Genomic DNA, 72,089 nt, shown 5'->3' on the forward strand with positions numbered 1-72,089 from the left:
TCTAAAACCTGACTCAAACTCAAAGAGTTTTAAAAGAAAATCATCCTCTAAAGCTAAGGGATCAGTGGCTAGAAGAAATACGTCTACTAAGTCCAAATCATACGCATTAATTACAACACAAAATGGGAAATCCATAAAGATGTGGGTACCTAAGGGATTGATTGATCGAGGACTCAAGTGAATGTGGGTACTAAAATTGTAAATATTTCTTTATGTAGGTGATACAGTAAAAATGCAGAAAGGAAGCTTGGAGCATACTCTTCTGAGGATATTCTCTAGAAGATCAACTGTTGCACTCGCCACTCCTAAGGACTAAGTGTTTTCTGCCTTAAAATATTTTTGATCTTAAGGACCTCAAAAGATTTCTTTATTCTTTTTGTAAATGCATAAATTGAGAGGGAAATTTATTGTATAAATAAAGATGCACGTAGACTAAAGCCTTAATCGGTCTATTAGACAAGGTCGTCTAAGGAAAAGCAAGTACTTAGACGTATTCTTACTTACACACTCTATGCTTCTAAGATAAAATGTCTTGGTTGAAAACCTGCGCGGTTAGACGTTATAGTCTAATAGATGTTTAAACGTTTATAAGACAAGAGCAATTGGACGCTCACGTCTAACCTAGCACATGTCTAATACGTGTTGTTCATGCGTAATTAGATGTCGTCGTCTAATAGTCGTTTAGACATCTACAAGATACGTAGTTAGACACCTACGTCAAATAGACTCATGCGTCTAATAGACGCTTAATCCTCATAGATTGTAGAATTAAGAGAAACATGTAACTACGTGTGCTATTAGATGCTTCATTTTCAAAAACTGATCAAGGACAACTGTCCTCTATGCGGTGTCATCTAATTTTCCCGCTGAAACATTAAATTAATGACTGATATACCCTTAAATTAATGATGACTATCTTTGGGAAAAGACGTCTAACATTAATTAGTGGGACCTAATTTTATGCAAAGTGACGGTTGAAGCCATGCGACCTTTCGAAGTCTATTTAAGGACACATTGCATGCGATTGAAAGTTTTACGCTCACAAATTTCCTAAGAACCCTAAATTTTTCTAACTTCTCTCTTAAGAATCTTGTTCATTTTCTCCATTCTTTCTCTAATGGCTAACAAGAATATTACTCTTGGTCAAAACACTTTGCAGGTAGATTTCGCCTCAGTGTATTCTTTCGATCAACATGATGTGATTGATATATTCCGATCCTTGGAGTATTCTGGGCTCGGAAAATATCTCGGCGGTACATTTATTTTCCATGAGAAGGAAGTTCGGAAGTTCATCAAGTCGGCAACCATGGTTGGCGATTCTGTTTCAGCGACTGTGAACGAAATGATGATTTCTTTTGATGAAGCGGCTTATGCGGAGTTCTTTGAACATCCATTGGAGCGCCAAACTTTTAATCTTCACCTTCCAGTGGAAACCATCACGGAGATGAAGACCGCATTCTCGATCGACGGTTTGAAAATAAGGCTGAATGGAAGTAAGAAGGTTTTGAAGCTGCATTTCATTCTTTTGAACGACATGTAGCAAAGGCTCTTCAAGGAAAAGCAGGCTTTTTTCATCTGTATAGTCAAGATCGCTTTAACTATATGACGACTATACTTCTATGCTCTATTCTAATCTTTGTGGTTCGATTCAATCTAAGAACAAGGAGAGTGTGGGATTCGCTGCCCAACTCACCCGATTTATGAAACATTTGGGGGGTTCATATGGGAGAAGGGGTAGGCTATCAATTCTAGTCGTGTGTTCACTTATTTCACTATATCCAACACTATCACAAGAATTAAGAACTCAAAGGAGTCGTTCTCCGACTCGTCTAGCCAACAGACGGGTGGCAAATCTGTCACTCGATGCAAGCAACCAAGATCATCTATTCTTTCTACGGGAGCTAAAAGAGCTAGAACTGACATTGAATCGGAGGCTAGTTCTAATAGTCAAAAGAGATCTTCAAAGAAAGATTCTAGAGTGGTTGACACCAGAGCAAAGCAAGGTCCTCCTTTGTTTTCAGCCATCCCTATGTCTTCGCTTTCTCCATCCGCCAACAAAGTTGAAAAAGCCGGCAAAGTCTTCCATTTCAAAAGGTGATCAGTTAAAGGCGCTAGGGCGTCTAAGTTATCCAAGGCATCGTCTAAGGTAACTTCCTCTCATTTGCAGGCCAAAGTGCCTATATTTAGTGTTCCTGTGTTGGAACAAGGTGTATCTGTTGTTGTTCCTGTGTTGGAACAAGCTGTTGGGCCAACTGTTGAGCCAGTTGGTCCAAACATTGAATACATTGATAGGATTCCATCTCCTGTCCCTCTAAGAGAAACTGAAGACGCTATATCTACTGGCATTGCTAAACTAGAGAAGGGTGTTGTTATAACCCCTATTGCTGTAGTATTGACCAAACAAGCTCCCATTCTGCCAAATATCGAGCCGACTGTTTTTAAGATTGCTCAAGAAAAATCTTTTGTCACGGGAAAAGGTGTCATGTCTAAAGTATTAACAGGGCATTTTTCCAAGCCATTAACACCACACGAAATTATGAGAGCCACTAGGAGCGTTGCTGGCATAACTATCGGAGAACCAAGACCAATTCCCAAACCAGTTGAGGTTATTGGAAAAGGTAAAGCTATTGTCACGGATTCAAATGAATAAGTTTCAGAAGCCATCTGCTTTGTTAATCTAATGTTGGATCAAGCTAATGCGAAAGTAGATGCGAAAATTAATATCTTCGACACCTGGGTGATGAATAGAGTAGTCAACAGGTATGATCAAGTTATTAAAGACAAAAGTGTTAGGGGAAAATGGAGGAAGCTAGTCAATGTGGAGAAACAAGTTCTGAAATGGGCTAAAACGACTAAGGTCCATGAAGCCCTCAAGATGAAAGATCTGGTGGAAACTAACATCAGAGGTCGAGCTCTCTTTTCTCTACTCGAAGCAAGAAAAGAAAATTTCAGTTTGATGGAAAGAAATGCTTCTGTAGAAGAGAGTGCTTTAAAGAGACTTGACCAAATCATGAGCAGTTATAGCTCAACTGTTCTCAGATTTCTTCATAACGCCGGGTTTTCAGGGTTAAATCCATTCTATAATCCATCAAGTGATGATGAGACGATAGTATTCTGTGACGATGATAACGTGATATCACAAGAAGAAGAGCAAGTTGCTGCTCATCTAATTGAATTGGGAAATTTGTTTGTTGAAGAAAAACGCATGTTGGCCCAACCTATTATCAATTAGAATCAGGATCCCGTTCAACCTAATCTAATCATGGAAGAAGAGGATAATATTGATGAATTTATTCAATCGCCTGTTCGTCAACAGGAATTAGATGTGCTGGAAACCCCTGTTCTAGAAATAAAGAAATCTCCAGTGAAAGAGATAGAGACTGATCAGCTTATTGAAGCACAATCTGAGGGGGAACCCTTGAAAGAAGACGAATTTGATAAAACTCCTTCAGCTGAGGGGGAACAAGATAACAACGACAATTCGTCAGAAGGTTTACCTTTATCACAATACTTCATTCCTTGCTCACCAATTCCCCGATCCCCTCGTTTTAGAACCCTGGTGGACATTATTGATAATGTTGCTAAGCTACCCTTCATCCCGGAGAAACTTAAGAACAAATTCTTAAGGTTTGTGAAGACATTCTGTTAGGGTCTCCAAATTAATGCATCGGTCCTAGAATAATTCCTCGGCCCTAGTGTGCACTTGAGATACATTTTTGTTTTTTGTTTTAATATTTTGTTTTGTTCCTTTTCTTATATTTCTCAAACCGAATTTTGTTATATTGTTTCAAAAATAATTCTGAATATTGTGGAGAAAGACAGCAACTATATAAGGCTTATCTTCCTTCCCCAAGGCCGAGGAATGAAAGCTTTGTGAAAGTTCTTACTCTTAATTATCTTCTCGGTCTTGAACCTCTATCTTGGACTACTAGGTGTATTCTAGTAGTCTTCTCTTCTCATCTTTGTTTATTCTCTCTTTAACCTCGAATTCTCTTCTCATATTATTTCCTCTACGCTTGATTATAGAATTCCACACTCTGTCCCAACAATCAAGAACTCGATTCTTGATATCAAGAACTCAGAAATCTAAGTTATAATTTCAAGCTTAACATATTGGTATCAGAGCTGGACGATTCTCCAAATGATAGAAACCCGCTAGCAGACAGAAATTGAGGCGCTAAAGTTCATAATCGAGGGCTTGTCCCAACAATCGGCAGCTACACAGGCCATTTTGCACCAACACATGACTGAATTGGCTGCTATGAACGCTTCCCTTAAACAACAAATGACCGAATTAAGCAATAACATGGATGAAAGATTCAATATCGCTGAAGAAAGACTTGCAGCGATTGAAAGTGGTGTGTTGGGTAAGGGTCAAGATCCCCGCACCGGCCCCTATGATGATGAGCATTCTTGCCACGGTCCTCCATATTGACCCCAACACAATGGCCAGAACCGCGACCAACACTATGTTCCTCCCACTCGTATAACCAAGTTCGACTTTCCTCGGTTTGATAGACCCGATGTTGAGGGCTGGCTGATATCCACCGAGCAATTCTTCAGGGTAAAGAAGACGAAGGATGCCACTAGACTAGAAATCGCCCCCATTCACTTTTCTGGCGAAGTAAGAATGTCGTACGGGTCATATCTTCAGAACCATAACCATGGGGAAGCCTTGTCATGGGATGTGTTCAAGAGAGACCTCTTGGCACAATTCAGGCTCTCTATACACGACACTCCAATGAGACATCTGATGATTTGAAATAGGTTGGTTCGGTTCAAGAATATAATCTGCGATACATGTCGATCTCTTAAAAATTATATCATATGCCAAGGGACTACGTAATAGATTGCTACTTGTCCGGTCTAAGGGAGGAGATTGCAAACTGCAGGTTGTGATTCCCTGACTCTCTAAACGAAGCAATGTTCATGGCTAAAGTCCAAGAAGCAACGTACCGGTCTCTAATGAGCAGCGAGCACTTGTACAACGCTGAAGAACCGTTGCTGCCCAAGCCATCCAATATTAACATATCCTAGCCGAGAACCAACCGGAATACCGACATCAAGAATTCATCATATGGGTCCTCTTTAAGTGCAAACCAAGGCCATATTAAACAATTAGATCCGGTCTCAATGGATGAAAAGAGAAAGAAGGACATATGCTACACTTGGAATGAAAATGGCAACCAAACTATAGGTGCAAATCAAAATTTTTCATGGTCTCGGCTAATCATCAAGAAGTCCAAGAACCCATTTTTGATAATCTACCTTTGTTGCTTGGGGAAGGGGATGGACAAACCATTTCTCTATACGCATTGACCGGTTCTAAAACATTTCAAACGCTCCAGATTCATGGCAAGATCGGGAATCTGCCGGTAGTGATCCTGATTGATACATGTAACACCCACAATTTTATCAATAACAAGATTTTGGAGTAAATAGGCCATAAAAGCATGGAAACCAAGGCGCAATTGGTTAGAGTGGCTGATGGATCTAATGTTTTATGCTCTAACATTTGCAAAGACTTGAAATGGTCGATGGAAAAAAATGACTATCAAACAGAAATGAAGGTAATTTCCATGGACGGATATGATATTGTGATGGGCATTGAATGGCTGATTACTTTAGGTCCCTCAACCTGGAATTTCGAAAAGCTGACCCTTTCTAATGAGAAGCAAGGAAGAACCACGGTCCTAAAGGGTATTCCTCGGGCACAGGTCACTCTGATGTATGGCAACTAGCTGGAAAAAACTTTGGAAGAATGTAGTGTTGCTGCCAAAGTGCAAATAAAAAGTCAGCATGAAGGCCAAACTGTTTCCCTCGCTGAATGACCTTGGAAGATATTCCTGAAGATCTCCAGTAACTATTTGAAGTGTTCAACACTCTATTCCAGCAACCTGAAGACCGACCACAAGTTAGGAGAATAATTAGAAGTTATGGCTCTTTTCTACCCCTATGATGCTGGTTCGGGAAAAAGACTTGGCCTGGGTTTTTGAAGACACTATAGAGTATAATCAGGGCTGGAAGAAGTTTTTTATATATCTGCTCCAAGTCTTGGCGACATTACAGCAACCAAGGTCAGCTCTAAACAACGTAAAACTCGACCTTGGATGAACATAAATTTCTTACATGGGTGGAATGACGAGTGACTCGGCAGCGCAAAAGACTATAAAGATCCGGCCAGCTCGACTACTGAAAAGATGTTATCAAAGACTTATAAAGGATTGCGGTCCTATGTTGCGACCCTTGCTAAACTTACTAATGTCCGACCGAAGCAAGAGGTAATAGTCTTCTTTGAAACTTTTGAGGATGCGCATTAGAGGTTTACTAGGCCACGATCTTTTCGTCGAGCGCCAAATTTTGAAGGGGGAGGTAATGTTAGGGTCTCCAAATTAAAGCATCGATCCTAGAATAATTCCAACACCATTCCTTGGCCCTAGTGTGCACTTGGGCTACATTTCTTTTTTTTGTTTTAATATTTTGTTTTGTTTCTTTTTCTTATTTTTCTCAAATTAAATTTTGTTATGTTGTTTCAACAATAATTCTGAATATTGTGGGGAAAGATAACAACTATATAAGACTAATCTTCCTTCCCCAAGGCCGAGGAATGGAAGCTTTGTAAAAGTTCTTACACTTAATTATCTTCTCGGTCTTGAACCTCTATCTTGGACTATTAGGTGTATTATAGTAGTATTCTCTTCTCATCTTTGTTTATTCTCTCTTTAACTTCGAATTCTCTTCTCATATTATTTCCGCTGTGCTTGATTATAGAATTCCACACTCGGTGCCAACAATCAAGAACTCGATTCTTGATATCAAGAACACAGAAAGCTAAGTTATAATTTCAAGCTTAACACATTATCAGAAATTAAGAGAAGTCTGGGGTTGCTTCTGAAGCAGTTGAACTAGAGTGTTCTATGCAGGTTCATACTCATGTTAGTCCCATTCAAACTACTCCTGCCAACTCTCAATAAATGTCATTTACTAAAGAAACATCCCTTAGAAGTGCAAAGCTCTTAAACTCTATGGCGGAGATGATGAGATCTCTTCAAAAGTATATGTTGGACATGTAGTCCAGAATGTCAAGTCTCGAGAAGGGACATAGTTCTAAAAAAAAATTCCTCTTTTCATACAAGTCAGAAAGAATTGGAGAAGACAATGAAGAGAAATACTTACGAAGTCCACATGGTCAACTCTGCCTACTCTAAATTTGAAAAGAACTTCTTCAAAAGACAGTCAGATAAGTTTGAGGAAGAAAGGGAATTTAACTTGTCGCTTCATCAAGAAATTATGACTGGAATGAATCTTGTTCAAGGTCAAATGGTTGAAATAACCAAATCTATGAATAGAGTTGATGTTGAACGTATGGAACAAGATGACTCTTTTACAAGATCGATTCAAGCCATGGAAGACGCTGAAGATGTTGCTGAGAAAGAGAAAGCCCTTATTGTCGCTGATAATGTTAAAAAGGGGGGAAATAGTTCAAGAGGCGGTAGATTAAGGGGAGGTGCTTTGAGATGCACCGTATCAAAAAGAAAAGTTGCCGTGGAGGTCAAAAGAGGTGGAGGTCGCCGTGGTGATCGAGGTGGTGGAAGTGGTGGTCGTACTCTCGTCCCTCATTTTCAAAATCTCCTGACTGGTGAAGGGTTTGCTGATCTAAATGTGAAACGGGAAGGATAATAATCTCTTTTCTTTAATTATCTTTTGTTGGTTTTTGAACTTGGTTTTTAGAACATGGTTTATGGAACTTATGCTTCATGTTTCTGAACTAGTGTTATTCTTATTTTAATTTGATGGGTGGTTATCTCATCTTATTAATTTTGCAAAGTTTTAACATCATCAAAAAAGATTTATTGGGTTAAATTAGTTTGACTAAGGTTATTTTAATGATATATTAGTAAAACTTTGATTAAGAATGAAGCTAAGTCTTCTAATTATTTTTTGTGCAGGTGCATCAAAAATATGTTAAATTAGACATGAACTGAAATAGGCATTAGACGTAGTTAGATTGCAGTATAACAGATATGTAGTTAGACGTGCAGTCTAATAAATACATAGTTAGACGTATAGTCTAACAGACATAGTTAGACGTGAAGTCTAACAGATACGTAGTTAGACGTGCAGTCTAACATATACGTAGTTAGACGTGCAGTCTAACCGATACGTAGTTAGACGTGTAGTCTAACCGATACGTAGTTAGAAGTGCAGTCTAACAGATACGTAGTTAGACGTGCAGTCTAACAGATACGTAGTTAGATGTGCAGTCTAACAGACGTAGTTAGATGTACTGTCTACATACGTCTAACTAGTTGTACGTTACTACTGCTCCACTCATCTGTGCAGTCCGGTGCACCAGCTATTTGTATCCAATGAATGAACATCTAGAAGATTCGAATATTGGTGTTCTGACTTTATATATAGATCCTCAAGGACAACGGTCGAGGTAGACGATGTTTCGATAGTCTTAATTAAATCAATGCATTAATTTGACGGAAAAACCTCTTACAACAAGCCTTACGAAGTACTGAGCTTACCAGCCTTATCTTCTATCAATCTCATACTCTTGCACTTATTGATTTTTACATCTTAAAGTTCAAGAGATAATCAAAATCTGTCTAGATGAGAAATACTCTTAATCATATTGTAAGTTGAACAGATTATGTTTTGTTCAACAATTAGCTAGCCAGTAAACTGTATTTGATTCAAAGAAGTATAGTGAAATCCTTTCGGTTGTGGAAGAATAGGTGACGTAGGAGAGTTTTCTCCGAACATCTATAAACAACTTGTTGTGTCATTTACATTATGTCTTACCATCTTTTATTGGTTCATAGCTTCAAACATGAGCAAACAGTTTCGCACTTGAATCTCTACAAGAGTTTTCAAGGGTTTGTGAAGAATAGAAAGAGATATTAATCTCTAACAGGATTTCTATCAAATCGTTTTCAATAAGTTGTCATCAATAGTTAGACCCCCGTCTCTATTGATTACATTGTTCCTATCAAAATACAACTTACTGAGCTAGCTAACACTCTATTGAATAGAATAACCTCTGTTCAACTTACAATATTCTCAACAATATTCTCACAGCTAGACAATAATTGATTTTCTCTTTTGAGCTTGAATGATGATAGAGATATGTAGGAGCAAAAGTGAATGAGTAAGCAAGTATTCGTGTGTTCAAATGATCTGGTGATACGTCCGTTGTCCTTGAGCATCTATTTGTAGTAGAAGAACACCAGTGGTCGAATATTCTTCGTGGATACGTGGCAAGTATCCGTTGGAAGGCCGCTCATAGTACCAGAATGCAGCAGACTCTAAGAAAATGGATCGTGGCCATACCGAACTTGTAATGCGCCGAATATCCTCTAAAGTTGTCTTGAACTAGACAGGCAGTTGGAAGGTGAAAGGATCAGTGGAACCAATAGAGATAGGGGTCTAGCTATTGATGACAACTTTTGGAAATTTTTTTGATAGAAATTTTGTTAGGGATTAATATCATTTTATATTCTTCACAAACCCTTAAAAACTCTTGTAGCGATTCATGTGCGGAAACGTTTTCTCGGGTTTGAAACTAAGAACCAATGAAGGAGAAGATGACAGAATGTAAATGACACAAAGAGTTGTTTATGGATGTTCGGAGCAAAAATCTCCTACGTCACCCCCTCTTCCAACCACCGGAAGGATTCACAATACTTTTCTTAGAATCAAATACATTTGCAATTCTAGCTCACTGTTGAACAGAACAGACTTTGTTCAACTTACAGTATATGGAAGAATATCACTCAGCTAGATAATAATTTGATTCTATCTCTCTCTTGATGTACAAACACAGTAAGAAAATAAGAAATTTGTAAGATCGATTGTGAGTTCAGCAAGCGATTCTTGTACGGCCGCTCGTCCGTTGTCCTTGAGGATCTTTAAATAGAAAACAGGTTCCAACGATCGAATCTTCTATAATGACACTTGGCAGACTCTGTGCACAAAGATAGTGGCCGAACCAATCTAGTAGTGCACCGAATATTCTTCTAGGATTGTCCTGCAAAAAACAAGTAGTGGGAAGAATATTTACTTACGTGACATTAATTCATTGGATGTAACTAGATGTTGTACTGATCTGCACGGATTAGAGGAGCAGGAGTAGCGTCCAACTAGTTGATCGTGGGTAGACGGATACTAACTTCAAGCAACTGCTGATGCGAGGCATTAGACGTGCTTCATTAGACTGCAGAGTCTAAGGAAGTTAGACGCCCCCGTCTAATATCAGAATCCGTTAGACCACCAAGTATAATGGAGTTAGACAACACGTCTAACTACGTGTCCCTTCAGACTAATCTAATGGAGTTAGACTCTCTGCGTCTAACTTTCATCTATTAAATGGCACGTCTAACTATGTATCTGTTAGACTGCACGTCTAACTACGTATCTGTTAGATTGCACGTCTAATTACGTATCTATTAGACTGCACGTCTAACTACGTATCTGTTAGATTTCACGTCTAACTACATATTTGTTAGACTGCACGTCTAACTACGTATCTGTTAGACGGCACGTCTAACTACGTATCTGTTTGACTGCACGTCTAAGTAAGTATCTGTTTGACTGCACGTCTAAGTACGTATCTATTAGACTGCACGTCTAACTACGTATCTGTTAAACTGCACGTCTAATTACGTATCCATTAGACTGCACGTCTAAAGATTGCACGTATAACTATGTATCTGTTAGACTGCACGTCTAACTACATATCTGTTAGACTGCATATGTCTAACTACGTATCTGTTAGACTACACGTCTAATTATGTATCTGTTAGACGGCACGTCTAACCACGTATCTGTTAGACTACACGTCTAACTACGTATTTGTTAGACTACACGTCTAACTACGAATTCCTTTAGACCAAGTCTAAAGGAGTTAGACATCCTCTTCTAACTACGCATCCCTTAGACCAAATTTAAAGGAGTTAGACATCCTCATCTAACTTTGCATCCCTTTAGACCTAGTGAAAAGGAGTTATACGTCCTCGTCTAACTACGCATCCCTTTAGACCAAGTATAAAGGAATTAGACGTCCTCGTCTAATTACGCATCCCTTTAGACCAAGTCTAAAGGAGGTAGACGTCCTCGTGTAACTACGTTTCCCTTTAGACCAAGTCTAAAGGAGTTCGACTACCACGTCTAACTACGTTTCCCTTTAGACCAAGTCTAAAGGAGTTAAACTACCATGTCTAACTATGTTTTCCTTGAGACCAAGTCTAAAGGAGTTAGACTACCACGTCTCACTTTAGACCAAGTCTAAAGGAGTTAGACTACCACGTCTAACTACGTCTAATTAGCCTGCTTAGACCATGTCTAAGTTAACATAGTCTTATGCACCTACACAAAACAAATAGAGAACTTAGCTTTATTCACTACTAACTTTTAATCACAAATCTTCAAAATAAGGTCGGCATAGAATATGGTTATTCTTTAGTTTATTTTAGTCAAAATAATTTTACCAACATATATTACTAATTTTTAAAAAATCAAAAGTGATTTAATAAATAATTTTCTATAAATGTTGTATATATTTTATCCCAAATAAATAATTTATTTAACCCAAAAATAATATAAATTGTCAAATATATATCATATTTATTTTAAATATTTTGTATATTTTGAATATTTAAAAACAAATCCAAAAGGATGAATGAAAAATGGATTTTAAATAATCCCTCAAGCCAAAATACGGAAAGAAGCGCTGCAATAGAAGCCAAAACCTTCGGATAGGCGCTGGATCGTCATCCAACTCCCATGAACTGTTTGTGTTGCACGCTACAACGAAAAAAGATGCATACGTGACGCAGTAAATCACCAAACGACAGCTCCAACATTGTCTTTGAAATGCACGCGCATTGAATCCAATCCTTGGTAGGCTTCCAATCACCCTTTAATTGAACCTTCCAGTTTGAATTAGAAATTCTTATAATTCAATTTTGATAAGTTTATATGTTGTTTGGTTGTTGAATTTTTTGATTGGAAAATGATCCTAGGATCATTTAGAAACTTTCTGTTCAAGCTAGAACCTTTCAATCAACCTTAAACAAAAAACCGCAAATTTGAATTTGAAAAATTATAAATCGAGTTTTCAGTTCTTGAGTTAATCTTCAAAAAACAAAACAACCAAGAAAGCTTCCAACATATTTCTATTGATGTTAGAAACATATTTGAATCATGTTTGATACATCCCGATCATGTTTGATCAAAATCAAAACATTTATAAAAATATATAATTTAAAATTCTTGAATTGGTCAAAAACAAATAGATAGTGTTCATGATTTTGATACCAATCTGTTGGGTCAAATTATTTTGACTAAGTGTTGAAATAATTTAACCATTGAGATTTTGATGATGAAATAACTTATGAGTTTTGATGAAGGTGTATCGAAATCATATTTCATAAGACTTGGCTCTAATGAGAGTCATTAGACCGATTTTGGCATTAGATGCATAGAATTAGACGTGCAGTCTAACTCAGCGGAGTTAGACGTGCAGTCTAATGAATGCATAGAATTAGACGTGTAGTCTAACTCAGCGGAGTTAGACGTGTAGTCTAATGAATTCTAGAATTAGACGTATGGTCTAATAGATATTCAGAATTAGACGTGCAGTCTAACTCAGCGGAGTTAGACGTGCAGTCTAATATATTTGCAATCAGACGGATAGTCTAATGTATATAGAATTAGACAGACAGTCTAATATATTCGGAATTAGACGTGCAGTCTAACTCAGCGGAGTTAGATGTGCAGTTTAATATGTGCGGAATTAGACGTATAGTCTAACTCAGTGGAGTTAGACGTGCAGTCTAATAGAAAGTGAAAATTAGACGTGAGTCTAACTCCTTCAAACAATTCTGAGGTAGAACCGGAATGAGACGTGTAGTCTAACTCAGTGGAGTTAAACGTGTAGTTTAATGGTTATTGGATAATTAGACGTGTAGTCTAATTAAGTGAAAGTTAGACATGAGTCTAAGTCCTTCAGACAAGTCTGAGATAGTACCGTAATTAGACATGCAGTCTAACTCAGTGGAGTTAGACGTGCAGTCTAATGGTTATTGGATAATTAGACATGTAGTCTAATTAAGTGAAAGTTAGACGTGAGTCTAACTCCTTCAGACAAGTCTGAGGTAGAACCGGAATTAGACGTGCATTCTAACTCAGTGGAGTTAGACGTGCAGTCTAATGGTTATTGGATAGTTAGACGTGTAGTTTAATTAAGTGAAATTTAGACGTGACTCTAACTCCTTCAGACAAGTCTGAGGTAGAACCGGAATTAGACGTGCAGTCTAACTCAGTGGAGTTAGACGAGTAGTCTAATGGTTATTGGATAATTAGACGTGTAGTTTAATTAAGTGAAAGTTAGACGTGAGTCTAACTCCTTCAGACAAGTCTGAGGTAGAACCGGAATTAGGCGTGCAGTCTAACTCAGTGGAGTTAGACGTGCAGTCTAATGGTTATTGTAATTAGACGTGTAGTCTATTAAAGTGAAAGTTAGACGTGAGTCTAACTCCTTCAGACAAGTTTGCGATAGAACCGGAATTAGACGTGAAGTCTAACTCAGTGGAGTTAGACGTGCGGTCTAATGGTTATTGGATAATTAGACGTGTAGTCTAATTAATTGAAAGTTAGACGTGAGTCTAACTCCTTCAGACAAGTCTGAGGTAAACCGGAATTAGACGTGTAGTCTAACTTAGTGGAGTTAGACGTGTAGTCTAACTCAGTGGAGTTAGACGTGTAGTCTAATGGTTATTGTAATTAGACGTAAGACTAATTCTATTAGACCAGGCGGTCTAATAGACTATGTTATTAGAAGGAGACTTTTGATTTCATTAGACTGATTTCCACAATCCGTCTAACTGAAATATGTGTAATGCTCAACTTAAGTAGTATGCTTGAAGCTAGCACCTGCCTACCCACGTGCTATAGCTGTACCCTACTCCTGCTCCACTTTCTAGTAAGATCAGTACAACAGCTATATGCAACCAACCAACGATTTCCACGTAAGAGAATTTTCCTCATATTACTTGTTTTGCAGGTACATCTCTGATGGAATATTTGGCGCAATACCAGTGGTGTACGGCCACGATCCTTGTGCTCAGAACCTAATGTGTACAATGGAGGCTTTCCTATGGAAGAGTGCCACGTATCATTCTAAAAGATTCGACTGTTAGCTCCTGCTCAGTATTTAACAAATCTCAAGGACAACGGAAAATCTATTTGAAAAAATGCCAGATTTTACAAAGAGTTAATCTACAATTCTGCTTGCTATTCAAGAGAGAGAATTCAAGCCTTTGAATATTCATACTGTGAAGCTGCTTTCTGATTGTACTGTGTGTGAATCAAGAGAGAGCTAGAATAAAAAACACCTTTAGCTGAGTGATATTCTTCATCTTGTAATTGAACAGAGAGTGTTATGTTCAATAGTGAGCTAAGTGTGTTTAAACTGTATTTGATTCGAATTATTTTATAGTGAATCCTTCCGGTGGTTGGAAGAAGGGGTGACGTAGGAGAGTTTCTCCGAACATCCATAAACAAACTGCTGTGTTCTTTCATTTCTGTCATCTTTTCATATTTTTTCTTGAGCTTCAAATCCAAGTAAACAATTCGCCTTGAATCTGTTTCAAGTGTTTACAAGAGTTTGCGTAGAATAGAAAGTGAATTAAATCCCTAATAGGATTTCTTTCAAACTGTTTTCATAAGCCTTCATCCATAGACAGACCTCCGTCTCTATCGATAAAGCCAATCCTATCACAATCAATCATATGAAGTATAATGAAGCTATTGACAAACTCCTTACACTTCATAAAAACATAAAAAACAAAAACCCGACCTTTTGTTTCAAAACTATTTTGATGAAATCGAACATCATCTAGGTTGAATGATAAATTGGGATGATGTTTATAATGCTCTTGAGAGCTCTATAATGTTACCTAGGCCCCTAGATTAAAGGATACCAGCCTCAATTAAAACTACAAAATATGCAGTTTTGATGTTCTTGAGGACCGAAGAGCCTATCCTATGTTCGACTAGGACCGAGAGGTCCGACCAAGAAAAACTCAGCAAGACCGAGTGTTTTTCACATACCTTTATACGAGGACGCTAAACATGTGAATAAGAAGCTATAGCTATAAAGATTAAGAGTTGGAATCATTGAGAAGGTTAAATAAAGATTCCAAAAGTAACTCAACGCATGATTACTTGAAGTAGTAGAATATCCAGAATGAGTCGCCAACATGGTCTTAATTACAAAGAAGGATGGATAGAGTGTGTGTCGACTATCGAGAACTCAATAAAGCAAGTCCCAAAGATAACATTTCATTAACACACATCGACGTAATTGTTGATCACACCGCGGGACATCAACTACTCTCCTTCATGTATGGATTTTTAGGATATAATCTAGTGTTATTGGCACTAGAAGACAATGAGAAAACGATGTTCATTTAAAAGTTGGGATGTTTTGTTATCAAATCATGCATTTCGGGCTAAAGAACGTAGGAACACCATACCAGCGAGCAACCACAATGATTTTTCATGACATGATTCACAATTAAGCTGAAGTCTACGCAGATGACTTGATCTTCAAATAAGGAGATCGAGATGGCCACATCTAGAACCTTTACAAGTTTCTACAATGCATCATAAAGTTATATATCCAATTCAATCCAAAGAAGTGCACATTTAAAGTAAAAAAAGGAAAGATGCTAGGATTTTCCTCACCCAACGAGGCATCAAAGTGGATCCAAGATAGATCGAAAAAATCACAACCAATCCTTTTCCTCATAGCGATAATGTAGTGCAAGGCTTTCTAGGCAAGATCAGTTATATAAATCGTATCATAAACAAGCTAGATCGAAGCAATCACAACCATCCATTGTTAAAAGTTTTAAGGAAGGACAAAAGAGTTGTCTAGATGATGGTTGTTAGAATGTCTTCGAGAAGATCAAGAAGTATCTCAAGAACGTTTATATTCTGATGCCTCCCAGTCCAGGTGTTCCTCTAATCCTCTACTTTACGGTCAAGGAAATCAAAAAGGGAAGTTTACTAGCTGAAGAGAACAAAGAGAAGATCGAAATCATAGTCTACTACGTGAGGAAATGAATGACATGCAATGAGATTAACTATTTTTTAGTAGAAAAAGTGTGTTGGGATCTCACATGGAATAGTAAAAGGCTAAGGCAAGATGCTTTTCAAACAAATTTATCCCAAGCATAAAAGTAAGTTTAAAATGTTAGGATCGGGATCGCCCTTGGAGGGCCGGGGTTCAAGTTTCTTAAGGGTGAACGCTTACACAACAACACACAATATTGGTAATAGTCCGATTAGAGACTAAAACCGCTTCTTACCACTACACAAGCTGTCAAAAACCTCTTGAACCGGGTTCAAGTGTGGAAATAGTTTGTTTCAACTTGAAGCAACACACACAGTTCGGTTTGGAAGTTATTTAGGAGATATCAGTTTAAGAAGAAGACCGGTTTTGATTTAGGAATATATTAGTTATCTGGGTTTAGAAGTTTCGGTTAGGTTAGGTTTGAATGAGTAAGCTGGAATATGAAAGTAAAGAACACGGGACAAGATTTTATGGAGGTTCGGAGTTTAATCTCCTACGTCACCCCTTCTTCTCAAATAGTGAGAAGGATATTCACTAAGGAATATTACACAACCACAACACACAATCATAACGAGTCTTATTTACTGCTCGTCGATTACACCACTCACAATGATGTAATACAACACTTTTACTCAACAGTAAAATACACACACAGTACACAAACACTTTCAAGAACTTCAATCACTGTTCGAGGTGGTACGTAAGATCTTTTGTTATTACTGCTCTCTTGTAAAAGTTTTTTCGTAGAGTTCTCACGCGTATGTTTCTTCGGCACCATTGGCTTCTATTTATAGAGAAAATATGTCAACGATCATAATTTTCTCTCTCCTCTTTATTGGTCATTTTAAGCCACGCCGATCTGGTTCAGAGGTTGCGTGCACGCTTTATTATTTCGGACACTTGGCAGTCATGCACTTAGGCCGACTTGCATTTTTGACACATGGCATGCATGCACCAAGTCAGCCGCCTTAATCAGAGGTTGCTTGTAGAGTTAGATAAACAGTTTCATCATTGTTTTCGTTGCATGCTTCTGATTCGGATCTTATTTTCTTTTGTATTTTCGAGAAATCTCTATATCGTCATATTACGTCATTTTTCTCAGATTCACCACTTTTCATATTTTCGTTGATCTTTTATGATCTTCAATAAGAGTGTGTCAGCCGGATGAATCAGCCTTTGCTAGCCGATCCGGTTGAGGTGTTCAGTCAGTTTCGTAAACTATGACCAGATCATTTAGTCATGTATTTCAGCCGGTTATGATGCGGCTTGATCTGTACCTGTACAAGAAGATTGAGTTTGATTAAGTTCTTTGGCCAGTTAAAATTAATCTACTTATTTTTTCTAGCAATTTCTTTCTTTTTGATTATTTAGAATAAATATTCAAAACTTGTAATGTATGGCCGGTTTAAAAATTAACTTCCTTAATTTTTCTAACAATTTCTCCCTTTTTGATTATTAGAATAAATATTCAAAACTTGTAATGTATGGCCGGTTTTAAAAAATATTTTGAAAAATGTTTTTAGCAATTTCTCTCTTTTTGATACTTTTCAAAGAAAAGTGTCAAAATCTACTGTTTGAAATATGTGAGATGAACCTAAGCTGGTTGAAAGAGTTGATTTTTAAAAAACTAACTTCATAAACAAGATAAGCGGAAAGTAAGTGTAATAAGTTCATAAGTTCATAAGTTCAAGACAGAAAATAAATAAAAATAAGTAAACTATGGATCAGATGGTCCTCCCTTTTCTTGCTCTTTCAGCTTTTTCTCCTGCTCGGCTTTTCATTCCCTGGCTCTTCGATCTGCATCCATACGCCATCCGGTTAAGAGGCTTGTTCTTCCGGGAGGTAAGCTGTTGAAGTGGAAAGATCCGCTTGTCGGTCTGGGTGGTCAAGATGGGGGAACGACTGATGTTCCTTGGCTTTTTGATAGAGCGGAAGAAGACGGTGCAACTTTCTTCTTCCTTGATCGTAAAGGTGTTTCATCCTCTTCTTCTTCATCGGTTATGGGTCGGTTTGGGTGATCATCCGGTTGTGGACCTTGAAAACTACTTTGTTCCACCCGATTCATCAGATCGACTATCTTCTTTCTTTTACACTGACGCCTCGTCACTATTCCTTCAGCCTGAACCGATGCGGCTTGTTTTTGTTTTGCCTTTTCTGCCTCATCAAATTCCCGGGCTAATCTCAAGTCATTTTCTTCCATTTCTTTTCTAAACCCGTTCTTCTTTTTCGTCTTCGGATTGGACTCGAAGGGTTGTTTCAGCATCGACTTGGATCTGATCTTGAGAATTAACCGCTTTTGACTTAGTCAGCTCCTCAATCTGAGCCGCCATAACTTGCAACATTTCTAACAACGGATCGGTTGATGACTCGACTGTTTCTTTAACCGATTCAATCAATTCGGCTTTGAGGGTAGAGGTTTTGACTTCCGTGACATTGTGCCATTCATTCATTGAGGTTGCAACAACATTATCAATGATACCCTTGATGTTCTCAGATGTATGTTCAATTTCCTGACTTGGTTGAGTATGAACCGACATTGCAGTTTTTGATTTCTTTTGACCAGTTGAATCATTTTTCTTGGAGGCAGAGTGAGAAGGGGACTTACTTGGAGGGATGGGATTGTTGGCTTTATCCTCATTTGGCTGCAGTTGAGGACCCTCTTGCCGGTTCTCTACTGTTTTGGAGCATTCACCGATTTCAAAGATCGGCTTACTTCGGTACTCTTTCGGATGCAAGAGACATTCATTGCATACCGCTTTCAGTTCTTCCTCGAGCCGTTCAATGATGAGGAGGGTATCGTTTCTCACCTTGATGAAACGTTCAATCATTATCTTTTCCATCTCATTTGGATCCCTTTGAACGTTATTGAATGCTTCATCCAATGCATCTTGGCTTTTTCTTCGATTAGAGACCCTCTTGCTAAAGCCATTGAGACAATATCGGTTTTCTTAAGACCAAAAGCTTCCTCCTCAATGACCAACATTTCCGACCAGTACTTATTTCCGGTAAGATCGGGAAACATGTGTGAGAATTTGGTTTGACCTCTGGCTCTGGCCCAGAAGTGATAAGGACGCGCTATTCCTTCATCTGCTTCCTCCAGATGAGTTGACAGTTGTTGAAACATGGCCTCTACTTCCTGTTCAGAAACCAGAGGAGCAGAATTCGGCATGATTTCGAGTTGTTTTGGTTCCTAAGTAGTAGGACCGGTTGACCCATTCTGAGATCCGTTTCCTCCTTGCACCGAAGGATCATCCTTATTCAATTCTTGGTTTTCTGTATTACCCGTATTTGAGCCTTCCAGCGTAATAGGTTGGTTGACTGGCCCTTCTTGAGCCGGTTTTGAATTTGATCCGGTTGGGACAGAGCCTCCCACATCCGGACCGGATGGCTGTCTTTCTTCATTATCACCCTCTCGCACTAGAGGGACTTCAGTTTCAGTGTTGGGCCGTTTCTTCGAACAAATTAATTTTGGTTCAATCAGCTGCATCAACCGGACCAGTTTCTTCAAGCACATATGTCACCTCGTCTTCATTAGCACGAGTGACATCTTGTACCACTTTCTCTATAGTATTCTGAACAGATTTAGAGTGAACAGAGTGGATACTAACCTCTTCGGACGGAGGAGGGGATGAGGTGATAGGAAACGTAACGTTAACCCTTATGAGAGTGGGTTGAAATAGAGGATCAAATGACCGAGGGGATCGCTCGGATGGTGTTTTCTTCGTATCATTTGACTTGCTAGCCGCTTTTTTTGCAGCAGGGTTTTTGTCTCTCTTCTCCATAGATTTGATTCTTCTTGTCTTCTCTTTCACCGCTTCGGCCGCTTTAGCTTTCCCTTACCCTTCAGGAATTCTTTTAGCCGCGGTATAGTGTGATTTCTTTGGATTAGCTTGAAATCTCCCGCATACTCCGACCCCGAACAGGATGTCCGGCCGACTGGCTGTTAGGTAAAGTAGTGAGTCGATGATTCCTCGATATGCTGTTATGTCTACTACTTGACTGTCCTCGTCTTTATCTAACTTCACAGATGATCTCATCGGTGTAGCCGCCTCGGCACATGTGTCAATTCCGAATTTCTTCAACAGTTCGGCTGTGTATTTTGGCTTAGGCATGGCAAAATGGAACCGACGGTTCGGGTACCCGAAGGAACCGAACCGATCGGTTCGGGTAATTTCTTTGATTTTCGGTTCCGGATCAAAATCGGGGCAGAACCGATCGGTTCGGGTACCCAATAAATAAACCGAGTCTAGAACCTAACCAACATATAATTTACAGATCTACTTCCCTCTTCTACAGTTTGGCCGTCTCCTTTGGTTCCCTCCATCCTCCGCCAAAGAACCCGTCTAGTATTCTGGTTTTCTTCGTCCGCCGCACAAAGAACTCTGGTCTGGTAAGTGTTGTTCCCTCCTCCACCCACGACAAATCTATTTAGGCTTCCGACGACGAATATACATTGAAAACTCTATAACCATCTCTAATCCTGAAACTCATTTCTATTTTGACATGCTTTCTCTATTTTAGCTCTGTTATGGTTTGATTCTATAGGAAATTTTCATGATTTAGGTTTTGATAAATGTTTCAATTAGGTGGTATAAAGTATGATAACTTCTTTCTCTGGGAAGGAATCATAGAAAGAAGAAAATATGAGAATCCCTAGTTAAATTTTAAGGTTTTACTCTATTGAGGATTTTGACTTGCTTTCTCTTTAGTGGCCTATTTAACTTGGATTTCTATTTATTCTTGTGCTGCATTGTAATCTTCTAGTTATTTTTGTATGTGCAGCATTTTCTTCTTTATACTGCGGTTGTAGCAGTAGTGATCCAGAAAAAGAAAGAGTGTTTAGTATGTCGATGGTATGTTCAGCCTTTAACCTTATGAAGATCGTTATTAAACTTGTTGTCATTCTAGACTGTTTTTTTTATTATTGGAAATTCCATGAGAACACTTTTGCATAACTGCTTTATTTGTGTCTGAAGTTTCTCAAAGATGCAGGGTTTCATGACCATATGGTGAACTGAACTCACATCAGTTATATGTTTGAAGAAGATTGAATTAGTTCTATAATTGTCATTTGCATTTTTAGAGACAGAAACCCATTTCTACTTTTGGATGGTCATTTGTAGTTTATTGGTAGTTTAGTTACACACTTTTTTTTTTCAATTGTCACTTGAGTAAAGAAATTGATGGACAAATATACATATACGTATGATTGCTATTCAGATTAAATTATCCACATCCCTTTTCATGAAGTTGTATTATTGTGTATGACAAATATGGTCCTTTTTTTCAGGTGTCCAATCAACACATCCAAGCACTCTAGCAGTTAGAGTATGCAGATCACCTTCAGTCTCTAAAGGATAAATTGAAACCAGAAAAGGGCCGGAGATATTCGTATTTGCTTGTGCCTCCATATAAGGTATGCATGTTTTATTAGAATAAGAGTGAACTCCATTTGTCTCTGGTGATAAAAACACATGAAGCTTCACTCAACTTATTATCAAGCAATACAGTAATTCAAGTTGATGAAAACTTTGTGCTAATAAGAGATTAGAGAACTGTTAATAGCATCTTTAATTTCCTGATTTCTTTTTATAAAGTGGATTAAGGAGCTTTATCGCATTACAAATATTTACGTTTTACTTAAGATTGTGGTCAGCACAGAGAATTTGTGTTACTGTTTATGGCTGCTTAAATGAGTTGATCTTGATAATAAATTCTTTTATTGATGATAAAGTTAATTGTAGTGTCAAGCTTATGTAGGTAAAATTATTATGGCTGTCTGTCTATGTACCAAATTTGTGTAGAATAAAATTACTTACCTCTTCATATGTATAGTCTTGAATGAATTATTAATTACAACTTATTTACTCAAGTAGTAGTATTAGAGATAACAGCCAATTAGAATACAAGTATTCAAATTTTCCAATTGGAAGAAGGTTGTCATTTATTCTTATCTAATAATTGCTTGCATCATAAGAAAGTTCTCTACATTAGGAAATGAAGTAGTTTAAGTGTATATACATTAGGAAATGTATTTATAGAAAAAGTTCATGACAATTCATTCTAAATTTTGTGAGTTTGAGAGTAAGAGAGTAGAATGGAATCACTTGTATTTGTGATTTTAATATGCATCCAAACATATTTTTGTTTGCTGTACTTGTAGGCTTGTTAGTTTAAATTTTATTTTTTTTAATAATTAGAGATATGATCAAGATTGTCCACTTGACGTTTTTGCTATTTAATTTGTTTTAGTCAAATGAGTCAAACTGAAGAAACTGTAAGGGCAGCCACTACGGAAGAGTTCCTAGATTGTTTTGATAACACAACAAAATCCGTTAGGGAACACTTGAATCATGTTGAAAATGAAAGAGAAGATATTAGTGAAAATGCTACTCCAAAAAAAATATAGAAGTAAGATTTGGGAGCATTTCACTAAGGAGAGTATTGAAGGGATTTCCAAAGCCAAATGTAATTATTGTGGTAAATATTTGGGTGGTTCTTCGACCAATGGAACTTCACATCTATTAAAACATCATGGAAGATGAAAGAAAGTGCAAAAAGTAGATTTGTTGAAGGAAAACCAAGTTGTTGAGGCTGATTCATTAACTGATGAAGAATTTTGAAGGCATGTTGCAATGATGATCCTTTTTCATGACTATCCATTATCTATGGTAGAACACATCAAGTTTACAGATTTACTTGAATATGTTCGTCAAAAACCTATGCGATTTCCTTAGAGAAACACTACAAAAAAGACGTGTTAAAGATTTATGAGGCTGAGAAAGCTAGAGTGAAACTTTTGCTAGAAAGAAATGAACCAAGAATCGCTATCACCACTGACATGTGGACTTACACATACCAACGGAAAGGGTATATGGTTGTGACAGAACATTTTGTCGACGATAAATGGGTGTCGCAAAGTTTTTTATTGAGATTTATCTACGTACCATGTCCACATAAGAGCGAAACTTTGGCCAATGTGTTAACGAATACATTGTTGGAATGGAATTTAGACTTAAAATTGTCAACCATCACTGTTGACAATTGCTCTACAAATGACGTAATGGTTCAAGATGTGGTGCGTAGGTTGCACAAAAGTCTATTATCTAACGGTGAATATGTTCATATGCGTTGTTGTGCACATATTTTAAATTTGATTGTGAAAGATGGGTTAGATGTGATTAAGACGTCAATTGAGAAAGTACGTGATAGTGTTGTGTATTGGTTGACTTCGCCTAGAAGGATTGAGGAATTTGAAGATAATGCAAGGACACTTGGAATTCACATGAGTAATAAATTATCTCTTGATTGTCCAACTCCATGGAATTCAACTTTTTTCATGCTAAGAACTGCTCTGCAATATAAATTGGTTTTTTGTCGATGCTCTATTCCGGATAGAAAATACAAACACGAGCCAAACAATAATGAATGGGATCTTGCCCAAGAAGTATGTGAAAGACTTAAACTATTTTTCAATGCGATTGAACTGTTTTCTTCAACAAAATATTCTACGTCCAATATATGTTTTGCTAAAATATGTGAGATTAAACTGACTTTCGCTACTTGGATAGAGTCTCCCGTTGAAAATATTCAAGATATGACAATTTTAATGATGTCAAAGTTTGACAAATATTGGTTTGATACACATATTTTGATGGTTGTTGCTTGTATTCTAGATCCGAGGAGTAAATTGAAGTTGGTTCAATATTATTTTACACGTTTCTACCCAAGTGAATGGAAAACAAAGTTAGATGAAGTGCGTCAAAAGTTTTATCATTTGTTGAAGAAATACACAAATGATATTTCCAATGCCCCACTGACCACGAGTGACAAAAATATTCTCCGGTCAATGAGTACTATCTATCCTGCAGACTTCACTAGATTTTGTGAGAGCGACGAATATATGAGCACACAAATGAAATCTGAACTATATGTGTATTTGGAGGAAAAATTGCTCCCAACAACCATGAATATTGATGTTCTCGCATATTGGATTGGTAACTTTAAATATCCCACGTTCTGAGCAATTGCAAGAGATTTGTTGGCGATTTCAGTGTCAACAGTTGCTTTAGAGTCTGCGTTTAGTACTAGTGGTAGAATTGTTGGTCCTCATCGGAGTAGGCTTAATGTGGAGATGGTATAGGCTCTTATGTGTGCAAAAAGTTGGTTATCGGGTATTGTTAATAATATTTTGAAAAACAATAAAGTTCTTATTCACTTTTCTTATTATTATTCAATTTTTTTTATTAATAATATATAGGCTTAATGAGGAGAGGATTGAAGAATGAAGATTTCAAAATTTGATATAATTTGGAGAAAATGTATTTTGAATTTGATATAGTTTTTAGATATATTATTTTGTTTGGGTAGATCTAGTATTTTGAATTTGATATATTTTGGAGATCTATTATTTTGTTTGGGTTAGATTTAGATTTTTGAATTTAATACATTTTGGAGATCTATTATTTTATTTGGGCTAGATTTTGTTTTTTGAATTTAATATATTAAGAGTATGGGTTACTTAAAATATGATAATTGTACTCCCAATATATTGAGATTATGAGTTTTTCCTAGATGTAAATGGTAATTGGTTAGAACAAATAGATGGAACATGTATTAGCTTTATTTAAATTTATGTATAGGATTAATTTTACTTAAAATTAATTTTTATTTATCTTATTTTAAAACAGTAAAAAGAATAGTTTGAAAAGTGAAAATAAATATTAAATTATAGTTGAAAATAAAATATATATATATATTACTTAAAATATAATAATTGTACTATCAATATATTGAGATTATGAGTTTTTCTAGTTGTAAATTGTAATTGGTTAAAATAAATGGATGTAACATGTATTAACTTTATATAACTTTGTGTATAAGATTAGTAATTAATTTTTATTTATCTTATTTTAAAAGGGTAAAAAGAATGGTTTGAAAAATGAAAATAAATATTAAATTATGGATTGGAAAAAAAATAAGATAGATAAAAAAAAATATCTGAACTTTAAATATAAAATTCGGGTCCGGGTCGGATCGGGTACCCGTCGGGTCGGAACCGTTAAGTTCGGGTCAATAATGGACCCGATTTTTCGGGGTAGGTTCGGGTCCGGTTCGGTTCGGGTCCGGTTGGTAAAAAGAATGGTTTGAAAAATGAAAATAAATATTAAATTATGGATTGGAAAAAAATAAGATAGATAAAAAAAAATATATGAACTTTAAATATAAAATTCGGATCGGGTACCCGTCGGGTCGGAACCGTTAAGTTCGGGTCAATAATGGACCCGATTTTTTGGGGCAGGTTCGGGTCCGGTTCGGTTCGGGTCCGGTTCGGGTCTCCCAAGAACCGGAATTTTTCCATGCCTATTTTAGCTGACTTATGAAAGTTCCGGTTTCAATCTACTTGACCTGAAGACCTAAGAAGAAACTTAATTCTCCCATCATACTCATTTGAAATTTTTCAATCATCATTTTTGAAAATTTATCACATAATTTTGGATCGTTTGATCCGAAAATAATATCATCAACATAAATTTGAACAAGTAATATGTGTTCGTTTTTCTCAAATTTGAAAAGAGTTTTATCAACCGAACTTATTGTAAACTTATGATCAAATAAGAATGCGGTTAATGTGTCATACTAGGCTCTTGGAGCCTGTTTTAAACCATAAAGGGCTTTGTTTAACCGGTAAACATAATTCATGTGTTCTAGATTCTTAAAACCTGGAGGTTGATCAACATACACCTCTTCATTTATTTTACCATTTAGAAAAGCACTTTTAACGTCCATTTGAAAAACTTTGAAATTTTTGAAAGCCGCAGATGCTAAAAATATTCACAGGAGTCTAGCCACAGGAGAAAATGATTCTTCAAAATCAATACCTTCTTTCTATTTGTAACCTTGAGCCACTATCCGGGCTTTGTTCCTCATAACTAAACCGTCTTCATTGAGTTTATTTCTGAATACACATCTTATTTCTATGAGCGTTTTATGTTTCGGTCTAAGGACTAAGTACCAGACTTTATTTCTCTCAAACTCGTTTAATTCCTCTTGCATTGCTAAAATCCAATCGGGATCTAGCAAAGCTTCATCCACCTTTTTCGGCTCAATTTGTGATATGAAAGTTGAGTTTTCATAGTGTTCCAAATTCTGTCGCCTAGTTCGGACGGGTGATGAGATGTTACCTATTACTAGTTCAAGAGAATGATTTTTATTCCTTCTGAGGTTTATCCGGGACATGTCTTCCAAGCATCCGGTTGGCTGATCAAGGTTAGACGGATCGGTAGGCTAAACAGAGTCAGGCCGACCGACTTCTTCAGTTGAAACTGAAGCGTCAACTTTCTGCGGTAAAGCAGCTTGATCAGGCTGAGGTTCAGCATCAACCGCTTGATTATTGACAAACTGTCTATAAACCGGAACCTCATCTTTATAATCAGAATAGATATTGAAATTTTCCATTCTGTTGTGAAGGTCGAAGGGTAATGCAGTGTTTCGTTCAATCGATTCAACAAAAACAACATGATATATTTCTTCAACCGTTAAAGTTCTAGTGTTATAAACTCTATATGCTTTACTTACAACTGAATAACCCAACATTATTCCTTCATCAGGTTTTGCATCAAATGCGGTCAAATAACTTTTGCCGTTGATGTGAACATAACACTTACATCCAATGATCCTAAGATACCGGATATTAGGAACTTTGTCATGATATATTTCCAAAGGAGTTTTAGTAAAAAGTTTAGTAATTAAAGACCGGTTTTGAGTATAACAAGTAGTGTTGATAGCTTCGGCCCCAAATTTTTGAGCAACAATCGAATCGGCTATCATTGACCTTGCGGCTTCCTTGAGAGTTTGGTTTCTTCTCTCAGCCAGGCCATTTTATTGAGGTGTTCTTGCACTAGACACCTCGTGCCTAATACCAGAATCATTAAGAAAAGTAGTTAAAGTACTATTTGTGAATTCGGTTCCTCTATCACTTCTGATTCGGTGAATTCGAATAGATTTTTCATTTTGTATTCTCAAAAGTAGTTTTATCAGGTTTGGTGTAGCTTGACTTTTAAATTCCAAAAATGTTACCCAAGTAAATCTAGGATAATCATCAACAACTACCATGGTATAATGCATGCCTCCTAAATTTGTTATTTTAACCGGACCAAACAAATCCATATGCAATAATTCTAAACATCGTTCAGATTGAAAGTTTATATTGCTTTTGAAAGATGATTTTATTTGTTTTCCCATTTGACATGCAGCACGTACTTTATCTTTGGAAAATTTGATGTTTGGAAAGTCATGAACCAAATCTTTAGAGCATATAATGTTTAAGGTTTTGAAATTTAGATGGTTTAGCCGTTTGTGCCAAAGCCAGTTCGGATCATTCCTAGCTATCATGCAAACAAGATTTTCAATTCTAGTTTTCCAATCAACTTTGTAAATGTTTCCCATTAGGTTTCCGGTCAATAGTGTATCACCCTGATGATTTTTAACAATGCATGCATGTTTATGAAATTCAACCGTGTACCCTGTATCACACATTTGACTTATACTTAACAAGTTAAAATGCATGTTTTCAACTAAAAGCACGTTATTTATGGACATGTTACCATGGACAATATTACCCTTGCCCACAGTTCTATCTTTTGAGTTGTCACCAAAAGTGATCATTGCTTCGGTTTCATAGATGATATCGGCTAGAAGTTCGTTGTTGTCGGTCATGTGTCATGAACACCCGTTGTCCAAGTACCATTCAGGGTTTTCCAGCCGTGTGCTCCTCCTAACATGCAAAAAATAAATATTTACACCTTGCTGGTACCCACTTTCAGTTGGGTCTGTGGTTGATTAGTCCCTTTGGGATCCAAACTTTAATAAGTCGGATCACTTTCCTGGTGATTGTTTTAATTGATTTTCCAGTACCCAGCCTGACAATTTTTCTTGTCTGCCGAATAGTACCTTATGTTGTCGTGATTGTGATGGTATATTAGTTCTTGTTGAACGTGTGTTGGTATGTTTGTTTACTGACCGGTTGGCTTTCCTTCTCTCAGGATTAAGCCATTTCTCCGATTCGGTTGGACATACATAGTTTATCTCTTTTTCCGGTTTTAGGTTATGTTATGCCTCATTGTCGGCTGAAGAGCTTTTGACAAATCTTATGAAAGGAAGATTGTCTTTTGTGAGTTTCATCCCGTTTAGAGAGGTCTTGTTGTCGGATCTGTCGTTTTTGTAACCGAGACCGTATTTGCATATAAGTAGTCAAGTTTGACCGGTTTCATAGTTTGACCGGGTCGGTATATAAGTAGTCAAGTTTCTGAACTCAACGACCATGTCGTTGAGTGCAGTAACTAGATCTTATTTAGTAAATTCATTAGATGCGAAATTAAATACCTCTTCTTCATATGCTATGAAGCATGTAATTCTTTCTTCTTCGTTTTCGGTATCTATGAAGCATGCCTTCTGGATTTCATTTCCTGCACCGGCTTGCTGATTGTTGTTCCTTTGATAGTTGTTTCCTTGTTTGTCATTTCTTTGGTAATCATTCATGTGGTAGTTGTTTCCTTGGTAGTTGTTTCCCGGTTTTCGGTCGTCTCTCCTAGGTTTCCTGCATTCCGTCCTGTAATGACCAAAACCATCACAGTTAAAACATCTTACATTTATTTATCAGCATAGTTATAGTTGAAGTTATTGTTCAATGGTTGATTCTTCTTCATGAATCTCCCAAATTTTTATGCTAGCATGGCCATCACATCTTCACTGATCTGGTCAACGCTTTTGACAACAGTCGGAACGATTGATATATGGACCGCCGGTTCCACCGATGTCACCAAGGCTCTGGTTGCGGTTGATGTTGATGCTTCGTCTTCGATCCGAGATTTTATCTCGAATTCATAAGCTTTCAGATCCTCAAACACATCGTGCAGCTTCATCTGTCCGAGGTTGCGATTCCCTCATCACCATGGTTTTGATGTCCCATGCACTTGGTAAAGATCTCAAAGTTGTTATGATGATCTCCCAGTTGTCATATCTCTTTCCAAGTGTGTGTAGCTCGTTGACTACACTAGTGAACCGGTCACTGAACTCTTTCATGTTTTCTCCTAGTTTCATCTTGATGTTCTCATATTTTTGAGTTGCCACCAAGATTTTGTTCTTCTTAGTTCTGTCATTTCCTTAATGGATCTGAATGATCGTTTCCCAAGCTTCCCTTGCATTTTGACAATCCAAAATTTTGTTGAACGTGTTGTCATCTATCGCTTTGAAGATATGTCTCATGCAATGGTTGTCCAGGTTGTTTCTTCTTCGATCTTCAGCCGTCCATTCTTCCGTCCCCTTGTTAATCTTTATCAGACCCTCCTTTAGAACTTTGCTCATCTCATCATCGAGCGTGATCAGATGTAGGTACATCTATTTCTTCCAGCCTCTAAATCCTTTACTGTTTATCATAGGTGGCTTGTCGCTGTGGGTCATGCTTCCCATCCCCATTTTCTTCGGTAGCTTGAGTGTTAAGATACCTCGCTCTTATACCACATGTTAGGATCGGGATCGCCCTTGGAGGACCGGGGTTCAGGTTTCTTAAGGGTGAACGCTTACACAACAACACACACAATATTGGTAATAGTCCGATTAGAGACTAAAACCGCTTCTTAACACTTCACAAGCTGTCACAAGCCTCTTGAACCGGGTTCAAGTGCGGAAATGGTTTGTTTCAACTTGAAGCAGCACACACAGTTCGGTTTGGAGGTTATTTAGGAGATATCAGTTTAAGGAGAAGGTCGGTTTTGATTTAGGAATATATTAGTTATATGGGTTTAGATGTTTTGGTTAGGTTTGAATGAGTAAGCCGAAATATGAAAATAAAGAATACGAAACAAGATTTTATGGATGTTCAGAGTTTAATCTCCTACGTCACCCCTTCTTCTCAAACAGTGAGAAGGATACTCACTAAAGAATATGTTAAGCTTTAAACTATAACCGAGCTTTTCGAGTTCTTTAATTCAAGAAACGGGTTCTTGATAATCGGGGTCGGTGGTAGAATTCAACACTCAAGCGCAGCGGACATAGAATGAGAGGATAATTCGAGGTTAAGGAGAGAAGAGCCGAAGGTAGGAAGAGAAATACTACTAGATTACACCTAGTAGTCCAAGATAGGGGTCCAAGACCGGGAGAATAACTTAAAGCCAACTTTCAAAAGATTCAATTCATAGCCCCAAAAAGTGGGGTGGGCATCAGCATTTAAAGAGGCTGAGTTACCTAAGAGTATTCAGTTACAACTACTTCCAAAATAACAGAATTCGGATTAAGAGAAATAAGAGAGAAATGAAACAAAACAGAATTATTCAATAAAAAACATAAACTTGCCTTTATGCACACTTGGGCCGAGAAACGGGTGCTGCAAATATTTTAGAACCGAGGTTTTGGTGAGCAGACCGTAACATAATCTCCCCCTTCGAGGTTCGTCGCCCTCGACGAAAAGAACGTGGATTGGTCAGCCTCTAATGCGCATCTTCAAACTTCAAAACATATTGCTTCGGTTGGGCTTCAAAATGTTCAGCAAGCTTCGCCGCAAAGGACCGGTCTTCTTAAAAATCTTTTGGCAGAATCGTTTCAGTAGTGGAGCTGGTCGGGTCCTCTCCATTCCGCCCATGTATGGAATTTCTGTGCACCCGGGGTCGAGTTTTTCTTCGTTTAGTGCTGGCCTTTGTTTCTGCAATGTCTCCAGCGCCTGGTGCAAAAATAATTTTTCCAACTTTGATTAACTATAGTGTTATCAAAAATCTAGGCCAAGTCTTTTTCCCGAACCAGCATAATAGTGGCATTGAAAGAGCCATAGCTTCTAATTAGATCTTCAGGAATATCTTCCAAGGTCATTGTCGTGAGGGAAACAGTTTGGCCTTCGGGCTTACTCTTTATTTGCATTTTGGCAGCAACACTATATTCATCTTTATTTTCCAACTGGTTTCCATGCATCAAAGTGGCTTGTGACCGAGGAATCCCCTTTAGGACCATGGTTATGTCTTGCTTCTCATAGGATAGGGTCAGTTTTTCAAAGTCCCAAGATGATGGGCCTAGAGTAATCAGCCATTCAATTCCCAACACAATATCATATTCATCCATGGAAATTACCTTCATTTCTGTTTGGTATTCATTGCCTTCCATCGACCACTTCAAGTCTTTGCAAACACTAGAGCATAACACATTAGACCCATCTACCACTCTAACTGATTGCACCCGGGTTGCTATGCTTTGTGGTCTATTTTCTCTAAAATCCTGCTATTGATAAAATTGTGGGTGATGCCTGTATCGATCAGGATATATACCGGCAGGTTCCCAATTTTGCCAAGAATTTAGAGCATTTGAAAAGCTTTAGACCCGGTCAAGGAATTTAAGGATATGGTTGGTTCATCCCTTGGGCCGAGTAACGAAGGTAGATCCTCAAAAGCAGGTTCTTGATCGGGTTCTTGGTCTTCTTGATTGGCCGAGACCATGAATAACTTTAATTTACACCTACGGTTTGGTTTATATTTTTCATTGCAAGAGTAGAATAGGCCCTTCTTTCATTTTTCATCCATTGAGGCTGGATCTAATTGCTTTAACATGACCCTGATTTGCATTTGAAGAGGACCCATATGATGAATTCTTGAAGTCGTTATTGGCGCTCCGCCCGGCTGTGTTAATATTGGATGGCGTGAGCAGCAACGGTGCTTCAGCGCTGTACAAGTTACCACTGCTCATTAAGGACTGATATGTTGCTTCTTGGACTTTAGCCATGGCCATGGATTCCTTTAAAGAATCCGGGAATCGCAATCTGATGCAGTTTGCAATTTCCTCCCTTAGACCGGACAAGTAGCAATCTATGACGTACTCCCTTGGCATGCTGTAGAGTTTTTGAGAGATCGACATGTATCGCAGATTATATTCTTGAACCGACCCAACCTATTTCAAATTTATCAGCTGTCTCATCGGTGTGTCATGTATAGAGGACCCGAACTGAGTCATAAGGTCTTTCTTGAACACGTCCCAAGATAAGGCCTCCATATGATTTTGGTTTTGAAGATATGACCCGTACCACATTCTTGCTTCGCCAGAAAAGTGAATGGGGGCGATTTCTAGTTTAGTGGCATCCCTAGTTTTGTCTACCCTAAAAAATTGCTCTGCGGATATTAGCCAGCCCTCCACATCCGACCCATCAAACCGAAGAAAATCGACATTGGTTAGTCGAGTGGGAGGAACATAGTGTTGGTCGCGGTTCTGGCCAGTGTGCTGGGGCCTAAATGGGGAAGGACCGTGGCAAGAATTATCATCATAGGGTCTTTGGCGGGGTTCTTCCACATTTCCAGATGCCCCACTCTCAAAGGCTACCATTCGTTCTTCAGCTGCATCAAATCTTCGGTCTATGGCAGCTTGCATCGCAGCTGTTTGTTGGGACAGATTTTCAATAAGGGCCTTGAGCGCATCCATTTTTGATTGCTAGCGAGTTTCTACCATGTTGAGAACCGGCCAGCTCTGATACCAATATGTTAAGCTTTAAACTATAATCGAGCCTTTCGAGTTCTTTAATTCAAGAAACGGGTTCTTGATAATCGGGGCCGATGGTAGAATTCAACACTCAAGCGCAGCGGACATAGAATTAGAGGAGAATTCGAGGTTAAGGAGAGAAGAGCCGAAGTTGAGAAGAGAAATACTACTAGATTACACCTAGTAGTCCAAGATAGGGGTCCAAGACCGGGAGAATAACTTAGAGCCAACTTTCAAAAGATTCAATTCATAGCCCAAAAAGTGGGGTGGGCATCAGCATTTAAAGAGGCAGAGTTACCCAAGAGTATACGGTTACAACTACTTCCAAAATAACAGAATTCGGTTTAAGAGAAATAAGAGAGAAAGGAAACAAAACAGAATTATTCAATAAAAAACATAAACTGGCCCCTATGCATACTTGCGCCGAGAAACGGGTGCTGCAAATATTTTAGGACCGAGGTTTTGGTGAGCAGACCGTAACAGAATATTACACAAGCACAACACACAATTCGAACGAGTCTTATTTACTGCTTGTCGGTTACACCACTCACAATGATGTAATACAACACTTTTACTCAACAATAAAATACACGCAGTACACAAACACTTTCAAGAATTTCAATCACTATTTGAGGTGGTACGTAAGATCTTTTGTTGTTACTTCTCTCTTGTATAAGATTTTTCGTAGAAATCTCACGCGTATATTTCTTCGGCACCATTGGCTTCTATTTATAGAGAAAATATGACAACGATCATAATTTTCTCTCTCCTCTTGATTGGTCATTTGAAGACACGCCGATCCGGTACAGAGGTTGCGTGCACGCTTTATCATTTCGGACACTTGGCAGTCATGCACTTAGGCCGGCTTGCATTTTTGACACATGGCATGCATGCACCAAGTCAGCCGCCTGAATCAGAGGTTGCTTGTAGAGTTAGATAACCAGTTTCATCATTGTTTTCGTTGCATGCTTCTGATCCGGATCTTATCTTCTTTTGTATTTTCGAGAAATCTCTATATCGTCATATTACGTCATTTTTCTCAGATTCACCACTTTTCATATGATCCGTTGAACTTTTATGATCTTCAATAAGAGTGTGTCAGCCGGTTGAATCAGCCTTTGCTAGCCGATCTGGTTGAGAAGTTCAGTCGGTTTCGTAAACTATGACCTGATCATTTAGTCATGTATTTCAGTCGGTTATGATGCGGCTTGATCTGTACCTGCACAAGAAGATTGAGTTTGATTAAGTTCTTTGGCCGGTTAAAATTAATCTACTTAATTTTTCTAACAATTTCTCCCTTTTTGATTATTTAGAATAAATATTCAAAACTTGTAATGTATGGCCGGTTTAAAAATTAACTTCCTTATTTTTTCTAACAATTAAAATGTTAATGTTTAAGAGGGAACTCGTGAAAGATAAATGCCTAAACTTATAACCATGTTGTCGACATAGACGACATCTCGTCTTAGATGAGATTGAGTACAAGAGTTTAAGGCATCAAACAAAAAGAATAAAGTCAAGGAAGACTGTGTTGGTTGAGATACCAAAAAAAATTACAATTTTGTTCATATAGTGTCTTGTCTATTTTTTCAATGTAAGAAAAAAGTGTTTGAATCTATCCGATACACCTTCGTCATAAAAATGAGGCCAAAGAAAAAAAAGAATAATTACAGACGTTGAGATTTTGTAATCACCATTGGTTGTTAACTTAGACATTTGTTTAATTTGTAAATGCAAGAATAAGAATATATTGATATAGAAAAGAGCTCAAAAGCCATATAATTAAAAGTACGTTTACATCTAATTCTAAGAAACTGAGATTAAACCTCATGGAGTATGGTTTAAAGATTAAGCATAATCTAAACTTCAAAACAATCTTCGAGCAAACAAATTCTTAAAAGAGAACCCAAGTTAAAACATCTCGACGAAAGAAAAATTTCCATATCAATGGCATTATTTGGAAGAACGCTAGTTGCACACGGTCTCCTCTTGACACATTTCAGAAGATGTTTCAATGTGCAAAATATTAATACATAGCTTAAAAGATGCTAAGACCCAAAACGTTAAAAGGGTATATTCCTTACCGAAATGCATATTCACTTTGAATATTTCGCTAAATAGAGGAGCGATGTTCATTTTTTATCTGAGTATTTCCCTAAACTGATAATAGATATTCAATCTTACACGAGTGTCCTAGAGAGGTACATTAGGTTTGTTTTTGAAATCTGAAATAAACAAAAAAAATTGAATTTTCAAACGCATTGCTTATGTTCAAGTTTGGAGATACATTTTTCTAAACCGAGTGATTTTTACAACTTTTGTCCAAGAGGGTCATTATGTAGACACACTTATTTTCACTCTCCAATTTTATAGTCTATATTATTGATAAATTTCTAGCATATATAATTCAAAATTCATATACGAGTTTATTGCGCAAATTATTGAACGGGCAATTATTTTTAGAGCAACTGAGATTCCAAGAATCAATAATTTTGGATTTTTAATAAGTTAAGGTGGTAATTAGTCTAAGTTAAAACACTTTTGGGAATTAGAATACTTAAGATATTTAAGATTTTAATTAAAATTATCTTAAATATCAAATAAAAAAAGTTGTTTAATATTTTTTATTCCTTAAGTTTAAATTAGTTATTTTTTCAATTCCATTATTTAAATTGATTAATTATCTAGGATCTTTAGAAAATAAAATTAAAATCAATTTGAGTATAAGACTAAGTCTATTGCTTTTCAATTTAGATGATGATTTGTCATAATAACTAATTAGTTTAATTAGATTTACAAATTAGATTTATTAGTTAATTTAGAATTTTAGAAAATATGATTATAATATTAAGGTGTATAAAACTTGGTCTTTTCCCTTTTGATTTGTATTTTTTTAGTTTCTAAAAGTTAATTAGTTAGTTCTGTTTCGAAAGTTAATTAGCCTTCATCTTTTAAAAGTAGTTAGATAGTTAGGAGATAGTTGTTTAACTTGATAATTAATTCATTAATTAACTTTATTCATTTTTTTATGGATTTTTGAAAAAACGAAATATGGAGAATCATGGGTGAAAGAATGAACAGAATTCATCAAGAATGGCTAAAATTCATCAAGAATGGTCAAGATCCATGAAGAATGGCCAAGATCGATGACAAATGGCCAAGATCCATAAAAGAAAGGCCAAAAATCCAATTCAAGAATGGAAATTTCGAAATAAAAAAGGTGTGAGTCAAGTCCAAGCCCATTCCAAAGTCAAGTCAAATAATGAGGCTAACCAATGGACCCAACTGGTGAATCAACCCAAGATCCAATCCATGACTCAACCAAAAAGAGAACATGAACTCTCCTAGAACCTTCTAGATGTGGGTCATGATGAAGAAAGGAAAATACTTGTCATTTGAATTCAAAATTCAAATAGCTAAGTCATGAGAACATAACCAAGGAATACTTGGTTCCTATTTGCCAAGACTCAACATCATACTTCATTTGATGACATGTCAAGAAGGGAGCCAAAACTCCACCACATATAAACGAAAGAAAGGCGAAGTCAGGAAGTCAGTAGAGTAGCAGAGCTATTTTAGGGATAGATAAATATATCACTGAAACAATATTCATTCGCACCTTACTTGATTCATTCCTTCCACCCGAAGCCATGATACAAAGGGAGTTGTTCACATTTTGAAATTCAAATGACTTACACACTCCCCAAGACTTGTGAATGAACAACTATTCGAATTTTTGTATCATTCTTGGCCCTATGTTGCCTTGTTTACTTCCTCATCTCCTTCCTTAAGTAAGAACACGAAGCCCCATATCGAATCAAGATCGTTATTTCTGTGAAGACTATTGATTCCCTCTTTGTATTTGTCTTTGTGTATTCAATTTAATAAAATCCTGCATGCTTGGAATTTTTGTTTCCTTAATTGTTGCATGCTTTATCATCATTATTTCTTGAAATAATTTCTACATGAAAACATTGTATAGTAGGTAATGTATGTGATTAAAAAAACAGAAACATAAACAAAAGTAAACACCTTAAATTGAAAATCAAAATAAAAAGTAAAAAATAAAATCAACCAAAATGGTCATTTTTGGGTCATGATTTGTAATGAAATTTGAATTTGAAATTTTTAGGCTCATAGGGTTTAATCTGTACTTTGAACACTTAAGACCATAAAATTTAAACTCAATGATTAATTAAAAGGGATTGTACGAAAATATTCATGGATGATTCAAAACTTGTAAATTTTCGGTAATTCAAATTAAAAAGGGTTTCATCTTGAATTCTTCAGCACTCATGAATTATAATGAATATTAATAAATTTTAATATTTATTTCTAAATTAAATCAAAGGGTCTTGACCGTAAATATTTAAGAAAAACCTCACATTTCTCTTTTAAAAATGTTTCTGCCTTGTTCTTGAGTGTTCTTGATTATAAATAATGTGATTCTATAATTTAATTTTATACTAACTTTCTATCTTAGAAAGATATGAATTTGTTGTCATTCTTGCCTACCAAATAGTTAGAATTTAGTGGCTACCAAATAGTTAGAATTTAGGAATATCTGTTCGGACGGCTTCCTGCTATAGCGACGCTCCTCCAAGTCCTTCAAATGCTTGTTCAAGCTTCCTGAAGCATAGAAGATGACGCTCCTTTCTCTCATACTGTTGTCTTTGCAGCGACCAAGAAAACTTAACGATGACACGCTGCTGGATAAGTTTGTTGACACATCAAATTGAGGATTTTGCTGTTGGTCCATTGCTGGTTTCCATCCGATCAAAGAACACTACTAACCCTCCGCTACTGATGCTTGCGACCTAAGATATTCCTTGTTGTTATAGCCGACCAATGCCCTGGACGTTGTTCTTCACCCGAAAGAAGGTTTCTGCTACTAGATTCTTTTTTGACCCATTGTAACCGAGAAGTCCCGTTAGAACTAAAAAGACTGTTGTTCGCCCGATGTTGCACTTGATTGCTGTTGGAATTTATAAGGTCACTAGTATAATAAATAATTGTATAAATGTCATATTTAATATAATCCAAAATAATGTGATCTAATGTGAAATTAAGTTTATGGTTTATGATTGTATTTGTCATTAATATAAAGTGAGAATATCTAAATGGGATTTCTAATTTTATGAAGGGGTTAAATTAGAAATTATCTAATTATAATAACTAACTTAATGTTGGTTATATGTGACGGTAATGGTCCCCATTTGATTTGAAGTAACGTCAAGGTAATGGTCCCCATTTGAAGTAACGTCAATTCTCCTTTGCGTCCACATCAACAGAGAGAGAAATCTATTGACTTACTCATTAAATGGAAGAAACATTCCACATAAAGAAAGTCTACAGAAATAGAAGATTAAACACTTTTTCTATTAATTAAGGTACGCTTAATTAAGGTACGCTTCCGCCGCATTCAAATTTTAATTTCTCACATATTAAATTAGGATCTAATTAGGATAATTCTAACAATTGGTATAATTTAATTATATGAGAAAATTATATATGCATGAAATTTATATGAATGCAATTCATAATAAAAATAAAAGCATGTTATTAAGAATATATATATATATATATTAATTTAGTATAAAGATTTATCGATTTATAAATATTTATATTCACTGGTTAAGTTCCTAAATTTATGGATATTTAGATTCTTTTTTTTTTAAGTTTCCTTAAAGAAAAACCGGTTATATATTAATTAAGATTGTATGATGTTATCATGAAGATTGATGTGAAGAGATATTTGAATTATCTCATATTTCTCCTCGGTTTAGGGATATTTAGATTCTCAGTAATCATAAATATATATATATATATATGCATGAATTTATAGATAATTTCATGTTTTCTGATTATATATTTTGGTTTTGATAATTTCAAACATAATATTAGGTTATATATAATTTCATATTTTCGGATTATATATATTGGTTTTGAGAATTTCAAACATAATATTAGGAATATATATTGATTTTGATAATTTCAATAAATTAAATTATGATGAGAAAATATATATATTTGAAAATTTTAATCGGATATATATATATATAGATTAATAGATTAAGGGATATTTGAATTTTACTATAATTAAGATCATAAAATCCCTATATAAATGAATTATAAATGAATATTTGAATTTTCTCTCTATTTCGGAATATATGGATATATTGATTTTTGATAATATCGAATAATTGAGTAAAAATATATATATATATATAAATAAATATTTATAATATTATTTAATAATGTTTATTAAATTTATGGATAGTTAGATTATCGTTTAGAATTTCTCGTTAAATGTTTAGATTTTTTCGTTTAAAGGTTTAGATTTTCTCGTTAAAGGGAGAAATTCTCTGTTTTAAATTGACGGTTGATATTTGTTGTTAAGGGATTAAATAATATATAATATATATTATAAATTAAAAGAGAATTAAGGAATAATGTTTAAGGTTAAGTATATATATATTTATATATAATAAAATTTTAATTATATCTTTTATTTTAGGATTAAAAGATTAACGTTAATGATTATTAATAAATTAATAATTGGATTTAGCCATAAAAATATTTGAAATTAGATCAAATAAATCTTAAATATTTATTATTTAATTGGATTAATAGGATACATTACAAATTTAAAAATCAAGTAAAATTTATTATTTAATTGGATTAATAGGATACATTACAAATTTCAAAATCAAGTAAGAATTGGCCTACAGTATAATTTTATTTTTTAAATTACATATTTCTTGGAAAATTATATATTATTGATTTGGGTTATATACAATAATATGACATTTAAATTTAAAATAATGATATTATTGTTCATTAATTGGATTGTATTGATTGATACAAATAATCACCAAAGTGATAATGTTTGTTGAAATTTTTGAATGGTAGTATTGTGTAATTCATGTGATTATATTATTTAGCCCAAAGGCTGATAATTAATTGATAGAATTACATTAATATTTGTGATGATAAATATGTAATAATTATAAAATCTTATTCATGTGAATAATTAATCCATCCAAATGTTTGATCATTATACCAAAATACTATTAGCAATTAATATTACTGTCCAAAGACTTGATATTAATGTTGCATTAAGTATTTTGAGATGTGATAAATCATTATTTGAATTTAATTGTTACTTAAGTTTATAAATGTGAGCAACTATTTTATTAAATATTCTAAGTGATTAAGGGCTATAATTTTTTATTATGTCAAGTTAAAGAAACTTTTTTTAGACGAGACTGCAATATTTTTTTGAGGATATTGAGTTTGAGGGGAGAAATGATTGTGTCTTTAAAAATGATTTAGATCAATAATTCCTATTGTGGAAGATTTGATTTATATCTCAAGTGTTTTTGACATTAATAAGGATTTTATTGATATTGAGGATAATGTTCAAAAATCAAGAGTAACAAGACAATATGATCAAACTCATTAAGTACAAACTCAATAACCTCAAAAGCAAGCGTCTTTATTACAATCCAATTTAATTGAATTACTCTTTAAGAACAATTTATGGTACCCGTTACATATTTTGATATGGAGCTTCACCATAGTAGATGTTAAGAGGTTTTTCCATAGAGACATTGAAAAACAATTTGGTGCAATGAGAATACTTTGTGTCGAGAGACCAAATTAATATGGTTTGCAAATTAAAGAAATTCATCTTTAGACTTAAAGAAGCGTCTCGTTAGTGATATCACAAATTTTACAAAATAACAATTCTCTCTTTTGGTTTTGAGGTGAATTTAATTGATTATTTGTGTATCACATGTTCAGTGGGAGTAAACGTCTATTTATGATTTTATATATGGGTGACATTTTGTTTGTCACAAATTTTGCTTGGCATTAAGTAGCCAATACTTACGAGATATTTGAAAAAAACTAAGAGTTAAATGCTCACATATAGAAAATCGGAAAGTCTTGAGATCATTGATTATTCTGACTCCGATATAACGGGATGCCAAAATAGTATGAAATCTACTTTGGGTAATATTTTTCGCTAGTTGGTTTTATCGTTTCTTGAAGAAGTGTCAAACAAATACTTATGGCGTCATCCACTATTGCTATGACATGTTACTAGGCATCAAATTAAGTGATTTTGACATCAAGTTTATTTAATGAAAGAAATGATACAAAGTGGATAGATTTCTATAAAATATATATGTACAAACTCTATGGTTATGAACCTATTGGCAATAGGTTTATCATCTAATGTCTTTCATGAGGATATTGCTCGTATGAGTGTCGTAGAGATCAACAATCTCTAACTTCAATGGGAGTTTGTAATTTTGACATCTTCCAGTTTAATTATTTTATAGATATTTATAAAGTTTTTATTCTGATCAGAAATTAAGTATTATTCAGTTCATTACACTTTGTATAATTATGTTTAAAGTATGATCTCACTAAAGTAGAGTAGGACTAGTTGAAAATTGACATGAAAATATCACCTTGCATGGAATTTTCATTCCTCACATTCATGAAATGATTTGTCAATTAATTGTATTGATTTATGTGATCATTGTTGGGTCTAGTTGTGCTTAAATACAACGACGAGCTCTTTAGTCCTATATTGATATAATTAATTGATAAAATTGTTTATACAACATATGATTGAGATGACATTAAACTTCAGGCGCATTATGGTTGATACATTTATTTTTTGTACATTCGTGACCTAGTGGGAGATTGTTGGAATTTATAAAGTCACTAGTATAATAAATAATTGTACAAATTTCGTATTTAATATAAGATAAAATAATGTGATCTAATGTGAAATTAAGTTTATGGTTTATGGTTTATGGTTGTATTTGTCATGAATATAAAGTGAGGATACCTAAGTGGGATTTTTAATTTTATAAAGGGGCTAAATTAGAAATTATCTAACTCTAATAACTAACTTAATGTTGGTTATATGTAACGGTAATGGTCCCCATTTGAAGTAACGTCAATTCTTCTTTGCGTCCACATCAACAGAGAGAGAAATCTATTGACTTACTCATTAAATGGAAGAACCATTCCACATAAAGAAATTCTAAAGAAATAGAAGATTAAACACTTTTTCTATTACAAGGAAAGAGAAGATTCATGCGATTAATTAAGGTACGCTTCCTCCGCATTCAGATTTTAATTTCTCCCATATTAAATTAGGATCTAATTAGGCTAATTCTAACAGATTCATCTTACTACTAGATGCTGATAGATCATGTGACTAGGAAAAGAGACGACGCCCACTTGCTGCTGCACCGGACATACGTTTCTATGCGGCTGCTCCTTGTTGCTCGTTACATCGTTGTTCGTTGCCCATTTCTCATTGCCCGTTTGAGAAATTGAACCAAGCCTTTGTTTCATCTTGCTTCCCAACCGTGAAAAGGGACCACAAATCGAGAATTACAGTCCACTTCTAGACCATGATCGAGGAGGCTTAGCCACGACTGTTTTCTTAAATTTTAGTTTTATTTTATTTTGGTTTTTCTTGCTTAGACTTAGGTTTTTTTTAGTTATATGTTTGTTATTTTCTTATCATAGGTTAAAAAAATATTAAAACTCAAACATCACATAAAAATTAAAACTAGAATCAAATTACAAAAATATAACATTTCAAAAATCAAGAACATAAAAAATCAACACTTTAATAAATAAAAATAATAATTTTTTTTACATGAGTTTGTTTGAACTCTTAAGTATTTATCCTTAAATATAAACACTCACTCAAATAATTATAAAAATATTCTAAACTTAGAATAACACTAAACACACTACAAAAAAATACTTATTTGCAATAGTTACCCCGCAACTATCTTTGCCTTAAAAACTGTCTTTAACATTATTTCGGAATTTCGCAACCACATTTACAAGTACCGCTAAATATTGCAAATACCTGGTTGCGAATTTGCATTGGTGTTTACACTAACTATTTTCAACATAATTTCCAATAAATCCAAATTTATTGTAGAAAATAAACTTTTTTCTGAAACGGTAACTAACCATGGTTAATATATATGTTCCATAAAATTTGCACCATATGTTTTAGTAATAAATCTAATGTTTTCAAATAGAAATTTCAATAAAATGAATCGATTTAACAATAAAAGTATATTCAACATAAACTGTAATAACGTATAAAATTATGAACTGTAATATGTTTCGCAATAGCCAATATAACAAATATATGAAAATGAAGTAATAAAATTTTGTAGAGTGCAACGGACAACCCTATTTATATGAAAAACTGCATTAGCTTATAAAATTATGCTACGCAATACTCTTTACAATAATATATTAAATATTTTAATGCAATAATCTTCACAATATATATATATATATATTTATAATTTACATAATCAATTACAAATATATGTGCAATTTTATTTGAATTATTTCGTTTAAAATTCTATTTTTATTAAAATATATTTTTGTATATTATAGCATTATCATTTTCATTATACATATCTGCAACTTTCTTCGCATTATTACAACTATAATTATATTATTGATAAAACTGCAATTATTCCTACAATTACCCTATTTACAACTTTGCATTAATATTAATAATACCCGATACAACTTCATTTGCATTATTTGTAATGCACGATTTGCATAATTCTAAATAATATATATTCAAATTTTGTATTAAATTTGCATAATTTTTGCAAACTTCAGCGCATTATTTAAAAAATAAATATTGTAATTCAATTAAATTCATCGATTTCTGTATATAAATAATAATCAATACAAACTTATATTCATCATTTTGAAATGATTCATGTATCAATTCTTAGTACACCAACATAAATTCATTACAAATTTGCATAACACAATTGCAAATTAAATTCATCAACTACTCATGCACGTTCAATAAATATGACCAAAAATATTAATAAAAACATGCAAAATTTTCCACAAAATGACATTTTCAAATAGCTTCTAATTATGCTAGCTTAAATCCATCCATATACATTTTGGCAAACCAGTATCAATTCATCAAAATGAGAAATTAAATTTACTAAGTAGTTTATATATTGATAAGGGTGGAAAAATTATCGATATTAAAGGTATATCGAAAATACCGTACCGCAATATATTGATAATATCAATTTTTAAAGTATATCGAAAAAAGGTAAGGTATGATACCGATACCAAAATTATTGGAATGGTAAAGGTATGAGATTTTTAAAATTTTGGTATATCGAGATATACCAAAATACCGAAATAGTATTTATAAGTTAATATATATATATATAATACTTATAAGAAAATAATTTAAGAGATTTGATATTAATTTAATTATAAAAATATAATTTTTGAATAAAATATAAATATAATTATACTTAAATATTATTCAATATATGTAATCTCTACTTTACCGATAAGATTGATTTTTTTTTAAAATTAATATGTTTTTTAGGTATCAAAGGTATAATACTGATACCGTACTAAAATTAAGGTATACCGAAATCAAGGTAAGGTAAATGTATGATTGTTTTGTATACCGAAATTAAGGTATATCGAAATCAAGGTAAGGTAAAGGTATGCATTTTTTGCATACTGAAATTTTTGGTAAGATATAAGGTATGGATAAAATATTAAAGTATATCGTACCGACCTACCCCTATATATTGAACAATATACAATTCTAATTTTCTTATAGCTTATGAAGCCCAAGACTAATCCCACCCATCATGGTGCATTCTCCAATATCATTTGACAATATTATACAACTCATATAATTGTCATAAAACTAAATCACTTGAAAACATAAACATGAATTTACATTACTTGACAACATTAAAAGAACTCATATATGGAACATAAAACTTAAATACTTAAAACTTACTAAATAAGTTTCTTGAAATATTAACCTATTAATTAGACAACATTAAAAAACTCATATACTGAATATAAAACTAAATCATTTGAAATCTTACTAAATAAATTTCATAAAAAACTAACTTAGTAATTAGACAATATTAAACATTAAACTAAATCACTTGACAACATTAAAAAACTCATATATTGAACATGAAATTAAATCACTTGAAAACTTACTAAATAAATTTCATAAAATACTAACCTACAATTCAACCTTCTTAAATGTATTTATTAATTGTTCAAACCTTGGGGGTACAACTTTTTTTAGGAGACAATTTCTTTTTGTAGTTGGGGGTAGTTGTTTTGGGGTTATTCGTCTTGAAGAGTGTTATTTTTCTTTAGGGGATATTATTATTTTGTTATGTTTAAAAGATGAAACTTTCGTCTTTAGAACCTTTTTGTCCTTTTTTATTTTTGTATCGCCAATTTCATATTCACGTACATCATATAACCAATAACAAACTTTGTTAAGACATAAATAACTATATAAACCAAAATATAACTTTATCAACCAAATCATATCTCGTCAAATTCTATATATTAAGATTCACTTAGATCCCGCTTTCTTTGAGATTGTCTACTCATATTGCAAGATGCACTATTCAACCAATATGAATTACAAAACCAATTAGAACTCAAACATTGGATCTTGAAGTTGAAAAAACTACAGTTTTAGAAGTTAAATAAGATATTCAAACAACCCCTAAACTACAACCTAATTCTATACTAACAAACATGTTAAAAAAAAAACCAATCACTTAAGAGCAACACTTATTCATTCATTAACTATAAAAAAGATAAATAAGTTTAACATGTCAAATAAACTCATAAGTAAATATTTATAATCTAGTTGAAGTGCAACATAATATTAGACTTGTCAGAATATGACAGTAAATCAATATCAAATACAAAACCACCACTATATTATTCATTCACCAAACTAATGGTGTTGTTTGCATTAAAGAATGATGGTCAATCCTAAAGATAAACACACTAAAGAACCAGATATCCAATATTCTATGAATTATGGACAATCCTAAAGAGGAACAAAAAAACATTTTCAAGAATCAAATAATAAATTGGTATTCAATCTATTTATTCTAACAATTTCAACCAAACACTAATAGTTGTATCTCATCTTTCAATCATGTTTTTTCTATCAACCATATATATACACTACTGAACAAACAAATCAAACATTGAATGTCAAAACTAAACAGAAAACAGAAAACAAATGTGAAAACAGAAAACCAAACAAAAAACAGAAAACAAAACAGAAAACAAAACAAAACTGAAAACAATTTTGAAAACAATTTAAGATATTGAAAACTAGATATTGAGAACTTATCATACATCTAACAAGACATTAAAAATTGAAAACTGAAAACTTGAATAATCTTAAAAAATATTATACATGTAACACGAAGAATCGGTTATCGGCAAAGTTTTGGTTGGGATGCGGCTATGTTACAGCAGGGTTTCGGCATGTTTACGGCTAGGTTCAGCGTGTTTGTGACTAAGGTTCGGCAAGATTGAGGGTGCATTTTAGTAGGGGAGATTTTCGGGTTGAGAGAGTGTTCGATTTTGAGAGATAGGAAAGGTTTGCAGATAGGGTTAGGCGGGATTGCGGTTAAGTTTGCGGCTAGATTCGTCCATGATGTGGGTGGAAGAGGGATGCGTGATTCAGGGATATTCGAGCATTAGAGGAATGGTGGAAGAGAAAGGCATGAGTCGGGGTGATTTTAGTGTAGAGTGAGGCGGTAGGGTTTATGATTTTGGTGTAGAGGGAGTCGGGGGAGAGAGAATGATTTGGGGGAAATGATAGGAAATGAGTTTTGGTATAAAAAAATATTTTACGTTTAGCGTGTTTGAGGCGTGTTTACGGTTAGGTTCAGCGTGTTTGTGGCTAAGGTTCGGCAGGGTTGAGGGTGTATTTTAGTAGGGAATATTTTCGGGTTGAGAGAGTGTTCGATTCTGAGAGATAGGAAAGGTTTGAAGCTAGGGTTAGGAGGGATTGCAGTTAAGTTTGCGGCTAGATTCGTCTATGATGTGGGTGGAAGAGGGATGCGTGATTCAGGGATATTCGAGCATTAAAGGAATGGTGGAAGAGGGAAGCATGAGTCGGGGTGATTTTGGTGTAGAGTGAGGCGGTAGGGTTTAGGATTTTGGTGTAGATGGAGTCGGGGAGAGAGAATGATTTGGGGGAAATGATAGGAAATGAGTTTTGGTATAAAAAAATATTTTACGTGGTATATTAAAAAATTTCGACTGAAGGTAACTACTACAATGTTTGCATTAAATAATACATATCGTAACATAATTTAGGAGTAAAGAGTTCTGCAACTATGTATGCCTTAATTTGGAATTAACGTTGAACTAGGGTTGTAAATGAATCAAATACATTTGATTCGATTCGGTATTCGTATTCGAATTTTGATATTCGTATTCGTAATTTTGTGATTCAAATTCGAATAAAAATATTCGATTCGATTCGACTAATAAACGAATACGAATACAAAATCAAGATATTCGATTCGGTATTCGCTAATATTTGATTAAATATTCGATTATATATATATATATACCGTTTTATTAATTTTAATTTTATAAATATTATTTATTCTAAAACTCTAGTACATATATACATTTCTTCGGCTGAAAACTTGAAACCCACATTAAAAAAATCGAATCAAATAATCGAATTGGATCGAATAATACGAATATCAATTTCAAATCGAATACGAATCACATTAATTATTCGAAAAAATTCCGAATACAAATACGAATATTCGAATAGTTTCACGAATACGAATCGAATACAGTAATATTCGCTTCGATTCGATTCGTTTACAACCCTACGTTGAACTACAATAGGTTCAACAATAATATAACTTAACGGTCAATGTTGTTTTTAATGCAAATCCAATGGAATGTTTTGTAATTTTTGTTCAACTCTTGGGTAAAAAATACGTATTTAAATAGCAACCACATATGCATCAACCTATTATTAGCGCTAAACTACAATAGGTTCAACAATAATATATATTGAAGGACAATGCTATTTATAATGCAGATCCAATGGCATGTTTTGTAATTATTTTTCAACTCTTGGGTAACAATTGCATATTTACATAGAAACTATCAATGCATTAATCTTCATTTAGCGTTGAATTGCATATTGAAGGTCAATGTCGTTTTTAATGCAGATCCAATGTAATTTTGAGTAATTATTCTTCTTATTCACGAACAACAAAATATGTGATGTTCAAATACTTATTTTTATTTCATATAATTAGAATATTGCAGAATTTAACAAAAAATATTAGGCAAAATCATATGCAATTAACTCAGCAGTAACATTTCAAACTACAACATCAAAATATGTCATCTCCTAATTAATTTTCCCTTTCTAAATCTTCATCATCTCTATTTGTACTATTATTCGAATAAGTTTGTTGATGATCAATTTCCTCCAAAGCACTTCCAATCAATTCAGTTTTATCAAATTCATCTAACTCACCATGAATAATATTGCGATCACTCAAATAGTTGACATCATATAACGGAATATGAAGGGGAATATATAATCTATGGTAGAGTACTTTAGTTGATACACCACTTCATTTGTCTATATTTTCTATTTTTTCTCTTGCTTTTATTTTGCAAACGGCCATCCTTCCAGAATTACGATCATTCGTTGTGGTTGAATAGTTCGAATAGTAAACTTGTATTACTTGTTGAGCATGAACAAATTGGTTGTTCTTAGTATATTTATGTCTCATGTTCACATCAATCAATCTATACGTTTCATTAGCTCTAGTACCTCTAATAAGATCTAACCATAAACATTTAAATAGTACCACATGTAAACATGGACCTGGTTATTCTAATTCAATAATCTCCTCTAAAGTCCATAGTAATTAGAATCATTTGCATGATCGCAAATACAACTATTCATCGAACGAAACTAAAAAAAGTAAAACCGATATGAAAATCAAAACCTATTTTTGGATTTTTAAAAACCGAGGCTAAAGAGGCCTTTAACACATGTATCAAATAAGTGATGCCTGAAATGTGATCGAGCACTTCAGAATAGCCACCACACACCTTGAACAACAAACGAAATCAAAACTCCAAAATATAAAAATTTAGGCATTTAAAATTTACACCGTTTTAATCGGTCTAAATGGTCTAGAAAGATTAAATGAAGTGTTTAGAACTAAATACAATAACAAAAAGATAGAACATGAAATTAAAATTTTTCTTCAAATCGGGTTTCATAAAAATCGAAGTGTTACCAGATGAATAGAAGCAATATAAACAATTACACAAGTTCTAAAACAGTTGATGAACAACTACCAATTAGCCCGTAATCAATTGAACTAAGTAGTAGGAAAAAAACCTTGAAGGTTTAGAAAGGTAAATGACGGAATTTTATTAGAAACTCTCTTTGCTTTCTCTTTAAAGTTTTTCCTCCTCTTCAAATGGCTTTAGAAAGGTAATAAAGACACCCCTGCATCGATTCATTCAAACGTTGTTAGGAATCACTTGGCCTCCACTATTGTGATGAATGATTCCAATGCATGCAGTTTGGCAACACTTGTTTAATCTATTAGTATTATATGGGCACAACCTTCGAGTTTGAATAAGGTTAGACATAATTCGACTTAGAATTTGATTAAACATGTAGTATATTCTATTATATCCATTAATTAAGGTAATCAAACGCTAAAAAACTTCTCTAATAATTCATTTCAATTTGAACCCAATCCCAAATTAAAATCATTTTATCCAAAGTAAATTAAATATGATATATTGTACTAGATAAAAAAATAATTTAATTCATGTAGATGTTTTTATTTCTTTTAAAGTAGTTTTTTGTGTGGATAACTTTGGGCTCTCGTCTATAAAAAAAGGATATTTAGGTTAATTAATCGAAATCACATTCTTTCTATATAAAAATAATTTAATTTGTTATATGTTTTTGAATATGTGAAGAAGAGAAAATGCTTAAAAATAAGAATTATGAGGTAACTATTACTAAAAAAATCAAATCTTTTATGCTAATATGAATATATTTGAAAAGCATACATGATTGTTTTATTTAGTGTTGCAAATAATATTTTTAATTATTTAAATAAAATGATACTGAGGTCGATTAATAACATAATCATGAGTTAAATTAGTTATCCATTTAATTTATTATAGGAAAAGGAGATAAAAAGATATTAAAAAATATATAAAATTACATATTTTATATTTAATTTATACACACTAAATTAAAGTTATAAGAATTTTTTTTGATAATATCTTACAATTCTGAGTTTTTTCCTGGAAGTTAAAACCGGTAATGACATTCACAACTATAAATAGAGTCGCAACTATGGCAGGGTAGTACACTCTGCTTACTCCAACCCCTACTCTAAGAAAAAGACTAAAGGCCCCGTATAAAGATGAAAAAGAGCTAAAGGGCCAGGCTGAGTCAGAAAGAATTGTTGGAAAACTCTTTGTGAACATTAGGGAAAGGAGAGTGAGGGGAAGAGGGGGCAGCCCACAGCCCGATCATCCAATCTGCTCCAACAGACAATAATGGTTCTGTAGTTAATGCAACTTTCGTCCCTTTCGTGTACCCATCAGACGGTAGCCCTTTAGGGGATTCTTTAAGGACCGAGTCAATCTAGTAGATTGACAGAACGCAAAAAACCTTCCCCTAGAAGGCGATCGTGTTATACACAGGATTTCGAAATACTGATGTCATTATTCTCACTTCTGATATCTCCAGGTTTTGTTACCAAGAACCTTCCCCGATAGACAAAACGTCCCGCTACTGATATTTGAAAAACTTGCTTTCAAGGTCTCGTCGCTTCGGTGAATCACTTGAGCCCTGATAAATTTTCGGTGCCATAGAGCTAAACTAGTGAGCTATTACGCATTCTTCAAAGGATGGCAGCTTCAATGGCCACCTCCTGGTTGTCATCGCTCATTCACTTCCCTTTCCACTAAGTGATTGCTTAGGGACCTTAGCGTACGATCCAAGCTGTATGATATAGCATCACTCATCCATATTAAAACAAAATAAAATTAGATAACTTGAAATTAAAAACGAGATTCTAAAATATTTATGATAAAAATTTTAAACTCAAAAAACTTGTGAGTGTTTATAAACTACTATATATTATAACACTATTTCTCAAAAAAATATTGAACAAGTTAAAAACGAGATTATGAAATGTTAATATATTCTTCAAACATAGTGTTGAAATCTATTAACAACAGATCATTTGTTGACTAAATAATAAAAAATAAGGTAGAAAGCATAAGTTAGTTTAGTGTAAATGTTACTACACTCTTATACAATGAAATTATAACATAGGGTTGAAAAATATATACTAAAAATGACATTCGATGTGCACTAGATTTTGCAATAATACGTATCATTGATAATGCAAATATTAAAGCAATTCGGCATTGAACATGATTTAGTTCAAAATTTACTTTATTCTCTAATAGAGGAATTATAACAGAGAGTTGAAAAATATATACTAAATATTCCATTCATTCTGCACTAACTTTTGCAATAATACGTATTATCAATATTGCAAAGATTAAACCAATTCGGCGTTGAACACGGTTTAGTGTAAAATTTACTACACTCTCAAATAGGGGAATTATAACAAAGAGTTGAAAAATATTTACTAAAAATTTCATTCATTCTGCACTAGTTTTAGCACTAATACATATTATAAATATTGCAAAGATTAAACCAATTCGGCGTTGAACACGGTTTATTTCAAAGGTTACTACACTCTCAAACATGGGAATTATAATAGTGAGTTGAAAAATATTTACTAAAAATGTCATTCATTATGCATTATTTTTTGCAATAATACATATTATCAATATTGCAAAGATTAAAGCAATTCAGCGTTGAAAACGGTTTAGTGCAAAATTTACTGTACTCTCAAATAGGGGATTAATACCCGAGAGTTGATAAATATATATTATACATGACATTTGGTTTGCACTAGTCTTCGCAATAATATATATTATAGTTATTGTAAACTTTAAAATAATTCGGCGTTGAATATGGTTTAATGCAAAATTTAATGAACTCTCATATAGGGGAATTATAACAGAGAGTTGAAAAATATTTAATAAAAAAACCATTAATTCAACACTAGTTTTCGCAATAATAAGTATTATTAATATTGCAAAGACTAAAGTAATTTGGTGTTGAAGAACTTAAATAATTTCAACATATTGTTATTGCAAAAATAAAAGCAATGAGACAATGAATGTATATGAATATGCAAATATTATTGTAGATTGATACTGTAGCCGAGACTTGAAACATTTTTATTGAGCTAGACATTTATTAGCAATATTATTCACAATAATTTTCTTGGAAAATATGCCTAAATTAGTGCATATTTTATAAAAAATGAATGTAAAATTTAATTTTTTAAAGACTAAACTATAACCATAATCTTTTCAAAAATTATGTAAGAAAAAAAAATATATAAATCATAACCATAACATGTTAAGCATAAATAATCATATAACCAAAAGTTATAAATATTATTAAGAATTAACAAATGAACAACTAAACAAGTGTTCAATAACCAAAAATATAATTATTTATAGAAAAAAAATACTCATAACCAAAACAACCAAGCCATTGTTCAAAAACTTCATACAAACCATTCAAAAGAAGTAAAAGTTCAGAAATTAAATTCTTCTTTTTGTTGCCTTCCAAACTATTTTCCATGTTCTGTGCATCTATGACACCCAACACATATTCAATCAAATTATTTTCTACTGACAAAACTTCTTTGTTCTAATTAATTTAAACAAAAAAATCAGTACTATCAAAACTCGAAAAATGTAACATTTTAATAAAAATCAAAGCATCTACAAAATATGACATACCTTCTCCGTCGTGTCATTGACAACCTTGATAGTTGTACTTTTTATTTTCTGCATATCAACAAGGATATTATGTATACCTTCATTTGTAGCCTTCAACTTGGAATCTAAGATTGTCATTCTTGAATTAGAGGCTACAAACTCCGCTTTCAAGGTTTTGACCTTTGTAGATGCTCTCTCTGGTGCGGTTTCCTTCTCATCTTCGAAGCTTATGTCATAGAAAGGAGTGGATGAGCTTGGTGTTCTTGAAAGAAGATGTTTGTGAGAAAATCTTGTTACAACCACGAGGAAATGAAGAAAGAAAGGTTTAGAGAGAGAAGAGATGGAAATATGTTGAAGAAATTGAGAGATGAAAAATATGAAGTGCTGAAGAAAATTTAATGATGGCGTGTGGATGTTGAAAAGAAGATTATTGTTGGCTGAATTGATGGTGAAACGGGAACTGAGGAGACTTAATTTATTAAGACTCGCAACTACTCTTGAATTGAATATTTATTAATATTTTAAAAATTACGTTTCAAGTGAATATTCATATAGTTTAATGCACATTTTAATGCTAAGAGATTATTTATAATTTTTAATGCGAAACCTACTGTTAATAGATTACTAATAATTTTTTTCAGAATTATTAAATATGATATATTGCATAATTCTTGCAAAAAGATTATATATAATTTTTATTGCGAAACGTATTCCTGGTACATTACAAATATTTCAAACAAAATTTTCAAAACTAATAAAAATATATGCAATGTAGATTACAATAATAACATTTCATACCATTGTAGAACTGGTTGCGAAGATATTATATATAATAATTAATGCATAACTTAATGCTAAATATTACGAATATTTCGAAAAATATTACAAAACTATTATATAAAATCGTAATATAGTTTGCAGTAATATATTATAATAGAATTGCAGTAACAGTTGCGAATATATTGTTCCATTTATTTGTGATTTTAATTTGCAATAATCACAATCTTATTTATATAATATTTAGTACAATAGTTAATGGAAATAAATTTTATTGCAAAAGATTTTGCAAACATTGTCGTGAATATATGTTAGTATTATTATCAGCATTATTTTGTGACTTCCTTATTACTATATGTTGCGATTTTATAGTTTTTTTTAGTGACATGTGAATTCCTAAATTCTTAGTCTTTTAATCTTTAGGATAATTATTTTGTGAGGATTTATTTTCCTAAGCTCTAGGTTGTTCTTTAATTTTATACATATATATACATTTATTTTATTTTGTACAAAAACACATAAGATTTCACTAAAAAGTGAACAAAAATCACGCTTAGTCGTAAGGTATGAAAAATGAAAAAAAAACTCTAAAGAATAAACTGTGATATATATTTTAAAAGACAAAAGAGAATTAGTAGAGACCAAAGGGCATTATGAGACATAGTGCGTGGGCCCTTTCCCACAAGTAACAAAGTGCCGAACTCGAATGAATCTCTAATTGTGGTGTGCATGCGCCTACAATATTTTCTCTATTTTATAAAAATTAGGTGGTGACTCTATAATAATGAGGTTGCTTAAAAATGAAAAAACATCTAATTAGACCTATGATGTTTTTCTCATTAAATATCCCAATTTCTGACAGATTTCACGGGATGATAAGTTATAGAGTCATCTACAAAGTCTTGTTTTTAAAACATAAATTTTCAATAACCTAAAATTGATTCCCCTCACAAATAGTTTTTAAAAAAGAATCCCCATACAAGGTTTGGGAAGTTTCGTAAAAAAACAATTGCGCACACTTTTTCCCTTGTCCTTCAGCCTTTTGCCTTTCTTGTTTGTCTTAACTCGTCTCTCGTAGGTGTCTAGTTGTATAAAGGTCAAAACTTTTGGTTGAGGTCTTCACTTTCATCGTTTCTCCCCACTTGACAAAGTATGAGGCATATATCTCGTCTTCGATAACGCTTTATGTTTAAGACTTCCCTCTTAGAGGATGTCATCTTGTTTAACACGAATGTTTCGTGGTTTTGTCCAAAATATGGTAATGAGATGTATAAATGATGAAGATCGTGGCATCAAGTATATTCCTACCTATATAAAAAATATTAAAGAAAAGCAAATGTTTTGTCATTTTTTCGAAATGTACTCATGGGAGCCTATAACTATAATACATACATGTATTACTTAAATATAGTAGGCTTGTAAACAAACCTCTGGTGTGGTGATTGATGGATATTAGTAATCTATTTTTTATTTCTAATTAAATCATAGTAGAAAGTTAGCTCCTCTGCATCTCAATAAAATCCTTTGAGGTAATAGATCATATCTCAATCGCCTTAACGCTACATATAAAAGACAATCACACTTGGAAGAAATGATTGATCCCGACACTTAGGTATAAACTCATAGAACATCAATCAAGCATTATTTCTCATTGCAAGTAAATGAGTGAAGGTGGGTGACGTATAATTTTTCACCCTTATTATTATTATTTTTTTTTAGGATTGGTGTCAACTATAGAGAGGGGGTTCTGAATATAGTTAACAACTTTCAACTTTCAATTCGATGTTAATCCTACGAGAGATTAATATATGTTTTTATTCCTCACAAATCTTCACAAGATCTTGAACGTATTCAAGTGTGGAATAACTTGCTAGATTTGAAGCGTCAGGAAAACGAATACAAAGCGTGGAAAAACAAATTACACACAGAGTTTCATGGATGTTCGGAGATAAAATTCCTACGTCACCCCTTCTTCTGTTTCCAGAAGGTTTTCACTAAAAGGTTTTGATTAGTATAGAATACTACACAAATCCGATCAGATACACCTGACTTAACAATTGAATGTTATTGAACTCCTAGCTAACTCTCTGTTGAACAAAACAACCTTTTTTCAACTTACAATATTGAGATTTCACACAGAAAAGATAATAGATTGATTACAGAATGATCACAGAGAAAGTTGGCAATCCGCGCTTGATTTAGAGTTAGAGAATTCGAGAACCGAGAGCGTGAGAGAGATTCGTAATTCTTCATCGACATGTGTATTTGTAGAAATATCAGTAGCTTCTACAACAACAGTAGAACTTAATCAGTCGATGACTTCGTATTCGTCTTCTTCTTTGCATTCCTCTTCCTCATCCTTTCATAATGATTCATGTAAAACCTCCAACACATTATTTTTAGTGATAGAACAAAAATCAGTATTTTACAAAATAAATGGAATAAACGGGTGTAATATTAATGAAAAATCTATAAACACAACATGAATAACCTACCTCTCCGATTTATCGTCGGCGTTGTCGTTGGATACATGATTGGGGGTAGTTTTATTTATGTTGTTACAAACTGCCAAGACGATCTCTCGGGAGTCGGAAGTAACCACATGCATGTTGTTGCCTTCGTTTTCTGACATTTTAAAAAGAAATCTTTATAAAATAGAAGAATACTCTAGGGTTTCAAAGTTCACAGAAAGATAATCACTGAGAGAGAGAGAGAGAGAGAGAGAATGTGAACAGTTTCTTATGAAAATGAATAGTGGGATTTGTAGCAGGATAAATTTATTTTAATCCTTCATGAAGTAATTTCAACTTCACAGAAATTATAATATTAACAAAGGTAACTTCACAAGGTTGCGTTTTTAAATTCATAAACGAAGCTAGTTTCACAAGTTCTGTTTTTAAATTCATAAACGAAGCTAACTTCACAAGTTCTATTTTTAAATTCATTAACGAATCTAGCTTCACAAGTTCTATTTTTAAATTCATTATTTTTAATTTTTTTAATACATATATATTTTTTAATTAATTTATTATAATAAACTAATTGTATCGAAGTATGCTTCACTGAGAATCGTCTCTTCATTAAAATAATTTTTTTAATTTTTTAATTAATTTATTATGCATACATGAATGAATAAATATTTTTACATGAATGTTAAAGTTCTTTACATGGGTGTGTTGGAGTTTTACATGAACCTATAGGCATATAAACTAATTGAAGCGAAGTATGCTTCACTGAAAACCGTCTCTTCATTATTTTTATTTTTTTAATTAATTTTTTAATTTATTTATTATAATAAACTAATTGAAGCAAAATATGCTTCACTGAAAAGCGTCTCTTCATTATTTTTAATTTTTTAATTAGGTTTTTAATTTATTTATTATAATAAACTAATTGAAGCGAAGTATGCTTCACTGAAAAGCGTCTCTTCACTAATTTAATTTTTTTAATTTTTAATTCTCTTAATAAATTTATTAAACATACATGAATGAATGAATGTTTTTACATGAACGTTAAAAGGTCTTTACATGTTTTTTTTTGGGAAAACGTGCTAAAAATATACAACACTAGCTTTGATAATTTATTCTAAACAATCAAAAAGGGAGAAATTGTTAGATTAAAGTAGCAAATTAATTTAGGATAATTAGTCAACGATTATAAAATTACGAGGTTTTGATAATTTAGTTTAAATAATCAAATAGGGAAAAATTGTTAAATCAAAAAGGGAAAAAAGTGTATAAATAAAAACTGAGTTATGTTAAATTAAACAAAATTTTTAAATCAACATTGTGAAGATGTCCGGTAGTTGATCAAATTCGGTATTTGATCAAACTTTGGTTTCCGTAAAGAGGCGCTTCCAATTTTTATCTCCAATTCGGTATTTCTCCAAAGGAACACGTTCGATATTATGCAAAGGAGCACTTTCGATATTCAACTGAGATCGATTTTCATATCGAGATCGGTATTATACAAGGATTGAAATTATGTGAAGATGCGCGTCCGGTTTAATATAAGATCGGTATTATACCAAGATCAGAATTATGTGAAGATGTGCGTCTGGTTAAATATAAGATCGGTTTATAAAGGAACGCATCCGGTAGATTATTAAAATCGGTTTTTGGATAAATGCCTCTGGTTTTATATCCACTTCGGTTTTATATAAAGTATTTATATCAAATCGGTATTTTACAGAAACGTTCGGTAATTTATCTATATCGGTTTTTGGATAAGCGCTTCTGAGTTTATATCACCATCGGTTATATATCCAAGCCTTCCGGTATTTTACCAGTTCGGTATTATATCATGACGCTTCCGGTATTTTACCATTTTGGTACTATACAAGCGTTCCCAGTTTTTGATCAAATGTGGCATTTGATCAAGCATCCTTTATGGACAGTCTGACATTGCATCAGAACTAGACCTAAAAGAATAACACTTACTTAGACAATTCAAATACTCTGAGTTGTATGTTCCTCGTATACCACATTCCATTAATGAATTATTGACTTGTTATTATCCAGTACATACTAGATCAAAAGAGGATTCTCTCTGATATACTACTCTGGAACTCAGCCAATCAAATTAGTACAGGTCTCCTCTAAAGAAAATATGTCTGTTGCAGTTTGCCTATTTAAGAAGAAGATATAGGACAATTTGCTCCACGACTTTACAACTGTCTTCTCACTGCTTTCATACCTTGATACAACCGTTCATATCATTTTAAAAACTTAACAACGGTTTTTCTCATCACTCTCTTAAAGTCCTAGAAACTAATAAGTTTACTAAAGTGTTAAAGTTGTATTACATAATGTTTATTCTGTGTGAGTTTTAAGTATTTCAAGTTGACAAAATTTATTTATGGTCAATAGAGTGTTTGTATGGTAGGAGTTCAGAAATAGGCTGTGTCTAAGTCCTATTTCTCCGACTGGGTTTGTACAAGTGTTGTATTCAAACTAAATCTTCTAGTGAATATCCTTCTCAAGGTTGAGAAGAAGGGGTGACGTAGGAGCCTTTGCTCCAAACATCCATAAAATATCTTGTCTCTTATGTTCATTTCTTTTAATCCCATTCACTTACTGCTTCAAGTCTCAAACAAAAATTTCTGCACTTGAACTCCGTTCAAGAGTTTGTGACAACTTGCTAAGAATAGAAACATATATTATTGTACCTGATCCTAACAAAACGACTTAGCATCATTTCATTAAAAATTCCCTAAAAGGAAAAATATCACGAGTTTTATAAGATCATTCTAGATAGGCCTAGACCGATTTTGAGTTCGTAATAGTTTCTGAATAAACGCTAAAAAGATAAAAACGTAAACATATTATCTCATTACAAGGCATTCAATTCTAGTGATTTCTATAAAAGATCGATTCCAATTTCTGCATATGTTCCAGTTCTGCTATGTGTGCTTGGAATTCTCCATCATGTTCCCGCGAGGGCACCACAATCTAAGTCGATTTCTCGCCATAGTTCTTCAACGCTCTTGCGGGTTCTGCCATAAACTCTTGTGTTTCGCTCATGCCATTTGTTGTATACCACTTCTCCAAATACACATTTGAATACATTTGTTATTAATCTATTTCCTTTAGATTTGAGTACTGTTATCTCCTTGTTTTCTTTCCATTTTTCGGGAACTGATCAGCTCTAGAGTCTTTACAAAACCATCCCACAACTCTAACACAGTACTACAGCTTCCGAACAGGTGATCAGTGGTTTCCTTGTTTCCATTGCATAGTTAACAGTTCACGACTGGGATGCTCATATACTTACTGATGCGGTCTCGAGTGCTGAGTCTTTCCCAGAAGGCGAGCCATAAGATGAACCGGGGTCGTGGAATGATCTTGGTTGATTGTTGGGTCAAATCAAATTGACTAAATTAAACTAAAGAAATTAGTTTATTTAATGCTGACATTATTTTGATGATTTATGTTAAACTTAGTTATGATCAAACTTACTTATGATCAAGCTAAGTTGTTTATTTGTTTTGTGCAGGAGCAAATCTAAAAGACTTTTCTACGTCAGACATGGTCTGAAGTAGGTAGTCTTAGACGTCTTGCGTAGTTAGACAAGGTAGTCTAACTCCTTTAGACGCTGCCTAAAGGGATGCGTAGTTAGACGTGGAAGTCTAACTCCTTTAGACGCGGTCTAAAGGGAAGCGTAGTTAGACGTGTAGTTAGACGAGGACGTCTAACTACTTTAGACACGGTCTAAAGGGATGCGTAATTATACGTGGATGTCTAACTCCTTTAGACGCGGTCTAAAGAGAAGCGTTGTTAGACAAGGACATCTAACTATTTTAGATGCGGTCTAAGGAATGCGTAGTTAAATGAGGACGTCTAACTCCTTTAGATTCAGTCGAAAGGGATGCGTAGTTAGACGAAGTCGTCTAACTCCTCTAGACGCAGTCTAAAGGAAAGCGTAGTTAGACGAGGACGTCTAACACCTTTAGACGCGGTCAAAGGAGAATGTCTGATGTCTTGCTTTAGTAGCTGTCTCAAGAAAGTATTCGTCTAACCATGATCACTTAGTTGTGTTCTCCACTTCTTTTAATAGTTTGACAAGCCAGCTAATTGCATCAAATTTATGAATGCCACGCACACGAATATCTCTCAGTTACCTTTCCAATACAGGACAAGATTAGAGGATATTTAGCACACTACCTATTCGGTACGGCCACGATCCAAACTCTCAAAGTCTGATATACTCTCGTACTATAGGAGGACGTCTAACGGATGCATGCCACGTGTCCACAAAGAACTTTCGACCGTTTGTGTAATTCAACTATCTATAAAAGCTCAAGTACAACGGTTGAGCTGCTTCAAACACTTGATTAAAGCAAGTCTGAAATACCCAATATCTCTTACTATCTAAGTTGTTATCACATTGTAATTGTATATTGTCTTTTTTATAAAAAAACTTCAGTATTGTAAGTTGAACAGAGGTTGTTCTGTTTAACATAGAGTTAACTATATCAGTGAGTTGTATTTGATTCAAAGTCTTTAGTGGATATCCTTCCAGTTTTGGAAGAAGGGGTGAAGTAAGAGTTTTATCTCCGAACATCCATAAAACTCCTTGTATTCTTTACTTTCTACTATTTTCATTCAATTGTCTAAAGCTTCAAATCCAACTGATATTTTCCGTACTTGAATATGTTTCAAGAGTTTGGAGGATTTATGAAGAATAGAAACAGATATTAATCCCTCACATGATTACTATCGAAAAGTTTATCATAAGCTGTACACAATAGCAAGACTCTAGTCTCTATTAGTAACATCGATCCCAATTTGACCATAAAAGAGGAGCCCAATCTACTTTCTATGCTTTTTTCCGAGTTACCTCCCATATTCTCTTTGAAACCAGCTTCCCATTGTCCTTGACTTTCCATTCATGAACGTCGGATTTGTCATGAAGTTGTATGATGCTTTTGTGATGTAGTATGCTCTTCCATTCTGGAAGTCTTCTCAGAAGCGAGTCTCAATTCTTGTCTTTGATATCTCTAATTTTCGTCACTGTACAGTCTCTTATGATGTGGGTATTTTTGAACTCTTTCTTGTGAATGATAGGCTGGTTTCGAATCAGGGGGTTGTACCAGAATAGAGTGCCTTTCCTGTCCCCTAGCCGAATGTCATAGAGATCTGCTATATCGTTTCTAAGTTTAAGATTTTTCTTGAGTGACCAACTCATTCATTCGTTGATTTTGCAAGTCCAGATATTGGTTTCCTGTTTCATAAACCTCGTGTGTATCTATTTGATCCATAATGATTCATGGTTGTGTTTCAATGTCCACAGATGCTTGAAGGTTAGAGCTTTGTTCCACTCGACACAATTCTTGAGTCCGATGAATCTCTCATCATTCGGTTTGCAGAGAGAAAAAATATTCATAAGATTTGTTCCATATATTATTGATAATTATCTATTTTTTTATATATATAATGACTAAAAAAAATTGTTCATAAATTATTCTTTTAAATATATATATATATAATCTACTTTGAATAAAATAAAATATATTTGTATTTATAATAAATATGTATAACTGTGAGGAAGTTATATATATATATATATATATATATATATATTAATTTAATTTATAAAATATTAAAATATTATTTATTTCTCTTTTAAAAAATATTTATTTATTATTATTTTTAAATTCCAACTCTTAATAACTATTTAAATAATTAAGTTGGAGTATCATCTAAAAAAAGAAGATAGTTAGGACATGTCTTTTTTAATTATTTTTGTTTAAAGTATTATATGTTTAAACCATTACATGCATAACTATATATAATTATACTTTATCTTATCTATATAAGAATATATTACCCGCTTAAAGTGTTCTTTTAAAGGAATATATATAAAAATCTAATTAAATAACAACTTTTTATATATATATAAAGAGTCACTACTGAAAAAGTCCCAATGCCGACGTTAATAATTATTAGCGTTGGCGACTAAAGTTGTCAATCGTGGACACTAAAGAATTCGACGTTAAAGTATTATGATCTTTAACGAAGGCATTAGGTGAGGAGAGTCGACGTTGATTGTGTAATTATCAGTTTCGACGTTAAGAGGATAGTCGACGTTAATATTCATGAATATTAACGTCGGTATTTGGAGTCGTTCGCGCATCACAGTCTACAATCATTTACAATATTAATGTTAGTAATTGTATCTTAGAAATGAAAACTAAAACAATAGAAAGGATAACAACTTACGACGACCTGCTAAAATAGCGGACAAAGCGCGGGAGTCGGATCATCGGTAGTATGTGTTTGTAGGAAGATGTCTGCTTGACTAGGGGGTTGTCCCATCTCCCTCTCATGTACAAATAACATATATATAAATTCTCTTAGATATTATGAAAATTTAATACTCTTACTAAAACTTACCATTTGTTGCTCCATTTGCGATAATGGTTTGCTGTTGGTGTGGTGGGTGTATTGCAATTTCGCTATATTGTCAGCATTGATCTTACCTTTTTTTTACAATTATAAGATAGTAGTTGTTAGTTAATAGTCGAAAAAACATATAATGAAATATAAATAACACATACTACACCTTTATTTCAGGCGTGAAGTAGTGATTGTCTGGAAAATAATTCCAATAATCGAAATAAAATTCCTGAGAAGTGTTTAATCTGATTATGTCATCGTCCTCAATATATGGGTCAATGTAATCCCTTTTGTTCGTATATCTCCATATATCCCATATTTTCTTTGCTTGTGACATCACCTTATCTCTATATTGGTCAATGTGAATGGATGATGAACACTCAAAAGGATCCTAAAAAACAAAAACATATTTTAGGATTGTGAAAGTTATAAATTATAACATAACATGTTAACAAATATTAAAATCACGAAGATAGATGGTCATATATTGTATAATTGGGATTGGGATATATGATACCAATTTTTGAGACGATGTGGCACAACCTTGGGTTTCCGGATAACGCTTCCAATATGGAGAGACCAATAGCAAGAGTTATCGCATATAGGCTTTCCATCCAGTTCCTTCAACTACAACCTCATTTTATCCCCGGTTGCCATTTTCGCAAGAACCCTATTTTTGTTATTCCCCCTTCCCCTCCTTGATGAAGACCCTACAAAATAACATTATAATAACATTTGTTAAAATTTAAATAATCATTTAAATATCACGTATAAGTTACTATTAATTACCTTTAGTCTCGGAGGAAGAATCCCCCTCTAGGGTGACAAACTCATCGAGAATGCTAGAATCTGGATTATCCAGTCTCTCAATATCATGAAGCTATGAGCCCATAAAGTACATCAGATCATCGGAATCTACATCATCTGTACGAGCTCGGAGCTTGTCTAAATGTCTCAATAGTTCTCATTCTCGGAGCTTGTCTAAATGTCTCGATAGTGATCTAAAACTCCGTTAAAGTGCAATGATATTTAAAAAAAATAAAGTTAAAATTTTAAATAAGTAATCATATTTCATAGCCAAATAAAACTCGTCTATATTTTCAAATAACGGGGATTTATTTTTATGACAATTTTCCCTCCATATCTAGATGCCATATCTGTAGCATAAAAAAACCTAATGTGCTTGATTTGTCATTACAAATGGATCAAGACATTGAGTTCTCAATGTTCTATTCACATTAACACTTACAAACTCATATTTATGTACTTTTATACCACAGTGTTTGGAATGTACATTAAACCATATACACTTGAAAAGAATTACTCGGTTACCATAAAAATACTGAACTTCTATGATATTTATGAGTACTCCGTAGTAATATATCGTTTCGGTCAGTTTGTTGACAACTACATACACACCATTATTTTACATGGTTAACCCTTTCTCATTCTTCTTGGTGTTGAACTTGAACCTATTTATTTTACAATAGTTATACATCTTACCATAAATTATCGGGCCACTCCCAAGAATCTTTAGACTCAAAGTTCGATTTCATTTATTATTCAATTTCCCCACTTTCGTCTTGAAAATATTTATGTAAAGTTTATCGCGTTCAAGATTAGAGAGATTGAGTCGCCATGTATAGGTCAACTATTACATGAACTTGCTGCATATAATGAAATTTAATTGTAATTAGTTAATTATAAAATTCATACAATTAATTATTAATCAGCTTTTAAACTCTTACTTGTAATATTGTTCGACTTTACTACAATTTCTCAACATGTATACGCTTTTGATCACTCGGTTCGTATGTGTAAAGTGTTGCAATTGATAAATCTTCAATTGCTAAGAATATAGAAAGTATTGAAGTTGGTGGTATCGATGTCTCTATTGAGTCTTGATCTTCTAAATATCGAGTACATAAACTCATACTCTCGTGCAAAAGGTAACTCTCACGAATTGACCATTCGAGAATGTTTTTGTTCTGAATATGCTTTTTCAAGTTACCCATATTTTGTTCAATTGGATACATCCATCGATACTGGACAAACCCCCTATCAAAGCCTCAAAGGCTAAGTGTGAAGGCAAATGTACCATTATAACAAAGAATTGATGTGGAATTTTTTTTTCCAATTTATAAAAGGTCAAAATAATGTCATTCTACAACTCTTCCAATTCATCTCGATTTAAGGAATTTTAACACAACAATCGGAAGAACCTGGACATGTTCACTAAAGCATCGTACACATCATCCAGAAGTAAAGTACGTGTGGAAAGTGGAATCAAATACAATAATAGGATGTGACAATCGTGACTCTTCAATCTAGACATGTTCTTATATATTATATTTACACATCCTCCAATATTGAAATAAAACCCTTCTGGTATTTTATATTTTTTTGAAACATACATAATCACTTCTTCTAATCCGAGGAAAGTGCGTATGTGGCTGTCAGACATTGAAGAACACCATTGAACTCAACGGGATAGAATGAATGCTTTATGTTCAGTAATTCCAAATCTTTACGAGCTTTGTGTCCATCCTTCGTTTTCTCTTTGAAACCATTATAGTTCCCAACGCTATCACACATGTTTTTCACAATATGCATCATATCCAAATTATGTCTCAACAATAGCGTTTTCCAGTATGGTAGTTCGAAAAATATGTTGAGTTTATTCAAATTATCACCACGATATTCATGCTGAATCTTTACATTCTTGGGAAGGTATTTAGTGAAACACATGTCTTTCAAATCTCTTGCTTGCATTAATAATTTGTTTCCTAACAAAATATTAGGTGATTGTTTTAACTCTATATTACTATCAAAATAATCTCTTTCTTTGCACCAACGATAAGTTGGTGGACGAAACCGTCAATGACTCATGTAACACTCTTTCTTGTCGTGTACCAATCTCAGTGAAGCTATATCCTTATTACAATATTGAGATGCAAGATTTCCCTTCGTACTCCATCCTGATAAATCTGTATATGCCAAAAAAAGTTTAATAGTCCACAACATAGTTGCACGCTTATTGAAATATTGTTTATGGCTTGCATCGTAAGTCATAACACCCGTATGTCACAAACCTTTTAACTCGTCAACCAATGGTTGTTGAAACACGTCAAACAAATTCCCGATAGTTTTTGGCCCAGGGATTTACATGTAAAGAATGAATTTATTTTTATTCATACAAATTGTAGGTAATATTTTTTAAGGGATAATAACAATAGGCCAAATTCTAAATAGAGTCTTTCTATTTGCAAAAGGCTGGAACCCGTTACTTGCGAGAGAAAGACTTACATTCCGACGCTCGGAGGAGAAATCTTTGAACTTTTTATTAAAGGACGCCCATATCATTGAATTAGTTGGATATCTTAAGACATCGTCATCAACCTTAATATTATCTTTATGTCTTGAGCGGTTTTGGAACACATGTACAACCTTTGCAATCACGGTGCAAGTGGGAAATATTATAAAATATTATTTGGAATGAAATTTCTATTTGTCTTTTTCCGAAGCGCACCAATTGATTTGTTAATCTTCCATCTAGATACACCACAACCTTACACTCTTCCAAATCTTTATCTTCTTTACGGAAGAATATACAATCATTCTTACAAGCATCAATTTTGTCATACGTAAAACGATGTCTTTAATAAATTTATTGCACTCATAGTATGAACATGTCAACTCAGAATTAACTGGTAGTATTTCCTCTTTGAGCAATTTTATAAACAAGTCAAATGATGTGTTAGTCCATTAAAGAGTTTGTGAAGATTTGCGAAGAATATAAACATATACTAATCCCTCATAGGATTATTATCGAATCGTTTATCGTAAGTTGTTCACAATAGTCAGACTCAATCTCTATTGTCAGCACCGATCCTAACAGTTTTATAGGTAAGTTCAAAGTCACGGAATTAGTCATTTGGACCGCCATAACAAGAGTTGTGAGATGAACCATGACATATCTAGGATAAAACGAGATAGCATATTCTGATGAAATATTTTATCCATAAAGGTCATGACTGATCACAAGTTATATGTTTCAATAGGGGGACATGAAGACGATGACAGTCTCAACAAAAAGACGTTACAAGAGACAAGATAAGCAAAACAAAAAGGTGAATGGCTAAAACACAAGGAAGGAATGAACTCAAAGAAGACTTGATTTTCCTATCCATTATTCATTTTTTATCCATTGAACGTAAAACATTTCTTATATTTTGCAAAAATATCGTGCACATTTGAAAGGCAAGAACAAAGAGTGAGAGTTTGTATAAAATCATAAGATTTATGACTAATCCACACATTTGATACTATCATTTTAAATAAATATGATGAGTTGGAAAATGTGCTCCTATTACATCTTTTGAACACGTATGTGCATAAATGACGACACGGGTCGCTGTACGATTGATATGACTTCTCTTTTTAACCAATTTTATAAGATTCACAAGTTCTTCACAACGAAATAAAAATAAGATTCACTAATTGAAAGCATCAAAAAATCCATGTGGATGATTATGATTTATGCACATAGAATTTAAATTGCATGCAGGTATTGAATGGTCATCATTCCATAAGATGCGTTCATGACATTTATACATTTCTTTACTTCTAGAAAAGGACGATCATGTCACCTGGATAAAGACAATTCTTGATCCATACAACAATCATGAAAAATACAAAGACTATAATGAAAATTTTGTTTATTTAGAGTCCTATACATGTATATGCTCAACATAATGCACGTAAACACATTTTAACCTTTTGAAGAATATTTGAATTTATTCTAACAAAATAATTAAGTAGAAAAGCTAACCACGTGGCAATGATCAATGCATTGTGGATACATGAGTATGTGAGAAACACTAACTCAATGTAAAAGTTGAGAGTTGATGCACTCCATTGATGGGAGACCTATTAAAGTTTGATTGAGATGTGACATGCTAACATATCAATACAAGATGACATCTCAAAACACCTTAAGTATGTAAAGATTTTGAGGATGAATACATGATTTAGGATGATCACACTTATTCATGAACTTTAAATTCATGAAATTTAGTTAAATCATAACCAACTAACGTCAGATCCTAAGAGTTCTGCTAAAGATCAAATATACGGACAAGAATGAACATCGTTCCTTAATGTTTTATACGTTTAGTACGTTCAAAAAACTTGAAGTGGCCTCATTAATCCATTTGAAGAATCTTTGATTTCATTATAATAAAAGGATAGTTAGAACAACCAACCATATAAATAGATTAATAAATAACAGATAAGTAAGCATGTGAGAAATGCTAACTTAGTATAAAAGTCGAGAGATGATGCACTCCATCAATGCGAGGCCTATTATGGCTTTGATCTTTTTATAAAGGACTGGCACACATCATTTTGAATGACTAGAGCATGTGAAGAGGCTGGATAGGGATCTGAAGTCGACAATCCTTATCCTCATCCATTGGTCTTCGAATTAAATCATGATTTGTCGATCATAAATGATGACTTGAAGTCCCAAGACCGTGACTAAAGCTCAAACTCTAAAATAATTCTGGTGGAAGAAGAATTTTAATGTCTACTTGAGTTAGTGATTAAAAAACGTTCAAGTTAAGTCACATAAGACGATGGAGTATCTTATGGAAAACCTAAGTAGAAGACATTATCTCTTGATCATAAGCATATGTATCAGATCATGACTAAATCTTTGACTTCAGGACGATTCTTTGAGGAAGAATCTCAATATGTACTCGAGCTAATGAGTCACACATCTAAGGTAAATCATGGAAGATCGTGAAGGATATCTTGAAAACCCTTAGCACAAGATTACTTTTTATACATGATTGATGATGCATTTGGAAATTTGAATGAAGGATTTGGAAATGATTGACCTTTCGTAGGATTGAATTGTCATATGCATATATTAACATCATTTGCATTGCATTAAAAAATGTAAAAAAAATTAAAATGATGATAAAAACATCAATAAAAATAAAACCCGAATTTTTATGTCAAACTCTACATTTTTCTTCATTGATTCAGACATCCAATCATGAACAGAAGACTTTCTGGATTCTTTAGAAAATTCGATTAACTAGTTTCTGGACATGATCCATTCTTCGTAGCATCATCTGTGTTAGGTGGAACTTGGTTGGAATTAACATATTTCTGTTCATTCGGGGGTTTAGAAATTACAACAGATTTCTATTTCTCGTTTTTTACTTTCTGTATTATTAAATTTGCATCAGAATTCACTTCTGTGTCAGGTTCAGACCCATTTTTATCTGCATTAATTTCTTCTACACTTAACCCAATATTTGTTTCTCCATCCTTGGTTTCCCCAGCTTTAGGACTTGAACCTTTCATCATAACTAGCTCATTATCAGGATCGGTAAAGTTCATAACTGCAGCCTTGTCATCAGCCTTAACAACTAGGCTTTGATTAGCTTCAGTACTTGGATCAACAATTCTAGCTTTGGACCCTGATATTTCAGCAGAATGTGAACTTGATGATTTTTTGAAACAGAATCCAATTTCTAGTTCCTTAGCATCATCCGCAATGCTCAATGTAACTTCAGTTATTTGATCATTCATCTTTGAATTGAACCCTGATTTCATAGCAATCTTAGGACCCCGAATGATCTTCTATATAGCATCCATTAGACTAGATGACCGAGGGACCATCTGAAACGCAACTATTTATTAATTTTCCACCAATTTCAAAAGCAGTTGATTCTTTCACGGCTGAAACCAACATTGCTTGAATTCCTAATATTTCAGCCTCATTAAGACTTAGAGAATCATGTGAACAGCACCTCAATGACTGTTGGACCAATAGACTATTAGGATTTAGCATGCCATCGATTTTAGCAAAAGGACCAGTGCTTTCTAGCTTCTCCTTTCCATTCAATTGACGCATTTTAGTTTCAGTTCTTTGTTCATTCTTTCTAGATCCAGAAACTTACTTCACATACCTAGACCCTGATTCTTTAGAAACTTTGAAACCCGATATTTCATTGGAACATCACCCGATATATACCAGCTTCTCCACTTCACCCGAATTATCTAAATTATCATCAGATCTCAGCACGTTTATTCCAGACCCAGACCCTAACTTCACAACAGCATTGTCACCTAACTTTTCATCATATTTACACTCATTAACCTGTAGGACCGATGGAACAATAGGACTGCATCTACCCATCAGATTCTCATCAGATTCAACATCAACAGACCCTGTTTTCTCAAACCCATACCCTATTTCCTTAGCACCCGATAGTTCACCCGAATTAACTAAATTAACATCAGATTTCAGCACTATCAACCCAGACCCTAATCCTATATTCAAATCTATATTATGACTCGATTGTTCATCAAACTTGCACCCGATTGACTGAAGGACCAAGGTACCAATAGAATTGCATCTACCCAACATATTTTCATCAGTTTCAGCAGCATCAGACCCTATTTCAAATTTACCCACTCCATATGACTGAGCATTAGCTCCCATGCCATCCATTCTTAAATTCAACTTGGGACAGATAGAATTAGGACCTGAAAGACACGAACCTACACCAGCTCTCAGATTATTTACCTCTACCCTGAGCTCCCTACATCAATTAAATTTGATAAAGCCTGAAGATCAAAGGAACTACATCTGATAGACCTGGGACTGATGGAAGTGCACCCGATAGATTGATGAACTGCTTCTTTTATGTTTTGGACCCGATTAACCTTAGATTCGATGGGTTTCGATTTCAAGACCGATTTTATCACAGATATATCATTTTGGTTCAGGATACCAACCTTAGACCCAAATAAAACATCATGTACAGTTGATCTCAAGACATTTTTACTAATTGTATGAATTTAAATTCTAGTTGACTTAGTTCTAGTTTTATCATTCCTAGCCAAGATAATCCGATCTTTTTTAATATGATCATCCTCGAAAATGATGGATACATCCCTGATGCAACTATTCTCATAAAAATCTACATAAAGTGGGTTAGAATTCATACCCGAAAGAGGATTTATCTTAAAAACAATAGAGCTATTATCTTCCATAGGCAAGACTCCATCCTGGATAACATGGATCAGTTTCCCATGATTGTTACTTGACCTGAGTGCTCTCCTGTCTCTCCCGGTCTTGCTGTAGGCCGCTGGTTCTTTTGACATCTTCTCTAGAACAACAGACCGAGCCAGTAGGTCTCCCTTTGCCCGTGTTACAATGCTAGAAGGGCTCATTACTAGCCAAAGAATAAATCAACCTATAAAGAGGATTGATATACAAAGCAACCATAGAGTGGTGAGCTCTACAGCAAAGGGTTGGCTCAATAGACACAATTGGAATTCCAACTTCACCTTAAAAAGGGTTTGAAGTTAGAAATTCATTCAAGAACTGTACTAAATTCCTTTGAATCAGTCCGTAGCTAGTACAGCTTCCACCGGACTGATTGATGATTCCTCATAGTTTGGCTTAAAGCCCAGACCGAAGGCTTAGACCATACCTGTAAGTGATTAATGAACAGGGGAGTGCAACCGGTGGTAGGAATGCAACCGGTCTCGACAAAAAGAAGATTCGACGATTCTCTTAGGTCCTACGGCAAAGTGACAACCACGTCCGTTTCATGCTGCATCTGTGATCCAATAGAGCGCACAGTAATCATTATGAAGTCGTTGAAGGATAGAAGACCGTTAAAAATGGATTGTTTGTATTAAAACCCTAGACGATTCTTCCTTGATGTTTCGAACGTGCTAGAGGTACTTGTCGTGTCGATCGGGCCAAACGTGCCGAAGATCTTTACTCCGATCACGTTTCCCGTAATTGACTACCAAATTAACTGAATCGCGTGACCGAGCAACTGTGTTGAACATGTTAATCGTGCTGATTGTGACGAAAGTGTCGAGGATCTAGATTTTAACTTACAATTTTCTGATGACTCTGTTGGGGATGTTTGATGCTTAACTTGAAAATAATATTTTGGCATGTATTTATAGAAAATTATATTTTAGACTTACATGGGTATTAAAGACCTATATTTTATATTTTCTGATGACTCTGTCAAGGATCTTCTTCGACGTGCATGAGCTTTAAGAGCTTATTTATGTTGAGTTGTGCATTATGTGACACCACCTATATACCTATATATTTACGTGCTAAGTTTTGTCAATGAGAAATATAATTTATACCCTTCTTTTAGGTTTTCTAAGAGTTTTCTCGAAGAGTATGAACGTAGGAAAAAACCCGGGTTAACTCTTCATTCCATTCATGGATCCCCTACTACTGAAAATAAGGGATCTATTATTGGTGTTAAGAGGTACGCCTAAATCAGAGCACTCCTTACATCGACGATTTTTGAACTAACCTTGTCATTAGCACCCCTGTTTCTTAAAGTCATGGAAAACCATAGAACAATAATCATTTCTTATTTCTTCCAGAAGTTGACTCGTCGTGCCCGAGCAACACAACCACATCGAAGAGACAATTATATGTTCATTATATATAATGAATACATGTATTCAAAAGTACATTCGTTTGAAAATTAACCCTAGAGAGAAAAAATCTAGAGATTTTCGACGAAAATTTTCTAGCAACGGAATCTTTAATTTCTTCCTCGAGAACGTGCACATTCCCATATTCAACAAAAATCACATCATTATCAAGATCATCAGCACGTCTGGCACGTTTGGAACAATCGGCACTATCGAAACGGTCAGCACGTTTGGCATAGTTTTCACAGTCGCGCGATTCGGTTGATTTGTTAATCGGTTACGAAAATTGCGGTCGGAGTAAAGATTGTCGGCACGTCTGACATGTTAGGCACGAATGACACATCGGGGGGAAATTGTCTAAGGTTATAAGATGTGAAATCAAGAAATATCAGCTACGGTTTGAACAAGGTCGCCGTTCAAGATTGTTGCTCTGACTTTAATCTCCTATT

This window comes from Impatiens glandulifera, chromosome 9 (genome assembly GCF_907164915.1).
Source record: "Impatiens glandulifera chromosome 9, dImpGla2.1, whole genome shotgun sequence".
NCBI lineage: Eukaryota > Viridiplantae > Streptophyta > Magnoliopsida > Ericales > Balsaminaceae > Impatiens > Impatiens glandulifera.